The following is a 72,089-nucleotide window of genomic DNA, read 5'->3' on the forward strand; positions in this document are numbered from 1 at the left end:
TCACAACAAGCTGGTCGAATTCCCTAAGAATCTGCCCCCTTCCATCCAGCAGCTCTATGTCTCTAACAACTCCCTGGCCTCCCTCCCCCAGGACTGCCTGATGGACTTCGACAGGCTGCAGTATCTACGGATCAGCCACAACAAGCTGGTCAACCAGGGGCTCCCTGCTGACGTCTTCAACGTGTCCTCCATTGTCGAGCTTGACCTGTCCTACAACCAGCTCTCTTCCATCCCTCCCGTGCACCAGGCTCTGCAGTACCTCTACCTGGAAGCCAATGACATCCAGGGTACGGATGCACGAGCACGCGATGCAGGGGTGTTACCTGCAAGATAACTGACATATAAGTGCAGAGAGCAACAGGCAAGGTCAATTATTAAGAAGATAATGCCCACTTTGGGGGGTATTAATGCTATATGAAACTAATCCCTTCAGGCGCCCCCTGGAGGGATTTTTGATTCAAGTGTATTATAAAAGAAGAACTTTAATGCTAATATATATAACATTACCTAATTCTAACACGTTAACTCCACTTGTAGCCTATAGTATAGGAAAGGGTTTAATTAGATTCCATTAACTAACCAGTGGTTGTGATGAATGTTGAGAGATCTGATTGGTTAGGTGTATAATTTGCAATAATATTGTAAGGATAATCATAACAATTTGAGTACTAATGTAGGACATATCAGCAACAATACAAGTCTGTTAAAAAAGATGCAATAATTAGGGTCAACATAAAATAAAAGGCTCCATATTGTGATGTAATGCAGTTCTATTTAGTTTCTAACATGTAATATGATGCGAGTTCCCAAAAATGCTGTACAGTATGGTTTCTAATTTAGTTGTTCAACTTTCCAACAAAGGAAAAGCACCCATCATTGAAAAAATGGATGATATTTCACAAGCGCTGGTTAATTGTTAGTGAACACCTGTGTGTCATTCACAAGGGCCTTTGTGAAATAGCTGGTCTGGCTCTCATACTAACCAAATGAAAAAGAGTTTGCAACACAGTTTTCTATTGACGCTGCTATCTCTGCATGTGTAGCTCAGATAGTGATGTGGTAATATGAATGCACATGCTTCCTAACACTATTTTAATTGGGCACATCTTTACAAGAGCACCCATCTAACTGGGTGAAGAACTAGAATTCAGTATGCAATATGTGATTAGAGGTAGTGTGACTATGACTCTGCTGGCAAAGCTTAAACTAGAAGAACACTTTAAGGCATGGCTGATCAGTTGTCTTTTATCATGCTCAATATATCTAAAGCATTTGCAAATATTGTTACTACAGTTTATGTTTCCTCTACGGTGCCTTATTCATAGGAAAACTTAGCAATGCAGCTAGTATGAGGTAGAGCAGCTTTTGCCAAGCATCCAGAAGAGATGACAAAACCATCTGAAGGGTTGATTTGGATCAGGAAAAGTGGAAACAGTCAGACACTGACCCCAGGCACATGGCTTGTGGTCATTATGGCAGACATGACTGGCAAGGCACAATCCCCTCAACTCTTCTGTCTGAAGATGTTAAAGCAGAACGATCTGGTCCAGCTCACAAACATCAGGAGGCAGAAAGATAAACAGCAAGCCACTCTTACAAAGAGCTGGGGAACTGCTGCCAATAGACCTGTAGTTTGGATGCATTTATTACTGTCTTTCAATGATTGCATGTGCTGCAGTGTAATTACAGTGCAGTTAGCGACACTTAATGTTTATAGCAACACAATGGGTGTAGAAGCCTTTGCATTTTGGTTGAATCCAGGTCCAAATGTCTTTACATTATTGAATAATGCTCTTAAAACTATACAATGCAATGCAAGGGGATTCAGTAAAAAAAGGAAATCTTTGATTGAATTGACCCCAATATGCGAAGATTTAAATTTGGTAACACTTTACATTGTGTGTTTGTATTTACATAGTAGTTACTTAGTAAATACATGTGTACCTACAAATGTTATTATGCATAGCTAATGTACTTAATAAGTAATTTTTGTATGGTATAACCCTAACTCTTTTCTGATCCAGCTACGTGCTTACCTATATCCTGAAGAAATATGTACACGTTTTGTACATTGTAACTATGCATAATAACATTGCAATTATGTGTAAGCATCAGTGCATTTACTAAGTAATTAACATGTAAATACACAGCAATTAGAGGCAGTTCATGTAAAGTGTTACCCTAAATTCATCTGTTCTTCTCTCCAGAGTTCAACGTCACCAGCTTCTGCCGAAAGGTCAGCCCTGTTGACTTCTCCCGCATGAGGATCCTTCGTCTGGATGGGAATCAGCTCTCCTACGACCAGCTGCCCTTGGAGTGGGGTCTGTGTCTCAGAGTGCTGAAGGACATCTACATCTAGCGCAGAAAACCAACTGAACAAGCCTGAGGCACGGGGACAAGTTTACTAAAATCAGATCTAGAATGTGGTAGCTCTCCAAGCCCATTCTAATCCGGGACATTGAGTTCCAGTTAAAAAATGAACATCCTGGTTGGAGCAACAAGTCCCGCTGCTCTAGTTCAAATTCAGCAGAAGTAAATCTTAGTAAACGTGTCCCTTACACATTCAGCCTCTAGCAATTTCATCACATTTCTAGATTCTAGCTTCACGGACAAAATGCCAAGGATGCTGCCTTAATATTCATATATTCAGATAAACAAATTTATCAATAAAACAAATAAATACATAATATTAATAAAAAATAATCTCAGTCTGGCTCAAAAGATTAAAAAAACGTGATTCAATGTGATTGAACATTAGCCAGGGCAGCTTAGAAACTATTTGTGCAAAGCGCTTTTCTGGTTTTTTCCATTTTTTGAGCAAAGGAAGGAAGACTGACCTCACTTTTAAGATTACATGATAGCATTCTCCAAATTATTTCCAGATACTGAAAATCTCTTCCCCGAGCAGTCTGTCTGAACTGCTGTTACAGTGAACCTAGCAGCAGACACATACAGTAGTATATTAATACCAAGCTCTGATGTTGGTACTTTCCATCGTGCCTCTACAGTAAATTGTTCCCTGTAAAGGTTTCTGTTGATGAATGGTCTGGTCTCTTTCAAAACTGAAAATAGACTCAGCAGGTGGAGTGTTAACTAATGTTAAAGAGCGGTGGTGTTCAAATCTTTCTCTATTCAACAAAATCATTCACATTTACTGTATTCATCTTTACAGTGTATATCTCCGAGATAAAAACACAAAGATATTGTCCTTACCTGCCTCTCCACAGGTTTGAGAATAGATATTGAGGTCCTCTTAATTGTGGGAGTGGAATATTCTCCAGCCCTTGCAGGATGTTATCACGGTGCATTTCAGCGTTGAGGTTTATCTTGACCAGTGGTGTCCAAACCCGACTGGGGCTGCACTCCAGAGTGGATTTCTCTGAGGCAGCTAAGCACCTAATTATAAACCCTGATAGAGGTTAAAATGAGAATTAAGAGAGGCCCACTGTGGAATGTTTGGACACGTCTGCTCGAGACATTGCATGATCAGCCCCCATCACTGACTTTTGAATCTGGTATCAGGTGAGCCCACTCATTCAACCCAACACAATTCACAGTGTATGCAATAAAAAATCCTTGGGAAGCTTAGTTATCCAAGTTCGAGCCACTTTAGAAACAAGTGTAGCATCAAAGCATACTCAATAATTAGCATCATTTGTCTGTACACTACACATCTACTTACAATGCAGTGCCAAAGTCTCAATTAAAAAATATGACCTAAATGCAATGTTTTGCAATAGTTAGTACAGAAGTTATTGCCACTGTTAGATGATTTTTTTATGCATTAGTGGAAGTGCCTCTGTATATTTAAGACTTGTTTTGCTTGGTTCATTTAAAATAAAAAAATACTGAAGCTTCTCCTTAAACATTTTGAGCATTGAGAGGAGAGGACTTGGTTTCCCCACCCAGTCTCCTGAATGCAGAGCGCACTGGAAATCTGTATGCTTCAGCAAATGCATGGAATGTGAAAACCTTGGAGATTGAGCTTAATTCAGAATCTATGGAGACATTTGACTAAATCAAGCTGTGCATAGACCACCAGCTGTATTTAGCTCATTCTGCAAATATTCCATAGTACAACTTGTGTCCAAAGTGGGCTGGTATTGAGTTTTAGTTTGGAGAGGCACAGCTTAGAAGGTTGCCTGTGTTAACACCTCATAAATACTCAAGTGCAACTCCAGCGGAAAATCTCTCAAAGTAGGAATCGTGTTATTATTTTAATGAGGGTCTTTCTCAAGGATCACTCCCAGAATGGAAGGAGTGATTATACATTTCACTCATTAAACTGCTACGAACGACATCCAAAACAGGGAATATACTATATAAGATCTTACTGTTAATGCACAACTTAATTTTAGCAGTGATTAATTCTAGTGTGATAAATATTTAAGAATCTTTGCAGCATATGGGCAATGAGAAACTAGGCTGCTGTTAGGTGGTACACTGTATTCACAATAACATGATGTGAAACAGAGTACCAGTATTGAGTATGGAAACTGTAAACCTAATTTGAGGTATTTTTAGAGGGACAGTTTGGATTTATTCACAGAGCACAAATTAAACATTTATAAGCATTCAATAGAGAAAGGCTTCTATCCTTTCTTGACTCATCACACTCTCAATCAGACTAGACTGCTATGTTTCAGAAAACTAGCAAACAGTGCCATTATTCAGTTATACATATTCCAGGTTTTGTTCTCCAAGTATACTTGGAAAAAATTGTTATAAAAAACCATTCCGGACATCATAACATTTTAATACGATTACACAAGTGCCTGTCGTTGCTGTTATTGTCATGGCAACTGTGTTTTTTATAATTACATCCCCAGGTTTGCAATGCATCACTGTTTTATGTTGTCAGTGTACTACAGAACCTGTGTGTTGATAGCTGTAGTGAATTCCACAGAGGGAATGCATTTGATAGTTTTTTAATCTGTCTGGATTGCTACATAAAAGAATACTTGATCCACACAGAATGCGTTTTTTTCCGTGGACGTCTTTGTGCGAAGACGAGACAGGAATTTTCAAGCCAACCTGATGCACTTCTATTAGGACCTTATTTTTCCAATTGCTGTCCGGTTCTGCCAAGATGCAAAAAACTAAAGCTGGATCCTGAACTGGCCTTGTTTCTTAGTTGGTTTAAAAATTAACATTGTGATTTTTGGATGCCAGTTCCCAAACAAGATAGCAACCCTTCTCTTACTGTGGTGTTTAGTGAGCACTGGTAGAAGGTGTTGAGTGATGAATGGGTTTTCTCACTGCATCCAGAAAAAATCATCTGCTCATCAGCTTAAACTTTGCAGTAAAAGTCAATATTTTGGATTAAACAAGAGCTGTGTCTGAAGTATGGCCTGAAACCCAGACAGTCACGCTTACCAAAACTTTACTGGCTTCATAAAACATCACCTGACAAACCCTGCCAAAGCTAGCAAACAGGTTGCATCATTTTTAATAAAATCAGACTGGAAAAAAAAAATTCTAAAAACAACGGGCAGGTAATTTAAAGGCACACTAAAGTCTGTGAGCAAACATAGCATGCATGTGTCCTGTAAATACTGAGAAACCCCTCCATGCAAGTCTCAGCTCCTTGTTAAAGGCGTGCTAACCCATCTGCAACATGATCCCTGGGATTGGTTGAAAATCGGTTGCCACTTATTACTAATCTGGGATATGTAGAAATCCAAAACGCAATACATAGATACAAAAGTTGCTGCTTCTTCCAAGTAATGCATTACTTTGTGTGTTCAAGCTCACCCCAATGATCGAGCTGCAATCAGACCATGTGACCTGCAGCACAATATAAAAAAAATGATAGTGAGAATAAAGTTAATAAGGACGGTGTTTAAAGTATTGGTTAACACTCTTTTCAGTCTGCTAAATACATAAGTATAAACAGACAGTGCATTGTCTGTTTGCACCTGTGACCTGTCTGGAAGTTGCAGGCTTCCTCTCCTGCCCCGCCTCTAGCCTTTTATTCCCACCAGGGCCGTTCTGATTACACTCCTGCTTCTGTCTGCAAGCTGATGATGTGCACTGCAGGCAGATCCCTAAAGCCCTGCCCATCAGCTTCTCTGGCTCTCTCAGAGTCCTGTTACTGCCTGGCTTTCTCATTAATGGAAGAATGTTTGTATTCCTCTGCAGTGCCAGCAGCTCTCTGCTCTTTACATCAGGGCTTTCTTCACGGTGGGGTCCAAAGCACCCAGAGTAAAAAATATGAACGCCAGAACAATTTGAAATATGATCCCGCCATAAAAGATAAATCATTAATACAAGCTGTTCCTACTTGCTAATTGCTATTTCATTCTAGAATAAATCATTTGTAAACTATTACGTCTTCGTAAAAGTATTTAAATTGTACTTTCTGCGCAACATTTAATTATGCTGTGTGTTCTGTCTGAATCTTTGCTTATTTTAGGTCATTATTTTCCATGCTTGTTAATTAATCCAGCATATGCTGCTTCTAAAAAGACTCCTCAAGGTAGATTTTTGGAATACATACCTACAATGTACTTAAAGTGTAAATCTTTTTGCACAATGTATGTTAACCTGAGGGGGTTTAAGGTTAGGGTTAGGGTTACGTCATGCAAAAAAAGTACATTGTAAGTATGCATAAAAACATTGTAATTATGTGTAAGTACACCTGTACTTACTAAGCAACTACTGTGTAAATACACAGTAACTAGAGACACAGTGCAATGTGTTACCATAAAGACTACACACATAGTAAGATATTTAAACAGGTAAGAAATAATTTAGCTGCTATATCTGCTTTAATTTACTTTGCATGTCGATCTTGGACATAAAGTTTTGCAAAACCTGTATTCATTTTAAGAGTGCATTACTGTATGCTGTTAAAAGTGCCATAAATGCTGTCAGAAACACAGTGAGGTGCAAAGGTCTTTTCTGGCAGTGGTATTGTTGCATTGCTGTTAGGCTCAGGGTGTGCAGTGCAGTTCCATTGCTACAAACCCTTCATAAACTAGGAGATGCCATTATTTATATTGCAGTGATGGTATACTCATTACCTCTATGGTCAGGTGATTGATAGCCCCCAGTTTTCTTTTCCTAACCAGAGGAAACTCCTGTCCCAGGTGGGTTGCTCTGTAACTTGATCATGTCAATGTTTTTTGTGCAGCTCTTCTTTCTTGATGAACCCACAATGTTCACCTTGAGACATAGGGGCCCGTGTAATTACCCGTGCAATTACCTCCTGTTTTTGACAGGAGAAAATGAAATATTACAGAATGAAAAAACAAAAACAAGACCTTGAATTGTATTGCTTATTACACAGTAGGAGAAGTGGCATGTCTCTGTCATTCACTTTCACTGGGATTCCTAGTCTTGATAACAGGACACAGTACAGTTTGAATAAACAAACATCACAGACTCCCCTTCACAACAATGCACAACCTGCCATTGCAAAGCAGTCCGACTCAAACAGAACATGATTTGATTTAAAATCCTTTAAAAAAAATAGTCCAAAGAACTTTTAGACACTTGTCAGTACTATATTCTTATACAATACATGTCATTATTTTGCAGTTAACTTTCACATGTCTACGTTTATGGCGAGGAATAGAGTATAATTTCTTTATTAGGTTAGGGAAACCTTTAACTGCTCCAGGGTTTTTACTCTACATGGGTGTTAGCCAATTAGCGCTTGTTTTGTTGATGGTGACTTAATCTGTAAAATCAAGGACACGCTTCATTGTGATGGCATCATTTACAGAAAGAGTGGGTGCATTGTGATGTCATTAACCTAAGCAAGTAGAACATGCAAGCTGATTTAGAATGGACAGCTGGGCATGCACGCTGGAATAGGACTGATAGGTAATATCTAAACTGAGATAGATTATGTTTACAGACACCCCTTCCATACTGTATTCCAGCCTATCATTCCCTCTCACCAAAATGACCTCATGACTGAAGCCCGAGTTGCCAGAAGTTCAAATGCAGACTGTTATAAAAATGTACAAAATGAGGCAGTTGGGTTTAAAATTATTGTTGAATTCACGCTGGCTGATGTTTAAACAATCACTTTATTCATTTTTGTTTTTTTAGCTCATCAATGGAAAATGCAAATCAAGTAACAGGATACTAAGAATTAATCAGGAACATAAATATGTCTGAACAGCGAGAACTTTATAGAGAAACTGATAGATAAAACATGTTTAACAACCTTGTAGATTCTCAATGGACAAACTAAAGGAACACGAGTCTGAGAGACAAACTAGAGTTTATTTTAAGTTGGTATCTCCACCCCAGGACTGCACTGTACCATAAAAGAATGCAAGCATAAATTTTAAATCTGCAACGTGTGCAAACGCTTGAAGTTAAACAACTACAGTATCATAAGCAAGCAGAAGGACCTCAGTGACTTCACAAGGGGCATGACAGTGGTCCATGCAGGGATGGCCAAAGTTGCCCCTCCCACTCCTGGCCTTTGTACTAACCCGTCTCTAAATTGTTTAATTGAATCAATTAAACCTCCACCCAGACCCTGAAGTTGAACCCTGTTAAACCAGGAGTAGACTGTCCCTCCAGGACCGTGACAGGACACCCTTGGTCAACCAGGTGTTTCTGGAATGGCAACGTTTGCAGAAAACCATCAAAATACAACTCACAAGTAGGTCATGATGGACTCTTCTCAGCAACAGCAGGGCTACAGTAGTTCAAATCACACAAGCCTCGAACAAGACCCATCTGTTTCCCTCAATGTGCCGGGAGCTACAGTACATGGTTCTATCCACTATTACAGCCCCTCCAAGGACTGCCTACCCAAGACCATTATTCCAATAGAATAAAAAGCTCTGCCACAGTATCCCAACATTCCTTGCATAGCACAACTTCATTAACTGGGTAAAAAAGGGCCTTTCTGCCTCAAAACAGCTTCAATTCAGCTTTTCTCAAAGAAGAATTCATTTCCTAATTGGGATTTTAGAGGGCTTGGAAAAAAATGTGATAGATCTACTGCTGAGCTTCTTCGGCGGGCCACCCATACGGAGCAGATGATTAAGAGAGTGGGTGTCTGTTAGGAATGGATCGTAGTGTGGGCCGACCTATAGCAAACTAAATATGCTTGTGTCTTAATGAGTGGGGCAAGCACATGGTACACAGGACTGCATGAGGGGTAAACAAAAACAGTAAGGAGCCCAGTGCATTTATTAGCACACACTAATATTCAGTTTATAGCCCATGGTCAGTGCTTTGAAAGTAAATATCTGAGTGCTGTAGTAACACCTTTTATTGCCAGGGTGCATATAGACTTTGGGTTAGATTCTCATGTATCCCGAATCATCACTGGCGCATTCTGGTCTACATTCTCAGAGTGACTCATCATGCGCATGAAACACACCCAATAAAGCTACCAAACCAGACATAAACAACACAGGCGTTGAATTTAGGGGCTTGTGAGTCATCTAGAGCTGCTTATTATTGTTTTTAGAAATATAAATAGTGGGGTTTTTTTGTTTGTTTTGTTTTTTTCCTTAGGACTGAAATTGCGCAACATGACAATTTTGATTAATAACTTTCAGAATCTGGTCTTTCGTGTCCAGTAATGCTGTCTGCAATGACTGTGATGATTAAATAAACTTTTAAAAATGATTTTCAAGTACTTACAGGGTATCTCCTAAAGCAGACATACGACTGCCAGATCAGCACAATTAAGAACTCATTAACACAATTTATATATTAGAGCACATAATTGTTAATAGGTTAAAGTCCCGTAAACACAGAAAACCAATAAGTTTAACATCCTAATTATCCTAAATTAAAAAAACAAAATAGCACTTATCAAACTTGAACGTCTGTGTAATAATCTGATCTCCTACAACATTCAGGTTTATGACTAGTATGGTAGTATTTTTGCCAGTTTGGAAATGTTTTCATGTTACTTGGGATTTGTAGACTCCAGTTAGTCTATACAGCTTAATGATTATGAAATTGATAAGACGCACTGAGGCATGGGGTCCATTAGAAAAGCATGACATGGTCTTGTATTATAAACTACATAATCATTGGCTTTTGAATGGAAAAACTAAACTGCTATTCCGGGACTAAAATAACAGAGTTTTTTTTTTTTTTTTTTTTTTTTAATGTCATGCAATTAATTCTTCTAAATCATGTCATCATCGCTGACCAATCAGTAGACATATTTCTGTACAAAATGTAATGAAAAAAGAATATGGTATAACAGTGTATTACAGCACTATGTATGAATTTAAAGGAGTGCCAACTAACGTAGTACAATCCATTATCTGCTGCTGAGTAACAATAATTAATAAAATAATGAAATCTGATATGCATATGATTGTTTCTGGATTTTGTGAACAGGAGAGGAGTGCTGCACCAACCAGTTATTTGGTTGTCTACACAGGTGAGGATCATTGGTGGTGATTTTGCTAATATACCATTCCAAGTGAGACAAGAGAAGAACTTGGGTCTGTGACGATTGCTTCTTAAACCCAGCATACAGGAGGAAACATGTTAAAGTTCGGGACTAAATTCAGAATTACATTCCAATTGAGACATGGTGTTTGCCATCTCAGAGGTTTATCCTGCACTCCCATCATGAAGTCTGAAGCTCAATTCATAAAAGCCTGCTGGATATTTACGGAAATAATTACGACCCTGGAATTCAAGAGTCATGCACAAATAAATGCTTTCTGTTCACAGTGAGAGCCAGAACGTTCCATTACATCCAGATACATGCTGTTTTGGTTAATTGCTCACGCTTGTAGCCTTTTTAAGTTATTAAAACAATGGTCTCTTTTAAAAAAAAAAAAAAATTCTGTCACGAGTCTTTCATGGAACATGTTTTATCAATACGTGGTCTTACCAAGCGCAGATAAAAAAAAAAAAAATGCATGATTCTTATCATTGCAAAGAAATGATTCAGCGGAGCAAAACCAGACTGTATTTTTGGAAACGTTGTTCATGAAAAACATTGGATTTGCCACTTAAATACATTCCTTTAAAAATTGCATTTTCATAACAACATTATATATATATATATATAATAAATCAGACTCAGTTCAACTCCTCCTACATGGCACAAAGCAACCACAGCTCAACGGAGGAAGGTGGTCGTCAACGAGGTGCAAAAGCAGGAGGAGAGGATGAGGTGCGTAAAAGCAGTTTCCCAGGCAAAGCAGGGAGAATGGACAAGATGGGAGAGTGTGGAACAAGGTAAGATCTGCTGCCAAAATCTATGGACAGTGGAACAGAGCAGGATCAGTGTCCTCATCAGGTCAACATATGATCTTCTCCCATCACCACAGAACTTTAAACTATGGGTAGGAGAAGATCCATGGTGTCCTTTGTGTTCATCGCCAGCTACATTGAGAAACATTTTGACAGGATGTAAGGTGTGTCTTAGCCAAGGATGGTTTACTTGGAGTCACGACCAGGTGCTGCGTTGTTTAGCCTTAGCACAGGAAGACAACAGGTTGCCATCAATTCCAGCAACATATGACACAACGAATAACATTCATCTATCCAGGGGAGCAACCACCAAGAAAAGGTATTAAAACCAAAACTCGTCTAGGACAACTGGAAGCTGTTAGAGACTGGAAAATGCTGGCAGATGTTGGACAACTGCTTATTATCACCTGGGATTGACACTACTAACTTTCAACCTGCTGTTGTGTTGTGGTCTGGATCAGCACTCCTTGTTCACCTGGTAGTTAACAGTGCCATGGGAGGATGCTGTGGATGAGGCATATGAAAGGAAGAAACTTTGGTACGCTCAACTAGCTAATGAAGCAGAACAGCAAGGATGGAAAGTCCAGGTTTTCCCAGTGGGAGTGGGTTGTTGAGGATTTGTGGCACACTCCACAACCCGGTTTCTCAGAGACACCCGATTCAGTGGTCAAGAGTTGCAACACATAGTGAAAAACTTAACTGAAGCAGCAGAGAGGAGCAGCAACTGGCTTTGGTTGAGATGAAGATTCTGGTTGGGGACCTCAAGCACAGTAGAAAGAAAGCAACGTCAATGGAAAGGAAGGTAAGTAAACTGGGCTTAGCTGAGTGGGGGACAGAGGGGCGTGATGCTGGGACGCCAGAATCACCCTATTAAGGTGAGGTGTGCTAGTCGACTTAACACCTAGGATGGAAGGTGCCCACTGGAAGACTCCAGAGAAGTACTGTACTCAGCTCAATCCAGACAGTTGTCATGCTGATGAGCTGCAGAGACCACACTATGGTTGATCCCTGGAGCCAGCATTGCAGCCATTGTGTGTGTGCTGATGCGCCAGGGAGGCAAAATAGGCTGATCCCTGGAGCCAGCATTACTCTTCACCCATCAACACCAGGCAGAAGGATATCTGCATCATCAGATGGAAGGAAACGCAGATAGATCACATTAGTTTACAGTAAAAGAAGCTAGCTGGTGCTTATGTTGGCGAGAGCCGACTACAATATCAGCATGAAGTTTTAACACCTACTTTCATGTAATGGAAATCATCAAACCATCAAAGAATATTCGCATTGGCACCAAATCAATCACACAAGCCAATCATACCTTTGATACAGTATACAATATATAGAGCTAACAGCACAGCATAAATAAAGCACTTAGAATTTTTTTTTTTTTTTTTTTTAAAATTCAGCAAATATAAAACCTAATTATCCCAGGGGAACTATACTACTAGCAGCTGGTCAAACTTTTGGACATTTTAAGTGCCACATTACAAACTGAGAATGGGCTGTTTTTTTCTTTTTTTTTTTAATTCAGTACCCAATCCTAATCTCACAGTCTGCAGCAGGGTGCTGATGCTGTTATTCAGGAGGATCTCTTCAATTGGGGAGAGCGTGTGGGCGTGGGGATTACATTTTTACATTTTAAGAAATTTGACAAAGACGCTATTGTTGACCCTCCAAAGAATCTGAAGGGAAAACCTCAACAGGCAGCTTCAGTTTGGAAGGAGGAGAGGGATCTAGACAGAGAGAGAGAGAGAGAGAGAGACACACACACACACACAGCGAGAGAGAGAGGGTGAAAGGAAGACAGAGGGGAGTGAGAAAGAGACCAGAAGCGCCCACTCTAACACAGGTACGAAACGCGGGTAAATACAGTAGCAATAACATTTGTACCACTACCTTTTTTTAAAAAAAAATATATATTCATATTAATTTGCTGCATATACTTGCATTGCTTTTTATTCACGTTTTGCAGTTTCTGGACGACTAGAGGATGAATAGTTCAGTTTGTCAAACTGGACACAGAATATTATCGATTAATAAACGATAACTATATAGCCTTATTGAAATATACATATTTATCAGCCGTGTCTTTGCATTGATCATAGGATCATTGCGTTTGTTTAAATCACGTCTGGGCTTTTAAGTTAATGAGTTAAGGAAGTTAATTAATTCTATTGTTTTGTTTGTAGTCTGCTTGAAAATATATATATGGCAATCCGTTAAGCCTGTGAACACACCGATATGAGTTTACCATGGCAATTGCTTATACCTTTATTATATCATAGATTTTGAAATTCTTGCACGTTCTTTTTTTTTATGTTAGTGGATTCTAAAACAGCGGGTTCGTTCCTGTGGTATTAATTATACTAGCCTGTCCCGCGTGTGTATTCTATTGCCAACCATTACAAACATACAGTGCGCAGGTGTTCACCACTACAGCGCTATAGCTGCCTGCGAGGCTCCCTCATTTTTTACAATCAAGCAATTGATTTTTTTGATTTATGTCATAATATTTTGGCAGTAAGAAATCTATGCAAGGATAAAAAAGTGCATGGGCTAATAACTTTTGGATGCACACATGTTAAAGCGGTGTTCGTTACATTTCTTAGAAGTCCAGTCCCATAAGATAAATCTCGCATGTGACCTAAAACTTTTATTTAAAAATAATAAATAGTAATAATCATAGAAAGACAAATCTTATACGAATTTACAGAACATAATGTATTTGATATAGACCAGTAACAATACTACTACTACTACTAGTAATAATAATAAAATAATAATAATAATAATAATAATAATAATAATAATAATAATAATAATTCTAAAAAGTGCTGTGAATCAATGTGTGGTAATTGATCCCATACAGATGTGTACATGTATTGTTATTATTTTAAAAATATAAATTAAAAAAAAAAGTTAAATGCATTAGAATCCTAAAGGTAACCAATAACACCTAAAAAGGAGTGGGCGTCTTGCTTTCAGTCCCAACAGCGCAGACGGTAATGTATCCCTCGCTTAATGGAAGCGTTGCATCAATCTTCAGATTCTTCGCTGGCACATGTTAAACGGAATGATGTGTTTTTGACTACGGTTCCTAATATAAAACGTTGGAGTGTCTGGGTTTCCTTGCATGGTTTTGTATTTTAAATGCTCTACCAGTGCCACAGGCCCGACCGATTCACATTCCCACTGCATTATCTGTGTGCGGTCATAGCTCCTGCTTTAGTTTTTGTTGTTGTTGTTGTTTTTGTTTTTGTTCTGCGATTTGATTAAAAAGAAAAGGATTTAATTCAGTCATGGCTAGCATCCAAGTACATAGGTTGAGACCCGAGAAAGTATGGGGGGGCATCCATATTGTAGATCCTAAGAAAAGTTTCCCTGCGACAGAAATATGGTGCAGACAGAATAATAATAATACGTTCGAGTCATTTTTTCCAAGCTGCTCAAATTAAAATTGTTTCTTTACCTCATCAAACATGGGAAAAAATGTTGGAAAAGGTTCCGTGCAACCAACTGCCAGAAAAAAAAGACTAAAAGTCACCATGTGTTTCATGCACTTAAAAAGTCTCAGTTTTGCCTTTCTGTCTTTCTATATTTAAACTGCAGTCCATCCCAACGTGATATAGAAACTCCGTGAAAACATGGCGACAAAGCATGCTAATGGTCAACACATACACATTACTTGCACTGAGCACTGCATCAACAATGCATTAAAAACAGAACCAAACTCTCGCTTCTCCTCCTCCCCTCGGAACTCTTTCCTTGTCAAAACACTGCTGGCAGCCCCAATAGAATGTTTCCATTATCAGGGCTGCTTGGCCTGCAGCAGTGGCTGAGACAGTAAAATAAGCACAGTATGCTGTGCCTACAAAGCATTGAACTTTCCTGCAAATGCATCTGACTGCAGTGAGCTTATTGTACAGCATAGCAGGAGCTGCACTTGAGACAACATTGGAACTCACGAAAAAGAAAGAAAAATAAACAAACAGCGTCAAAACAAAGTTTTTTTTTGTTTTTGTTTTTTTTTAATCAGGCTTAACTCTGATTATTCTGATTATTCTCCGAGACTCTCATTTCCAGATGTCTGGTTGCAGCACAGGACGAATAACTTGCAACATAAAAACATATTAATGAATAGTGCTTTATTAATAATATCATGATGGTATTTCAGATACTGTTATCAAAAACAATTATCTACATTGTGCTTTGTAGCCAGTTCTTTCTGTGTTATAGAAATATGAATTTGCTTTGGCTTTGGGTGTTAGCCCGTGCCTTGGACAATTCACTCATTGAGAACATATTTTCATATTTTATATTTCATAAGTATGTTTCTCCAGTGTTGACATCTGTATTCAGCAGTTAATTCCAAATTCTAGGTACGTGTTCTTTTCCAAGACTAATCGACACTTAGACAAGGCATCCTAAAGGGCACACTGGGATAACATCTTTATAGATGTATGTATCTGTAATAGGGTTTCCACATTACGTTTCAAGATATGCACTTTGTTCTCCCCACCCATTGCTTATCATTCCTTTTTGTTTGCCTGCACAGGATCCAGTACCATGAGAGCCCATCTAGGATATTTCCTCCTTCTCAGCCTTCTTCTGATTGCTGTGGTGCGTGGTCAGAGACGAAAACCTCCTAGACCAACAAAACCACAGAGGAGACCATCACCACAGCCAGAGCCACAAGAGCCCACTGACTTCCCTCCGCCCATTTTGGGTCCTCCTTCTGTCTTTGAAGACTGCCCCAGGGAGTGTTACTGTCCCTCAGATTTCCCCAGCACCCTCTACTGCGACAGACGCAACCTGAGGAAGATCCCCATCATCCCACCCAGGGCCCACTATCTCTACCTCCAAAACAACTACATAGATGAGGTGACAGAAGAAGCCTTCAAGAATGCTACCGAGCTGAAATGGGTTAACATGGACAACAACCGGATCAAGAAGGTGGACCGCCAAGTCTTTGAGAAGCTGGAGAACCTTCTCTTCTTGTACATGGACAAGAACAATCTCCAAGAGGTGCCCAGTTTCCTGCCTCCCAACCTGGAGCAGCTTCGTCTGAGCAGGAACCAGATCTCCAAGATCCCTGCCGGAGCATTTAATAAGCTGGAGAACCTGGCCATGCTTGACCTTCACCATAACAAGCTGAGCGACAGCGGCCTGGGCAAAAACATCTTCAAGGGCCTCAAGAACTTGGTTCAGCTGAACCTGGCACACAACATTCTGAGAAAGATGCCACAGAACGTGCCACCTAACATCTACCAGCTGTTCCTGGATCGGAATAACATTGAGGACATTCCCAAAGATTATTTCAAAGAGTTCCCAAACCTGACCTTCATCAGGCTTAATTACAATCAGCTGACCGACAAAGGGGTGCCCAAGAGGATTTTTAACATCTCCACTCTGTTGGATCTTCACCTTGCCTACAATAAACTCAACAGTGTTCCCATGATTAATTCCAAGTTGGAGCAGCTGTATATCAACCACAATCATATCAAAAGTAAGTTCATAAGGCTTTTCCTTGCCTATGGGATGTTCTTGCTAGTAATGTAAAAGTTAATTTGTATTTTGGTCAGTACTTGAGATCTCCAAGTACCACCAACTGTCCAAGTGAATGCAGTTGTGCTGTAGGCTCACAGTGGCATCTTCTATCTTCCATGAATGACTTCTGGTGTCATTTTACTGTTCAGTAGTTAAACCAAGGGTTGATGTACTTTGTGGGCATGCTATGAGTCTGTTTCAAGTATCCAGGCTAAATTCCAATATTCATTCTGTTACCTAGTGTAACTGAGGAACTCACTAGCTAAAAGTGTGTCTACTTGACTTCGTTCCTCAGTTTGACCTTTGACATTTAGGACTTTTTTTTACTACTTTTTTCTTAATAAAAACCAGAAGAACTTGAATATTTGCACAGCCATATGCCAGGCAAGTAGTACAAGTCCTCATGAACACTGTTTTGTTTTTCTTTGCAGGCATCAATGGCACAGAGATCTGCCCATATCCTATCATGACCATTGATATGAGTAATGAGGACAGTGTCCCTCGTCTGCGCTACCTGAGGATGGATGGGAATGCAGTTCAGGATCCCATTCCAATGGACCTGATCATGTGTTTCCGACATCTGAAATCAATCGTCATCTAAACCACACATCCCTTCTGATTTCTAAGAAGCAACAAACTTGTTTACTCTTGAAAACTTTCTCTGCTAAAGGCCAAGTGCCTTTGGAACTGTACTTCCCGAAACAGAAGCCTTTTGAGTGCATTGTGTATCAGATATAAAAATTAAACAATGCAAGCAAACCACATTCATAAACAGCTTCACTCGTTCTGGAACCCAACTGTCTTAATATCTAAATTATTCTGAAAGTGTGGACAACAGCCCATGCATTCATGAGCTTTATTTACTATTGTTTTTGTAAGTTTGTTTTTAATTTAAAAAAAAAGTAATGAAGATGTACTATGCTTTATTTCATGCCGTTTAGAAAACTTTGCAGAAACAGATGGCGTACAGTGGCCTCAACAGCAGGTTCAATCTGTACTGAAGTTGATTGGTATTTTAGTACAGTTTTCTATCTGCATTTCTAATGCAAAGCTGGACCTTAAAAGGTGTTTTACAAAAGCAACTTTCCTGAAAGACTCAAGTACAGTATAGTGCAGTAAGTAGCTTGCTTGATGTTTAGCTAGAACATGTTCTGCACAAAATGAAAAACTAAAGTTTTCAGTGGTCAATTGTACATTAACAAGTGGAAGCGTTAGTCACTAGCTCTTAGTGATGGCTTATTTAATCTCAGACTGTATATTTATAAAGGAGACTGGCTCTGTTAGATTGTATACATAGCTGAATGTTATGTAAAAATATTGTTAACTTGTCTGCATAACAAATGGTCCTTGATCTCTTAGTGGGATGGAGCTTGGACCTACAGAAAACTTCTTCTTGTTTTTTTTTTATTTTTAGCACAACCTATATGCTAAAAACAAGACTGCATATGACAGCCAGATCAAGCACAATATTAAAAATGAAATAAATAACACCTGAAAACTAGTGTTGGTTCAGCTTGGTTCGAGTATATAAGTATTTCTGTTCTTGATTTGCATCACTGCAGGTAAATTTCTTTTGGGTTCTCCTACTGTATCTCATACTCATAATAGCCCACTCTTCTCTTGTGCGGTTGTACTGTCATTCTCAGCAGATTACTCTCTACAATCCACAAGAGCAGCAGAATGAAAGTATAATGGATGGGATGTGGTTTGGGTTCAGCTGCTGTCACCTTACATAAAGGAGCTAGAGATTCCGACCCCCAGCCTCCTGGTTTGTATTCAGGCTAACAGAGGGTACAGCCACCTGCAAGATTGCCAGATTGACCTCTCTAACATGAAAGTGATGCAAAAGCAGTTTACTGTCCAGTAGATTATTATACTACTGGATCTGGGAATTACCCGCCCACTGTGATTCAGCATTTAATACTTCCCAGAGTATGAGTCATTTATCAGCACTTTAGAAAACCAGCAATACCCCGATAGGAGATCTGAGGCTGCCTTCTCTATATTACCAGCTGAACTAGCTTTCCTCTGGGTTCTGATATGACATTTCTGTGGACTTTTTTGTGACCCGCCTAGCTTTTCATTTTCTGAAGTTTGTAAATGGGAGGTAGTGGCTCTAGAGGTGGAGAATTACTAATTCCATCCTTAAACACAATGGGAATGCCCATGGTAATTACAGTCCTTATCACGCATAATTAGAGAGCCACTAAATTCAGCTACACAGTGGTGACCTCATTCCTCGTTGTGTAGCTATTAGAATGATACTGCACTGCAACGATGGTGTCCAAATCACATTAAAGACCAACTGAAACTAGAAGATCAGAGCATCCTTTACCTTTAAAGAAGATAGAACTAACCAGTTCCAGCGAATCTCACCCACGATGATGATAATAATCCTAGGTCTTGTATGCACATGTTAGAAGAAATTATGTTTTAAAGTTAATAATAAACAAAAATGTACACATTGCTATAAAGTTTTGGCTTGCGTCATGGTGGGGTTTGATAGAGAGGAAGGGGGCTGCAGTGTAAACTCCCCTGGCCATGCTTTTGAGAGTGGTCACCCCTTCACATTGACACACCTTTGAATGTCTCCTTCTGTGCAGCAGTCTTAAGAGTGCAGTTTGATGAAGGTACTGTTTCAGTTGCAAACCATTGCGTCAACTTTATTTTTTTTTGTCTCGTCAAAGTGAACGTTTCCCCTTTTTTTCCCAATCTTGCTATTCACACTCATCAACAGGAAGGGTTGGCAATTGAGATAGAGGGGCTTTGTACGGCCAGTTTCACTTCACTTCAGCATTTCATGATGCTTTTTGCCGCAATTTTATTTTTGCTCTACTTAGCAGGTAAGAACAGACTTATATTTGGGTCAGAGAACTACTTTTCTCTCTCTCTCTCTCTCTCTCTCTCTCTCTCTCTCTCTCTGTCTGTATTGGTGATTTGTTTAGTAACATGATTTCATATTTCAGCAGCATTTTCTTGACCTCTTGTGCAATTTTAACAACAACTAAAACATACATTTCATACAGTTGTCGTAAATATGTGTTCCAGTGTATGTAATCTCATTCACTGGAGTTGCCACCTTGACAGGCAACTAAATGCAACGTGTTTGTAACCATGTTAAATTCATTGCTGGAACTAATAATTGCACTTTAGTTTAAGGCTATAGCAAAATTACTGGTATAAAGAATGCAACTTAGTGAAGCGTTATAATGTTTTGTATAAAGCAAGCGTATGGTAGCATGTCAAAAGAATGATATTGTAATACATGTACATAACATATGAATAACACATCCACATAACCTGTTAAATGCTTACTTGTGGAATTTGTGTGAACCTATATTTGATACTACTTTACATTAACTGTCTAACTACACTGTAGTTACATAGTAATTGCACATGTAGTTACACAGTAGTTACACTGTAAATACAACCCCTCATGTGTAAATACAGTATATAATAACATAATAACTATCAACATGTTTTCACCCCAGTCATTTGTGTATTGACTGAGGTACCACAGTGTAGTTAATATAACGTGTTTCCAGATATTTCAATGAATGCTGTGTGTAACAGATTCCGGATCAGAAGCCCCGTACAGGGTGATCAACGGCATGGAAGGGCAAGGAGTCCAAATCGCATGCGAATACAAAGCGGCTCTTAGACCTCCGACCATAGCGTGCTGTAAACTGATAACTGAACACACATGTAAGCCCACAGTGAGTGGTTCTGCACATGTGACAGGAAGTAAGGTTAGACTGTCGGTGTATCTTGGACACCTGTCTGAAAGGGACTCTGGGGAATACTGGTGTGGAATCTGGACTCTAGACGGCAGCCCAAATGTAGAGTACGTTGCGGAAAAAATCCTTCTTCGAGTTTTGAAAGGTAAGCCGTCTTCTTCCTCCAAAGTAGGATTTGCTTAAGAATCAAGATAACATTTCTAACGCTTTGAGTTCAGAACATACCCCAAGTCGACATACCAAAGATCATCTATGCTACATGCCACTAACTCAATCCCTTACCTAACCCTAATCCTAGCTCTAGCCCTAATTTCCAGGGTATTTTCACAGATAACATTGCGTTTTTTTATGCATATGAATTGACTGGGTTTTACTGCGGTAAATTATTTTTACAATGCTTTACCATACTTCTTTATAAATGATCATACTTTTACTATGGTTTTCCACACTTTGCTATACTTTTACCACAGTAAACATTGATAAGGGATTATAACAATAGCGCTCAATATTGCAGCGTGCTCAGGGGGCACATGTGTTTTAGGTGTCTGATGCTTTATTATTATTATTATTATTATTATTATTATTATTATTATTATTATTATTATTATTATTATTATTATTAATTAATTATTAATTATTTATTTATTGATCTATTTATTAGCAGATGCCCTTATCCAGGGCGACTTACAAAGTATCACATTGCAAAATATCACATTATAGTTAAGAGCAGTTATAAAGTAGAGTCAAATCAGTAGAAAATAAGATCATTATTAAAGGCTGCTCAATACAATAAGCCACCTATGACAGAGTCATGTGCTGAAGAAGGAATTTCATTTTTTACAGCAGGAATTCCTTCCGGTGTTCCCAGAGAACACATCCCTCTAGTTAACCTCACTGCTGAGTCTGCCCCTGAACAGAAAAGGTAAGAGGAAGAGTGTGCACTGAAGAGGTTAAAACAATGTGAGCCATGATTTCTGAGCAGCTCCCCTCAGAGCTGTGACTCACTTATTGAACATGTTTAATAATGAAGCAGTTATCAAGAGATCCTGACCAGTGCAGTTAAAATAAGGAAGGTGACCTCTTATATGTGTGATTCAAATTTGAATGACCTTCTACTTATTCACCAAGCCTATGAATTATTATGGGTTATTTTTCTTTCAAAATACCTTTGTTTAAATAAGAGCAAGGAATGAGCGGTCCGTATGAGAGCTGCCATGCCCTCAATGTAAAACTCTCTTGTTTCTGGGGTTAGAGCATTAGCGGTGTGTGTTGGTTTGTTCTCTTATTCAGCAACATCAGTCTCTGGAATATCATCCCCCTGCTTGTAGCCACAGTCATGCTCATTCCATTCCTGATCTTCGCTATTTCCATTAGGAGACTCAGGAGAGCAAGGGAAGCGGGTAAGCTTACACATGAAATTAACATATGCACGATATGATACAGAAAAAACAACTAGACCAGATATATCTATGCAATTTAAAAGGAGGAATAACTGCAGTGTACAAAAAGGAATACAGTTGTTTTAGGTTTTTTTTTTGCATGTACACGAAAGGTTTAAATAATTAAAAATGTATTTATTTCAGAATGTTTTGGATAAAAGCCCTTCATATATATATATATATATATATATATATATATATATATATATATATATATATATATATATATATATATATATATATATATATATATATATATATATATATATATATATATATATATATATATATATATATACACACACAATAGTTAACAAAAGAACCAACAAAGACTTTTTATGTCATTATTGCTTATTGCTCATGCCTAAGAAGCATGTCACGGTAAATAAGTCACAAGAAGTTTTGTGAACAAGGCTCTAAATCAAAACACAAAAGTTCATTCAATTAGCAGGGTGCACCGTAATTAAACCCTAACCCTTTTAAATTAAGCACAGATATGAGATCAGGAAACAGGAACATTTTGTATCAGAGCAATAGTAACTTATATAAAGGGTTGCAATGCCTGGGATCCTAGTGTGTGTTTTATTAAAATTACATCACAGAGAAACCCTGCAAAGGGTTCTGGTCCCATTAATAATGGAAACTGTGGATTCTCTCCAAAAATGACCTCATGCATTGAAAATGGTGGTTCATTGCATTTGAGACCTGAATATTCATGGAAGGCATTGTTCCAAATTCAACATAATTAGTTGAACATTGTATCAGGCACTTATTATATTTTCTTTGGCTGGTTCTTTGTATAAGGCAATACAGAAACTGTTCAGCCCCCTCCCCAGGATTCCATTACGATGTGCAAGGTAAGGTTTGATTTTTTAATTTTTTTTTAATCCAAAATCTCATTTGCTAATGTACTGTTCTTTGAATCTCACAGGCCTTTAGTTGAATTTCTTTCCTAAATTTCACTTCCCCTTCTCACCCTAATTCAGGGAAGAGCAAGTCTGATCAGTCCTGCCTTATAAAAGTTTAGCAAAGTATAGTTAAGCGTAGTAAAAAATCATACTTTAAGTATGAAGTATAAATATCCTGACATACCCTCTCTTGTTTGACAAAGCACATGCGAACACCCATAGCAAAAGTGAATGTAGGCATATGACAAGCAAATATTTTCATTGAAGCAAGAAATTGGGCCTCAACAAAGCAATGGAGATTGAGATACAAAGTTTTGGAAGATCAGTAACACTATCTCCTGAATGGAACCACCAGAATGTCCTGGAATGACATGCCAGCTTTGTGTTGTTTTATAGTTTTCTAGCGGAACCGAGACTACGGAAGATGACATCACTTACGCAGTTCTGACGCTGCATTCTCCGGCTTCACCAGCAGAGAGCAGCAACGCCAACATGCAGCAAAGACAGAGCAGCGACCAGCCCCATCAGCAAACAGAGACTGTGGAGTACTCCTCCATTGTGTTCTAGACTGGCCAATAGGACTGGGTCAATTCAAACTTGAAGCCAATTTAAATGATTGAAAATGACTTTGATTTAAGTAATGTGTTGTCGCTGTAAGAAGATTGTTTCAATACAATACTGCAAACAGCACTTTTGATCAATGGTATCAGAAATTGATTATAAGGGAATGGGATTGGTGAAAAAAAGGAATTGACCCCAACCTTGCTGATAAAGCAGTGGTAATCAATAGAAAAATGCATATTTCCCCAATTATAATAGTATCCTTTAACAGACAGAAGAACACTTTTTTTGACTAATGCAATTGTCCTCTTCTTCAAAATAAAAAAAAAAATATATGATTAATGAAAGCAGGAAGGCTACATTCTAAAATAATAACAGAATTAAAAGACAAACCTGAGGCAAAAAGCCTGATGTCTGTTTAAAATTGTTTTGGCAGTTGAACTGACACACATCTGCCCCTTACTCTGCATGGACAACAAGTTCCATTCATTCAAAGGTAAACCTAACTCAGGTGAATTCATTTACAGGGAACATCGAATACAAACTAGAAAGAGCACAAAGCATGGAAAAATAAAGTGTTTTCACTTTGTTTATTATTTATACAGAAATAAACAATTGTAAATGCAACATAATCAAATCAGCCCTATTCTTAGTTTGTACTACGCACTAGGTTGGATGTAAAATAATAAAAAAAAAAAAATACATTCAAATAAAAAAAATGAAAAAATCTGAAAAGGAAGAAGAATGGTGACTTGCACATATCTTCTGCAAGGCAATCTCTGATGTTACTTGTATTGCTTGAGTGAATACACCCTCTTGTGGTGTAAATGAGACAGCTACAGTACGGGACTTCCAAAACATTAAACATTTTTTTGTCACCTTGGTTTTAGTCAGTTTAAAAAGGAGTTGCCATAGATTGTAAAAAAAAAAAAAAAAAAAAAAAAAAAAAACAGCATTTTACTTCTGAACTGATTTGTGATTTTTAGACTGGTTTCACAGTCTGATTATTACCAATCCTGTTTTGAGTAGAGTTACGCAGTGATGTAAGCATTAATACATCATATGCCATAAGTAACTAAAACACCCAAGTCTAACAGTATTTTAACACATCAGCCTCCCTGCGCACGGATTAGAATCTGCTCTGGTTACTGGTCTGCAGGTTCAGCGGTACATTATAATCGCTTTTCCTTGAGCAGAGTGTTTCAGGCAGTAATGCGTTGTTACAAAAAGGCTGGGTTTAATGAGGAGGAAAAAACACATCAATAAACGTCAGTGACCTATATTTGAAATGGTACACACACTGTAGATTAACAAATATTTGAACAACCAATTAACATTGTTGATACAATCTAGCTTATCTTAAACTACTACACACAGAGAGACAGTACAACAGGAGGCTGTGTTGTCCAGTAGTTAAAGGAAACGGCCTTGTAACCAGCAGGTCCCTGGTTCGAATGCCAGCTCAGCCACTGACTCACTGTGTGACCCTGATCAAGTCACTTAACCTCCTTGTGCTCAGTCTTTCAGGTGAGACTTTGTTACAGCTGATGCATAGCTCACACACCTTAGTCTCGTATCTTGAAAAGTGCTTTGTGATGGTGGTCCACTATGAAAGGTGCTATATAAAGATTATTATTACAACACCAGCTGATAATGTGCCTGTTTCTTTTTCAATTTGCGTGCTTCCATTTAGCTGTAAGGATTAAGATGCCTGCTTAGTTTTAATCATGCCAACAGAAACGCGTGGTGTCTACTGTACAGTGTTGGGTAAAGTTACTAGGGTAAAATCTGTTTCTTGTTATAAATGGATGGCAAACTTTGCATTCCAGCTTTGTAACGTTTTAGACTCCATAACTCCTGGCTATCACTTTGTCATAAAATACCATGACAAGTAGGCTAAGGGTGGTGGCTCACTTGGGATTGATATTATTATGACTTCCAAGGGTGTTCAAGTTTGGCTGGTCTCATCCTGTAGTTAACCACCAGCTGTCTCCCACCATATATCTATATATATATATATTATATTTCTCCATATATTAGATATATATATATATAATAATATATATATATATATATATACTTCATATCCTACAGGTATACAGTATAGATGGGCAGTGGATTTCTGCCAATGATGCAGTATATTCAAGTTGGTTTTGCATGAACCTATCAAATCTGGAGGGGGCAAATGTAAAACATGTCAACAATAAAACGATTTCAATTACTATACACCCTGAAATAATAACGTTCCTGAAAATATTGCAAGCGTTTTCTTGTAACTCTTGCAATGGAGTAGGGATATCGACTTTCCAAAGGATCATCTTTATAATTATAGTATCGATACAATGTAACGTAGTGCCTTAACTGTAAAATTGACATAAGAGAGCCGCCCGCCGCGAAGTCACTGCCAGGCCGCTACTTACTGTAAAAAAAAAAAAAAAAAAAAAAACTACATTCCCCATAATCCTTTGTCACTGGTGGCCCTGCTGTCACAAGAGCACAGGTGACTCAAAACACAAGCTACGCTGTCACATCACGCAGAGCCGAAGGAAAACAAATACGACGGTGAACTTGGGAAACGGATCTGTTACACGCCTTTTTATTTATATTTTAGACCGACAAAGGCAGAACTGTAACTACCGGACAAGGAAACAACACTGTCCACGGAAAAATACTCAAGTGCTGCGAACTTGTACATAACTTTGCACTTTATGACCTTCAGCTGGGTAAGAGTTTTCCAATCGCATACAGTACGTTTCAGATGTATATATGTATGGGGGTTCGTTTCAACTTCTGTTTTGACTCTAGAATACGGCCACTTACACCCGGACAAGAGACAAAAAAAAACAAAAAAATAGATATTATAGAACACTATCCATACAGAACCGCTTTCTGCGCATTACATTAGATGTACTATATTGGCAACACATGTTTTAAACTTCTTTAAGTACAGAACTGTAGTTACCGGGACCTTATTTTATAACAACGTCAAGGATATCAGTTCTCAGGACACGCACGACCCGTTCTCAGTTAACTTATGTTTTAATAATGTTTCACAACGTTGCCAGACTGTATCATTCACCAGAAGGTTCAGGAGCCGCAGTGATAATGGCTGCGGCGGTTCTGCCCATAACTTGCTGTTTGCGTAATGCAAGATATAAATAATACTACTCAGCTATTTATAGCGTTTTCACAGGATGGTTTCTGAAACACCGTTCATCGGCCGTGTGTTTTGGTTTAGATCTCCAGTTTGATTTTTACGTGTACATTGATGGTGAAACAGGAAAGTTAAAGGCCGGTATACCAATGCCCCCACTCCCGCACCCCCAGCAGCATCAGCGGGCACACAGCAGGGCGATTGGTCATCATCACAGGTTAGACTGACCTGTAGTAAAGGCGGAGAGAAAAACAAAACAGGCGTGTGTTTCAGGAGATACAGAGAAAGAAGAGAAGATACATTTAATAGAACACAATAATAAAACAAGCACGTCAAAGAAAAATAAAGTTAGAAAGCTTATTGTAAGATAATTTTGTAAATGTATGTTTTTATTATTATTATTAATAATAATAATAATAATAATAATAATAATAATAATAATAATAATAACCACGTACCTGGTTCGTGTTTAGCCATATTTTTGTTGCTTGAAGAAAACATTTAGCCGATGGTTCAATTCGGAGAAGCTTGGATGGAAGCGTCAGTAACAAGCTGCTTCTGGGGCATTGATTGCGTCACCCAGGTAAACCCGGCTTTATCACAAGCAGTGTGAAATCGCTTACCTGACCCGCATGACACCTGGTCCTGACCCGGGTAGAGCATGCCAGTGTGAAAGGGGCTTTAGTTCGTCACATAAATACAATATCGTAGCACTTGCTCTTCTGTAAGGTTTAAACAGGTGGCCCTTGGACGATACACCCGTGGGGTATACCTTCGGCGTTGTGTGCGATTTCATACTGTAATTTATTTTCCAACAGAGCCTGTTTGAAATATGTTCCCATCTCCTTAGGACTCTTTGAAATAAGCGGAACCATTTTAAATGGAAAATGCTTAATCCGACCACCTGGTTGTATTTGGATTTCTGCTTGGTGCTAGGTGGAGAAGTGGTGGTACGCATGATGTGTGTTGCAGCGGTCTTGTGGTGTAAGCGGCTGCTGCCTGTTTGTGTATTTCTCTTGTTTGTTTTGTGTCAACTAGTCTCTATGACTCTGTACATGCGAATAGTTTAGGCTGTTCAACTCATACCCCAATGCATTCTGGTAAGTGTAGTTGTGCTGTGAAAGCTACCTGATACAGGTGAAACATACCCAAGTGTGTTGGGGTGTGAGTTGAAAAGCCTGAACTGGCACAAACTGTTCTAGTGTACATGGAGTCATATAGTAACCCTAGTGTCAACCAACAGTAAAAGTGTGCCACTAAACTTATTTACACGGAATCAGGCAGATAAATTGCTGATTAATAAACTAACATTTACACAGGGTGTATGTAAAATATGAAAACCCTCACTATTGTGGTAGTATCATCAGTCTTCCCTTTCGATGTGCATTTTGTTTTTATTCCTTGTAATGTGCTTTTAGTAGAGGCAGCAGAAAGCAGGCTTGTCTGAAACAACATATGACAATAATCAACTGAAGAACACACACAAAATTTACTGATTTGTTCGAGTTGTGTAACTTCAAAGGGGGTCTTATCCTCCTTCCTGAAAGAAGTAATGCTAATAGCATTCACCTGAGATCAACCAAGGGTTAGCAGGTAAAGCACTCTGCTGACTTTTAACTGCGTTCTTTGGCACCAAATAATGGCCCTCCCCAACCCAAGCACTGAACCCTGCAGTTAAACCCCAAAGACTGGAATAAAAGTGAAAGTACTATATATCTATTATTCCTCCATTTCATACAGATGGGTTTAATTTGAGCAAATAGGCTTAAATTGGTGCCTCAAGTTTGCCAAATGCAATAAGTAATATTTTGCTTGGTCGTTTTAGGCAATTTCCTCTACGTTTGGTGTTTTTATTATAATTATAAAGATAATTATGTTTCAGTACTAGTCATTTATCTACAGAAGACCCAGCAGAGCAATTGAATGATCTATTATTTTACGGCTTGGAGTTAATTACAATCTGTTATGTAAATCACAGGGCTTGCTGGCTGTTGGGCTGCTGCAGTCATTCAAAGATCGAGGCACACTATCGCTAGATGCACTATGAAACGTAGTGTGGGATGATTAAACTGTTTGGCCAAGGATCTCAACTTCTGGTCCAGCAGGAGCCTCCCTCAATTGAGGTGCAACTTCTGAACGGTCAGTCAACCAAGGCTGGGGAAGGCAGACCACTGATACCCCCCCAGAAGGGAGGCGGTGGGGAGCAGGGGAGAAAGACTCCTCCTGTACCTTATATGAAACTCCCCATGTGAGTTTTTCACCGTTAGGATGTGCAGCAAATTGTCATTGTGTATTGAAACTAGGTGAATGGTGCTGTAATGTAATAAACGGGTCTGAATTTCAGTGAGAAGTGGCTGGTGGTGTCTTTGTTACTGTAAGATCAAATGCAATTTCCTGGACCAGTAGTTGCAAAGTCACTGTGGTTTTGTCTTCTCATTTTGTTCTGTAATTTTCCTCAGCAAGATATTTGATTTTTTTTTTTTTTTTTTTTTTTTTGGTTTTGGTATTGCGTCTTTGTGCAAGCAAAGTTTAGAAATGTTAGTTTCACAGATACTGATTAGCACTAGTCTTGGGCGACCATACTCAAGGTAACATTTAGTAGTCAAATGTTAGTGCAAATCGTGTTTTCTGAATACAAGTTTAGATATCAAATGATACTGCATGGGGGGGAGGGGGGTATGCGTGTGTTATTGTATTTATTATTTGGAGGTGGGGGTTGGTAGCGAACTCTTACTATTGGTGCCAGCATCGCATTCTTACACATCTAATCCCTAGGGTACATTCCTACGCTAAGAAGGGCAGCATTAAGTACGTTCATACACTGCCATGCAGCAAGGGAGCAGACTCCCAGGTCTGCAGATCTCTTTTTTTTTTGTTATTTCAAAAATCCCATAAAACAAAAGCAAAAAGCATAACCTTTTCTAAAAACTTTATTTTATTAGCTCACACTAACTTAAATTAAAGCATGCGCTCCTGTTTTTTATCCTTGTATATTTTCCCTGTGATTGTAGATTTTTATTTATTTATTTATTTTTTTAAATCCACTTTGTTTAGTTCCAGTAAAGCTTTTGTCTCAGCCGGATGCTGTATAAATCTGATGATGTAAGCTACTGTAAAAAAAAAGAAAAAAGTAAGATTGTAAAAATCTCGGGTACCTTTTTTGATATTGCATGTTGTATACTCTTGGTGCATTGTAAATAATAATTATCACACTTTAAATCCACTTCAGTCTGTGAGTTGAAGCTCTTGCAGTAGGTAACTGGATGTTGCTGATGCACACTTATTGCTGAGAAACAAGCCCCGCTGTGTTGCACACTCATGTGAGCTCCATTCCACTTTTCCCTCTGCACCCGGCAGTCTGTGCTAACTTGCTCTTACCTGCCTATTCTGGCATACAAGACACAGCTGCTGGGCCAGACTTTTGCAGCTATCCGTGAACTCTTTCACCCATGACTTCAACTAAGGGCTAGATCCTCATGGATTTGTATGATAACTCCCATTGCATAGCAGTTTGATCCATTCCTGGTTTCACTTTGAGTTTAAGACGACACATTTGAGCTTGTCACTGTACCTATAGACTCATCAAACTCGTGGTAAAACCTGGTATACGGGAAACTGCTATGCAATAGGAATGTTATTTCCATCCCTGATATTTGAATGCATTTTTGCAGAGTGTATCGACAAGTGTTTTATACTATTTTCTACATGACATGGTAAAAATAAAAGCTTGCTATTCATGAAACTGTTTTTAAAGAAGACACCATTAGCTGTTATGAAGTAAAGCAATGACAGGGCCTTATTGCCTTGCATTTTAATGTCATTCAGGCCCTAGTGTTACTGTGTGTTTGTAATTTCGTACAGTAAATACTCTCTCCATAGATTCGTTTAAGTGCTGTGGTTTGTTTTTAACAAGCAGGGGCAAGAGTAAGCTTCTTAGTCTAGTGAACGGTGTAATGTGTTTTACAAGTGTTGTGTGTGTGTTATTGATAAGGAGAGGTAACCCCTGCTGACTTGGTGTAAATCATCCCCGACTGTTATTGATTTGCTCTTAACAAATAGTTTGTAGAATATGGTGTTCATGATTCATGGTATGGAAACAGAAAAAAAACAATAGAATAAATAGAAAGCAAAAAAAAAGAGAAGCAGGGAGGTACAGTTTTTTTGGATCCCAGTACTTGTGTGTCCTGCTATTTCTCTGACAGTCTGCTTCAAGCTCGCCACAAGTATCTATCCCAGTTCTCTGTGGCCTGACTGCCTGCTGTCCTGCAATGTTTACATAATCAAAAGGAGGACAGGGTTTTACACCACATTGTCCTGGCTACATTATATACTTTGATTGTAGCAGTGCACTTTTGATTGGAGCAATCGCAATGCAGAATATGCACTAAGCAAAAAAGGAAAAAAAAAGTGAAAGCCTTAATACAGTACAGAGTTTGCCTGAAGCACTACCAAACCACAGTTACAGCTGGTAGAATTTACTGACATGAACGGGGTGCTGTGATGGTTTGGAAAAGTTCCATGCAAGATACGCCAGGGTTTACCTGAATTTTGAATCTGCAACTGAAGATGTATTTCTATCTCTGGAGTAAAGCTGTAAAGGTTCAATAATATAACTGGAAATTAAAACCCTAAATGTCTAATTTACTAATGTTCACAGTTTATAGCATCTTGATAATAATAGTAATAATAACAATCTTAATTTTTATTTCATAGTGGACCACGATCACAAAGTGCTTTACAAGATACGAGACTATCGTATGACCTGGAAACCACTGTAGTTGGTTATCAATAAAAATAACAGTATTCATTAAAAGGTATACACAGAAGGTTTAAGCATTTCATCTATTAAATATAGATTTGCAGCCCTGATTCGCCAAGACATTGTGTGGACTTACACACCCTGTGAATGTAGATCATGTTACTGAAAGACTTTACAGTGTTACTGATATTCTTGTTACATGTATATTTACATAGTTGTTGCTGGGGTTTTTTTGTATATCTCGGTTACAATGCACACTTTAATATCTACAAATCCTGGCACCCTATCATATATACTTTTAAATTTTTTTTTTTAATTTAGTCCCTTCCAGACCGCTAGCATTGCTGGGTGGGAAACTCCCATACAGAGGCGGCTTGCCGGTTGATCTGCTTGATTAAACGCATTGCCCTCAGTGCGTGTGAGTGGCTGCTCGGCCGTGAAGTCATAAAATCCAGGTTCTGGATTCCTGTGTGTTTTGAACACGTCTCTCGCTCTCGCTGTTGTGTGGTTTCAGGCCTCCACCGAGAGCTATTTAAAGGAGGGTGACGGCGTCAGCCTTCAACCTAACTGGCATGCTGCAGGCGCGAGCCAGGGATGCTTCTGCGACTCTGTCAGTTAGCAACACATGAACTGCAGCAATATTTATTATAGTTCAGAGTGCAGGGAATTTGGCAGAGGTTTGCTCAATACAGTAGTTGTATTGAGTCTGAATATGAAGGGCCTTTATTTTTTAATAGGACTTACTACTTTCTTAAAAGTGTCTTGTATACAGTTTTAAAAATAGTTTGTACATAAGGTTGCAGCCTTTATAAGCTCATGCTGGCATATGGTGGCAAAAATGTGTCTGTTTAGGTAATGGTGTGAAAATAAAGACATTGAGAAAGAGTCCAAACGTTTGGAATTGAATTGGATACGTTTCTTTTAGCATTACTTCAATAAGGGAGGCAGCTTGAGGGGCTGCGAATGAAAAAATTATTTGGGGAATGTAAGCAAACTGGACACCCATCAGTACCTGCTCTCGTGTGGAGTAGAATGCACAGGAGGGTGGGTTATAAGAGTATTCAAAATGTTTCCAGGAATTCTATTTTATTAAACATTTCAAACATGATTGTGATGCACAGCTTCTTACCAGAAAAGAAACCTCATGATGACTGCTTGATTCAGAGTGTGAATGTTTTGTTTTTTGAATTGAAAGTGTGGAAAAGCAGTGCCGTGTTTTGTGTGGGGTGCATGTTAACCACGGGGGAAAGGGGAAGTTGTGTGCTAATGTCAAGCTGTTCAAAATGAGGAAGTGGGATCACATCACACTGTAAAGGTCAACATGCAATTAATACTACAACAAAGTATGGGCACTAGCAGATGCCTAAATCCCATTCCAGGCCCTTTTAACAATTTACCCCCCACCAGTTCCTTAAAAGCCACTTTACATTGTCATAAGTCCTCCGCTAAACGTCCCCAGTAATGGAGATATGTTTGTCACATTCTGAGAATTGCTCATCCGATTGTTCTTAAACTTGGTATGGACATTCCTTAACCCCAGTTCGGGTATCCTACTCTAGGTACTGGGCTATTCTTATTCTTGGTTGGGATGACGTGCATGCCTAAATCATTACAAATTCTGTGGAAGTGTTTAATCTTGACTTACCAGTTTGCAGTTACAGTACTTATACCCCAGGAATTCAGCGCTGCATTCATGAAGCAGTCACAGGCTGAAGTCTCTGTAAGCATGCCCTGCTTGTGTTGTATATCAAAAGTAATCGCGCACCGATCTTGGAACTGTAAAACCCCACTGTAAGGCTCTGTATGGTGGACTCTATGAAGTTTCGAGCTGTTTGTTAAACACCTGATATTACCAGTCTGCAATATCTTGGGCAATTTTTTGACACCCCTTTCCCAATCACACGATCAGCAGTGAGTCAGACACCCGTATTTCCTCTCTTTGCCGACGAAAAGCTGTCTCACCACATGATGGCTCCAGGGGCCACATGATACAGGGACTCCATTGAGGAAGTGACTTCACCCTTGTCAGGATATGTAAAAAGCTTTTCTGGGGGTAGACTACAGCTACAAGCCCTAACATGTCCTGTTAGCATGTGGTTTTGTACTAAACTCCAGGTTCAGCTGCTGCTATGAGATTCTGCACGCACAGGGTGTGGCTAATTTATTAGGGATGGACGCTCTTCTTAAAAGTACCTTGATAACGGGAGATAATCTATGTAAGGAAACTAATTGGATGTCTGCAATTGCTTTTTTAGTTGGTTTCCTTTTATTGAGTGCAATATTCAAAAGTTACTATAGCGTAAACATTTATCTTTAGGCACCACAGATGTGGCACCTAGTTATAAACAGAAATCAGATAATGATCCTAATGTTCTGGGAGAAAGCTCAGGTACAGAGATATCCGCCGTCAGGAGAGGAGTCTTACCCAAATGTGTGTGGGAAGCTAAACCTTGTTTATTCAAGCTTCAGTGTTGCAACCAAGGTCAGCCAAGTTCCCACAACCCACTCTCTGTTGATAACAGCATACCTTTCAGCTGTGTGTTTCATTATACAGCAATCCACCGCGTATCCAACTGCAGTGGGACCAGAGTAAGGGCGGAGATGTAAAAAGGCAGATGAATGAATCCTGTTTTAAATACCATTACACGCAGCTATAGCAATTACTGTATTCTCACAATTATTGTTTTGATATATAGCTTTTATTAGGGAGCTTCCCAACATCCCTCGTTTAGAACGATACAGGGTATTAATGCTTGTGACAGGGTAGCCGTCTGCCGCGTTGGTGCATGCATTTGCTGCTGAGTCAGCAGATCGAGACGGAGGTTGATACGCCCCCCCGCAGGCGAACAGGATTTATTTACATATCAACACACTGAACAGCTCAGGTGACACTACCAGCAGTGGCACTGCACACAGAGCACACAGAACACAGGATCTGCAATCTTTGAACTGATCTTCTCTGTTCAGTAACAAACGGGCGTTGCTGAAGAGGGTGATCATGGCGGATAAACGGCTAGGGCAGATTCATGGCGGGAGGAATTAACGACGGATTACTGTCTCTCATTAACCCCTTAATCTATCTTCTGAAACTTTCTGCGCGCTGTTCTGGTTGATGGCTTGCTCCTGAGTCAGAAACAGGAACCAAAGGAAGCAGCTTGTAACTAAGTGGAGGCAGAGGGTAGGAGACACTATTATACAGAGAGAGTAGCGAGGGTATTGAAATCAATGGGATCCTTTAAGACCCGACCTGACATAGTTTTGGAATCACTGTAATTGTTCTTACTGTTATCGTGTGAGGTCAGTAGTTGCCGTTTCCAGTCACAGATAGACCAAGTGTTACTGTAGTTGTCCTCCGAGACGTTTGACAGGGTGGGCCTGGATTTCGTGGCTGGGATACTGATGTTCCTTTTCAGGTACTCTTTATGATGTCCCAGACTTTCATAAATCTTTGCATCTGCCCAATCACGTGACACATAACATTGCATAACCTAGTCTCTTATAATGCAAAAAAAAAAGGGGGAATTGAAATATATAAGTAGGGCTTCTGATTTTTGGTTTTTACCAATAAAAAAAAATGATAAAACACCTGCGATACAAAAAATTAAATCAGTGTTTATCCAGTAAATATTGGAAAAAACACTGGAAATGGTCACTCAATTCATGCTGACTTGACCCCTTTCCCTGTGAGTTTTCTTTTTTTAAAAACCTACAAAAATAAAAAATAAAAAAAACTGCTCAACTGTATAGTACTGTCAACTTACTGCACATATTGTGACAGAAAAAAAAAATGCCCATGATTTTTGAAGAGTAACTAAAACAATAATTTCATACAGTATATAAAAAGCAAAAGCCTCGATAAAAAATTGCATAAAACACGAAAATTGCTCAAAATAAGCACTGAAAAATGAAATTAATAAAACTCCCCCCCCCCCCCCAAAAAAAAATAACAGAAGCCCTTATAAGATTCATATTATTTCTTTCCATTGTAAGTAAAGTTATCTTTACTAAACTATTAGAACGGGATGCTGTTTAGAGTGGCGTTACTGTACCGCACCTGTACTGCTAGAGCGGTCTGTATACAGATCTGCAGTGTTCAAAGACTTAAAAAAGAAATCTTCATACAGAAAGTGCAGCCCCATCTTTGCTTTACTGTGACTGTGTCCAGTGCAGCCTCCTTTCATTCCGTGATCAAATCCAATGGAATTGCTGATGGAAAGAGGAAGGCTATGTGGGTTGCCTCCTCATGAAGCACTCCCCTCCCCACCCCACCCTCCGTTCTGAGCAGCGATCAGAGAGCTGGGACTGAGAGCGCCTTGTTCCCTGTAAATGAATGGCATTCGAGGGCTCATGTGTGAGACGTGGAGGAGGAAGCAGCAGAAACAAGCAGTATTGTGGTAACTGGGTAATTGCATGACTAAGGGTTTTCCTGTGACTGTCCAAGCTTTGGGGTCACGAGCAGAGGCGTGCCGTATCAATATATATAAAAAAGAAAAAACTAAAAACATGCTGCCGAGTTTGTGAAAAAGGATCAGGAGGTAATATTCCAGTAAGGCTGTGGTGTAGTTTAAGTAAGACCCATTCTTTTACTTTATTGGTTTGGTTTGCGTTTCTTCAAAAGGAGCAGGAAGAATAAACCTTCACGGAATCCAAGTTGATTGGCGATCATTTGAAATTCAGATCAGGCCTCCCTCGTGTCTTAGAAACTAGTTTTAAATGGGAGTTTGTCTTCGTTCAGTGACTTTGTTACCAGAGTAGTGCGCTCGCTACCAGTGTCCTCTTGGATTGGGATTTCCTATTCTCATACACATCCCAGTGCTATAGGAAAGGGCTGCTGGTAGGCAACGATTCTGGAAATGCACCAGCAAGCCTAAAAGACTGTCTGAAGCAGAAGAGAGTGGGAATACTTCAGAAAATACTACAGAACATCTGAAGAGGTACTCTGTTTGCAGTTTATTACTTGGGAGCAACACATTTAAGTAAGTGCAGATTCTTTTGCTTTTTACTCAAAGTGAAAGTATGACAGTATTTGTTTGGAAGTTGTAAAACCAAAAATAAGTACATCTGATTTTTGATTGAAAGCCTTTCCTGTTCTTTCACAGGGACTGCTGTACATTACGTCAATGCCCTTGTGTAAAAATAGGAATTGTATTAAAGCTGGCTTAGTTAAAGCTTTGTGAATAAAGTCTGTTGGTAGAGAGGGATGAATTTTAAGATTGAGACTTTTTTTTCTTTTTTTTTTTTAGTACATCATTTTTTATTTAACATTCTCTAATCAAAGAAACTACAAACTGATACTGCAAAAATCTACCAGAAGCCATAATAGTAGTACAGCATTTCATGTTCGATTTCAAAATGTCACATTTTTTTTTCCATTTTTGAACATGGAAATATATGGGAAACTACATAAGCGCCATGTAATTCAATATGTTACCGTAACATTATTCAGCAGGTTTCGTTCGGCTTCATTCTGTAGGGTGATGCAAAACATTTAGTCGTAGCTGTATATCCTGAGCAGAAGTGCACAAAGAAGACTGAGGAACGTGACTCATTAAGGAAGACAAGCAAAAACGATTACCCGCTGCCCAGAATTTCCATGAATAAACCGTGCATTCACATTACTGTAGACTCTTGGGGTTCTGCACTTAATTACCTGTGATAACCTCTTTGTTAATCATAAAGGAGTTAATAACTCATTGTGAGTTAAACTGTAAGGCTGTTTTCTGCCACAGACATGGCTTAATTGGGGGGGGGGGGGGGGGTGTATGGAATGGAGTGTGCATGTTTATCAGTTATAGAAACTTACACTAGCCTTGCTCCCACTCCTGCATTTTGCAGCTTACCTCAGTTGCGTGTATCATTTAAATGATCCAAAGCAGGCAATTTGAGCAACCTGCATGAACAGCTCCTGTAGAAATTGCCCTGTTAACCCTGGTGGTATTAGTCAGTTAGGTTCCTTTTGTCTTTGTACACAAAACCATTTATTGACTTAATAAGAGGATTAACATCCTCCACAGCAGCCATTCCCTGTAGATAACTGACCTTGTGATCGGGATACCTAACTTGTGCAGCAGGATGGACATTAGAGGAAATCATGGGGCATTCTGAACACAAAAGTGTTGGTTTGAGACAGGAATTTATTCACTTACTCTCGTTTTGAGGAACTGATTCTTGTTCTTGATCTTGCTTGGTCATCCCACTACAGTGTGTATTGTGAAATCTGAATCCATGGTTAAAATTGATATATATTTCTATATATATATATTATAATATATATATATATATCTCATATATATATATATATATATATATATAGATTCATACTATAATCCAGCCTATGCCTATAAGGCACATTGCATGTAATGATATTTTTAAGTAAAAACCAGAATCCCTCGTTACACAATTTTGTGCTGTTCAATGTGGGTTAAACTTGCGGATAACGAAGAAGACCATGTCTTGTACTTGCAACCAAATTCACAAGCGAAACGTATTATTCTGATATGTTACGAATGTCTCTATGCCAATCAAAAAACTATATTTTCTTTATTTGTTATTTATTTCAGTGCCTTAACAGTTGTGATCCTCCCCGATTGAGATGTAGAGTTCAACACATTCAAGACATTGAGATCAAGTCCAGCGTTTTTAGATAAAGAGGTAACTGTTTCACTTGTCATACTCCCTGTTCCCTATGAAAGAAAAAACACAACAGCAGCTACAGAATACACCATTACTTTGGATCAGAGCCCTCCTTCCTCTGACCTAGCCTTGCTTTCTGTTGCTGCACTATGTACCCATTTTTATCTGCTGTTTTAGTGTGGGCTGTACTGTCAGATATATCTTTTTAGACAATACAGCTGCTCCTCTGTTTACATAGAAACAGACCCTGTGTACTGTGAAGTTTAGCCATGTCAGTCTTGGCGATGGCGATGCATAACATACTACCTTTCACAGCGATCTCATCAGACCTCATAGGCTTAGCAGGGTTGGGCATGGCTGGGCTGTATTTTAGGCAGCAGTGTTGGGTTTCTCAGAATTCCGCCAGTGCACCAGCACTTTGACAGGAGACACCGTGTCATTGAAGGGAGCTCCCTGCAGGTGTAACCAAAGGCCTTGCTGTCTTGTGTTTATTAAAGCTCCTGTGAACCGATTTTGAAGATCGGTCAACTGCAGTTATTCAATTAGGGATTGGCTATCTGACTATACGATATCGCTGGAAACTGTAGCAGCACAGTTGATGTCATGGTTAGAGTCTCTGCTGAGATTGTAATAGTACTTTAAAACTAATACTGTACACTAACAGTAGCTACCCCCCACTGTATCTGTCTTACTGATCTCTGCTGTTGTCTTGTCATGATCTGTTTACTTATTGCGTGTAACTGGGTTTATTAAGCTAAAGGGAGGATGCATTTGAACTTACAGCACACTTGTCTGTCTGAATAAGGATATTTCCCAAGTACACAGTATGTAAATTCAGAGTTTCACAAAAATGTGTTTTTTAAAGCTCAGGATCCCTCAAAAACCCCAATATTTAAACATTTTGTGTCACGGATCACTGAAGTCTCTAGACTCTGGGCTGGTAATTCATTTGCAGAAAACAACACTCAGATAACCCCCACAGGCTGGCCTTTATTGACACAATAAGGTCTGAAGTAATTAATTTCCGTGATTTATAGCTATTTCCTCCACATGTGGTGTGAGCTGTTATAGGACTGTTGCAGCGCTTTAAAATGAGGAAGGTGTTTTTTTTCTGAGAGTCTGGCAGATTGATTACACACTTGACGCAGTCAGGTCTCACTCTCTCTCACTCTGTCTGCTGGAGCCCCGATAGATCAACAGCAAGGTAACACAATTTACTTGCTACAATACCTTTTATATACAGTCTTTATATAGAATGAAGTCATTCATCTGTACAGAGATCGGTGCAGGAGGCTTCGAAGATTGAAGACTGAGGATTGTTGTTGCTGCTTGCTTCAGGACAGTCTGGGCTCTGTGTCAGAATCAGATTGAGATTAAGGGGTTAAAGAATATGAGCATTTTAACATACTCCTCATGTTTCTTACCAGAGCTCTCTGACTGCAGAGCCCCAGTTATATGGTGTTGGGTCATCGGGGCTAAAAAAGGCTGATAAAACTCTAGTCAGACTTAATTAGAGGGAAAAGATAGTGTGAAATAATTGCGAGAACTGGTGGAGAAAATGTATTGCTGTTGAGAGAGTATAAAGCTCACCAGCTATAATCAAGTTGCCTCTTAAGTACCTACCATTGAAATCTACTGTTTTGGATGCCAGAATAGCTACTCATCTATGGTTAGCACTGTATGAGGTATAATACATTTGTTGAATGTTAGACGTTATTAGCCTTTTTTTTTTTTTTTGAGAGGCCTGTAAAGATGTTTTCTTGAAAAAGAGGAACAGAAAGTGAAAGTGGTTTGAAAAGTGGCGCGGGTAACCCTAGCATGGAGGGTTGTAGGTACCCTTGAAAGAACATGCAGGCCTGCATAGCAACAAACAACACCGTAAGAAGCTGTGTGGTCCAGTGGTTAAAGAAACAGGCTTGCAAGTGTAAGTGACTCTGCAGCTGATGCATGGTTCACACACCCTAGTCTTGTAGCTTGTAAAGCGCTTTGTGATGGTGATCCACTGTGAAAGGCGCTATATAAAAATAAAAATTACAAAGTTAATTATAGGTTCTCTGTTTCAATCTTCAGTCCCTTCACTGTGCTCACGTCACATCTTTGTTACCATGAGACTTGTATCGGCTGACTAATTACATTTAATAAACCAGTCAGTATTTTTTAAAAATATTTATGTACATAAATATAAAGCATGAACAGATCATATGTAGTTGCAATGGCATGAAAAGCCTGCAAGTACCTTCTCTGTTTGTTTTCTAACGCACTTTCCCTTGACAAAACAAACAAACCCAAACGTTGGGAAGTTGGCTCTTTTGAATAAAAACTTATATATAAAGCACATGCCTTCTGCATACAACTTCCTGTTTATAAGAGTGTGCGGTCACCTGATCTCGATGTTTTGTAATCTTGGGGTCTCAGTGATTTACACTAAAGACTGACATGCCTTCTAAGAACAGTGCTGATTTAGAACCAGAGCCACAGGCTGCTTTTTTGTTTATTTAATTGTTGGTGTTTTAATTCTTTATTTTTATTTTCTAAGGGATAGATCTGACAGGGATATCACAGAAGTGGCAATGTGACTTGACTCAAGCCACAGTGAGGGGCCAGGCCAGTCTCCCTGCATGTACAGCTGATGCTCAGAAAAATAACTCAAAGTTCTATTCCAGATTGCCAGTGATCCCGTTGCCCTTATTCCTGATTTAGCAGCATTGGTGTGAGCAGCACTGCAAATTAAAAAAAAAAAAAAGTTATTTTGAATCTGACAATGAGTGGCTATAAAAAGAATCAAGCAAAGCACACAGAGAAGGAGCAGCTTCAATAATGCACGCTCTGTGGTGAGAATTGTTAAAGCACTATTGTTTCCTTGAGCCTTATCCCCTTCCCTCCACCCCCTGGCTGAACAAATTACATGTTTTGCTTCTTTAATCTGAGAGACTGTACTGTTCTGAAATCATAGGCCAGGCACACAATGCTGTCTTGTCTAGGATTTTGAAATGTATGCCTGTTTTTATGAACACAATGCTTTACTAAGAGTGGGAAGAGTATGTGTTGCACATTCTGACTATTTTTTTATTTTCTATATAATATTTTCTTGTGAAAATACTGGTTTTATTTTACAGGAGATCTCTCTCTCTCTCTCTCTCTCTCTCTCTCTCTCTCTCTCTCTCTCTCTCTCTCAGTTGACTGATTCTGTGGTTGCAATATACAGTACTATGTCTTCAACTTAGGATTTTGTGATCTCTTATAAAAGTCTCCCAAAAACGACTAAAGTTGAAATTACCGTGAAAGCATGGAATGGCATAGCTTTGATATCTTCTGTGTCTCAGAGCACATGCATACAATTTGCAAAACCTCAGTATCAAAGCCCCTGTGCTATCCACTCCCCTCCCCACGTGACTCCAGTTGGGTCTCACCCCAGCCTTCGTTAGTTCCAGATCACAAGACCCCAAAGTTTTGTTGTCAGAGCCACGCCATGACAGTATGCCCTCCCCCATACCTCCTTATCATCCCTGGCAAGGAGCTTTGAATCGAGGGCCCCCTTGTCTTAGAAAGGGTAAGCCAGGTTTTATAAATAAACACTGTGCATTCCAGACCCCTGAGGCCCCTCTGGCATCTGACCAAGACAGCTCACTGGCAGGACCCCGGTGGCAGTGTTCACTGCAGCTACTCGGGTGCCTCATGCACTGGGGCAGTGTTACCAACAGAACAGTACCAACAGTTGCCCTGGGTTTTAATGATTTTAATGATGGGACTGATCTGTGCAGCATGCTGGTTATAACTGATGCTGCTTCATTGAGTTTTCAAATGCTTCATGACGTGAAACAAATTGCAGTGAAAACACCTTAGACCAAAGTTTCTGCACTCCGTTTGTTATTGGGTACTTTCGGTCCTAAAGGTAGAAAGCAGTGAGAGTAAAGAGCGAGCTTGTAGAGAATGGAACACCGTGTCGATGGAAATCCTGAAGAACAGGTTCCTTTGGAAGGTCTTGGTTTCTATTAATACTCAGATGGTAATGCTTGTGCAGCAAGATGCTATTTCTATGTCTTGTTAAGGATGATTTAGATAGGGCCTTGTGATTCATTTCAGGCAATTGTATTTAGTTCAAACAGTGCGTCTTCGATTAGTCAGATCTTTGCACCGGTCATGTATTTTGGGTTACAAAATCCTTTACTGGAACTTAAACAATGCATAGTGATTTGCTGTTACAAAAATATACACGGAGCGGCATAACTTTGACTGTGCTGTGACTGCACTGCATGCACGTCACTTTCCAAATTACATTCGTTCAGACTGTTGTATCCAGTGTAAACAGATAAGGCCTTTGTGAAATGAAATGCCGTACTCAGGGATGGATGAGTGGGATGGTCCAGGATGCTTGAATGACTCGGGATGGAAAGGGCAAACTGTGGACGTTGCAAAAGCAGCAAGAAACACTCAAAGGAAACCCATGAGTTAACATTCCAAGTTGTGTATTTCTAGATTATAACACTGTATGCTGTATTAACACTATTATCCCTTCTAAAGTGTTGCAGACTGGAGCAAAAGCTAGAGCGCCAAATATAGATTCTCTTAAAAAAGAATGTTTGCACTAGATTCAAACTTTGACGTAGTCAGAAAGAAAGGCTACTCTCTCTACCCGGTGCAGAAAGACGGGCCAATGTAAAACTGTACTACATTATTTAGAACACATGAAACGTTCTCTTTGAGCCATTGCCCTCACCCTAACCTTAATTAAGAATAGGGTTTGGATTAGGGTTAGGGCTTATTTCAATCTTAAACTGGGTTTTCACATTCTCTCAGCTGGCCCATGGCTGAAAAGCTTGGCACTGGCACCTACTGTACGCACCAACTTTATTAGGACTGTCTCCATCTGAATAAAAACCTGTCTCAGTAAATACAGTCCCTCGTTTTTGTTTTTTGAAATCGGTCTGCTGGTTGTGTGCTGGCTTCTTGTTAGCTGTTGATTTTGTGACGTGGCCTGTGCAATGAAAGTGAGACAGAAATAGCAGGACTTTTTATAGCCTGGTTCCACCCAGGTGTGCTTGTGAAACACAGAGGGGGCTGCTGCTGCCCCTGCTGCTGCAGGACAGATAAGTGTGGGGGAGTGCAGAGTGCATCAGGCTGAGGGCAGAGAGTTTCTGCTTCAGTGCAGTGGTGTGTGTAAATACAGTACTGTGCATGTGTGTGTGTGTGAGGGGGAGGGGGAGGGGGAGGGGGAGGGGGAGAGCTGCACCTGCACCTGGACACTGGTTTTCCATTTATTTATTTTCTACAGTAATTTAATTATAATTACTTACCCCAGGTTGTCCATTTTAGCTTGTAAAATAATTAGTTTGAGTAATTGGCAGTGTTCATTTAAAGTTTGCGATGTTGGTATTCAAGAAGGCTATTCCTTGTAGAGTCATATAAAACTGATCAAGGCAGAATATCCATTTGTCATTTTTATAATACCAGATCTAGCCAGTGATGTCCATTACTAAGAGAATGATCAGCGCTATTTCGAATGACCGTAAACCGTGCGTTACTCAGTCTTGCGGTTTATGACGTCTCTCCAAACCCTAGTTTGTCTTTTTGTTATTATCTGATAATGGACTCCATGCCATCCATTATATGCACATCTGTGATTTAGTCTCCCGCTGTGACTGTTTGGCTGAATACCATCTATCTGTGGACTGGGATCTGGCAACGGCCAGGGAATGGAAAACCCAGACAAAGGTTGCTGTGTTTATTTGTGTTGGGTTTTTAATGCACACCGCAGGGTTAATGCTACTCCACTGCATTTCAATTGGAGCTGGCTTTCTTATTGTACCTTCATACAATATACTTTTCTAACAAGCTCTTTTATAGCATGCGTTGCGTTTTTTCAGTAAACAAGGCTTGTCTGTTTGCACTGTAAAGAAATGCAATAGCATGGGGCGATCTGTTTTAGATAATCAACAGCTATTTAGGGTGTTTGTACAGCTAAGTGTAACGGACAGTGTTGTGTGATGTAGAGTCTGTCCTGTCCCCTGTCTCGGAGAAAGCTCTAACACCACAGACACAAACGAGCCTGGCCCTTTGGCATTGTGGTTAAGATGCTCTTTTGCAGAGCGCAGGGTTGTTGGTTCACACCCAGCCTCCACCCAGTTACATGTGCTGCACAAAAAGAGGGAGGAGAATCTCTAAGCACTTCCAGTCCCAGTAAGGGACGGGTACCTAATCTGATTGCTAATCATTTAGGTAGGCTTCATTTTACAATTCTAATGGGTTCCCTCTCCCAAATAATGCTGCCCAGTTAGATTAGACCTAGGCTTGTATTTGGGTTATAAAGCCTAAAAACTTCTGTTGTTCTGTAGTTGGTAACCATTTGAAAGCAGTCACTGTAGAAATCACGCTGGTTTCCAGAGAAGAGTTTAAAGCAGTCAAAACAAGAACCTGCCCTTCATTGACTTGCTATCTCTTGTGTATAATGGAAAGTTGTCTTCCTTATGCAGTCCGGTGGAATATTCAGTCTTTCTTGACACAAGAATGAGTTACACTGATGCTACTGAACCTCCCTGTTAACATCATTGTTTTTTCTGTTGATTGATTTAGATGCGTAATTAAAATGGATTGATTTGGGAAAACTCAATATTTTTCACCCTGGGGAAAATTAAGCCAGCCTTTAGTTTATGGACCCATTTATAAAACATCTATACATGTAAAAGTTTTGATGATTTAATAACAAGGACTAACAGTTCAGTGCAGTAACATTTTAATGATGCTAAATATTTTAAATATTTATATAGTGTAAGAGTTGTTTTTGTGTTACTTTAGTAGAGAAGTACAGCTATGGCTAAAAAGTTTTGCATCACCTAGAATTTAGGATTGAGATATATATATATATATATATATATATATATATATATATATATATATATATATATATAAAATGTGTGTGTGCATGTGTGTGTGGTTTTAGAAATTTTATTGAACATCTTCTAATCAAAGAAACTATAAAAATGATATTGCAGATGTCTACTAGAAGCCATCATAGTAGTAGAGTATTTCATGATAGACTCTGAAATCTCTAATTTTTCAATAATTGTCAGTTTTTCATTAAGCATATGGAAAACTACAAAGCAGCGCTATGTAATTCAATAGGTTAACATAATATTATTCAGCAGGTTTCATTTGACTTTATGAAGCTAAATTATTTAATTCTAAAGGGTGCTTTTGGCCATAGCTGTAAGATTTCTAAAATGATAAGAAAACCTGGTAATTCTGCTGGTAAAGGTTTGGAAACTACAAGAGCATGATGGTAAAAACCCTGTTTACCAACTCAGAAATTTTGTTGAAATTACTGTTGAAGTTAGAAAATCATATGACAGTCACTCGACTCCCCCGTGCACGTCTCTTTACACTGCTTCCAGTTCTGTGTTCAGAATTCACTGGGGAACTCCCTTCACGGGGATCTCGCCTGCAAACCGCACGGCTGAAAGTCCTGCTCTACAGCACTGGGAATACCCACCTGTAACATTATCAACCCAAAACTGCAGAAACGCCATTGGCTGACCGCATCGTTGGCAGTGGTAAAGGAATCCAGGAAAGAACATGATCTGCTGTGTCACAGCATTGCTATCGCAAGGGGATGCAGCCATTGTAGAACTAGTCAGAAACTTGTGTGTATGTTACCAAGGGGTGGAAGAGAGGAACAACTGCCTTGCTGCTAGAGCTAGGAATACTTCTGCTAACTTAACATGATCCAGTGAGCGGTACAAACAGGACTGCTCCACTTACCTCGAGTTAGGGTTAGGGTTACTAAACGTGCCCCATACACCACTAGATATTAACCAGCTGGAGTCAACAACACCAGCAACAAATATAGATATTTCCAGAGTGCAAAACAACTTGTTTAGTGAAGGCACAGATGGGATCAGCTTGACATAAAACAGGACAAGGGATATTAGGGTGACGCAGTTCCTTAAGGTGCTCTGTGGCCTGGCCATGTGGAATCCTATTCATTTCAGTGCTGTGTGTTTCTTTTCAGTGATCTTGCCAGTGAAGAGGACTCCGCACCCCGCCCCGTCTCCTGCACCATGGCCTCCCGCATCGGCCTGCGTCTGCAGCTCATGCGCGACCAGCTGCAGCAGGAGGAGCAGCGTGAGAGGGAGCAGCAGCAGCAGGCAGCCATGCATTACATGCAGCAGCGCATGCCTGTCCCACAGACCCCTGCCATTAACACTCCTGTCCACTTCCAGTCCCCCATGCAAGTCCCAGTCGAGGTGCTCAAGGTAGGTGTGCTTTAGTGCCTGTGCTCCACACTTACAGTAATCAGTGTTGCATGGTAGAGAACAGACTGATTGCAAAAGTTGTGAAATGCCATGGCAAATGTATAACAATTGTATACCGAAAGCACAGGCTGAGTATAAGAGATGCATGGTAATCCAAGGTAATCAGAAACAAGCTTAATACAAGCTTAATCAGCTACAAAATGGCCATGCAAATGAAGCGTGTTGAAGGTTTATATGGAGGTGTGAGGATCACATTGTCACTTCTTCACAGTGTACAAGCTTGCGATTTTTGCTGATCTGCTCGAGATGATGTCTGGCAGAACTGTTAAAACTAGATTTAGAACATTTCAAAATGAGCAAATGTAAATATTAAACGCCTGTTTAATTTTATATTTTACAAAGTGGTTAAGTTAAAGAAAATTTACAAAAATGATGGGGGGGTGGGGGGGAGCGGCGAAGGGGGGACGTGTCCAAAACTTTGCTCACACCTCATTTAACTGAGAAAATGCATTCCTTTAAATCACTGCTTAATCACCCCTGCCTGATTGCATTAAATAACAGACGGAGTGAAAGTGTGTGTGTGTGTGTGCGCGCGTGTGCATGTGTGTGTGTGGGCAGGTGTTACTTTCAATATGCGGACAAAATTTGATAAAATGTCCCCACAAAGATAGTATCTCCTGAAAAAACAACGATGTGGGGACATCCCAACTTTGTAAAACATGTTTCTAAGAACTAAGTATGCATTTAAAAAAAATAAAAATAAATATGTGCCAAAATATTTAGTTTCTAGACTTTCACTCTGTGTAGAGTTTTGTCTGAATGGAGTTAGAAATAGTAAATGAAAATATAGTGCGAGTCAATGAGAAGTCCCTACAAGTACAGGAATGCACTGAGTGGGTGAGGTGACTGACTGACTGACTGACTGACTGAGTGACTGACTGAATGAAACAGCTGTGATTTTGTGAACAGTATATGTGAAAGCATTTTGGTGCTCAGGATTGCTGCTTCAGTTTCTGTTCTCGGACCATTGACAGAACAAGCTAAGGGACTGAATGAGAGTTCATACCCACAGGATGAACGACAGTTTTTAAGAAGTGGTGGGGTAGCTCAGTCTCCATGGCAATATTTTTGAGACCAGTGCCCAGAGCCACATGTTACCAGCTTGGACCTCCAGCGGTGAAAGGCTAGTGCATTAACCCACTGTGCTGCCAAGCTCCCCCACCTCCTCAAGCTAGCTTTTAAAAAAGCGCTGGTGTTGAGTAACAATGTGAGCTGTGGATCAGGGGGAGGTTTAACTGGGCAGTAATCCCTCATGTGCTGGAGCGGGGTGTCCCCACCATGTGAGTTAAGAAGCAGGAACCACGGTGGTAAAGCTGGTTCCCACTCTTGGGAAAGCTGCCATTAGACCAGACCACATAGCTGAGTGCAGCACAGACTGCTTGCATGTTAGACGAAGGCAGGGCGCCTTGTTGCAGGGAAAGCGCTTCACTGGGGAACATGCGGTGGACTAGCAGCCAGGTAAGGAAGTTGGGAACTTTTGTTAAGTTTCTTCCATAATGCATACTCTGGAACTGTAGTGTTAGTAGTGTAGTTGCTTCCTTGTGCAACTGCACTACTTAAAAAAATAAATAAATAAAAAATGATAAGGCAGAGTTGTGGGATTTTATTTGCACAGGACTGAATATCCTGCATGTATGTTGTAGGTATCTTAAGGTCATTTAATTTAATTTGAAAAAAGGAGCGCGTTATCTAAAGTGTTAGATGGTAATCTTGATTTTTTTTTTTTTTTTTTTTTCACTGCTGACTCCGGTGTTAACTTCAACATCATCTCAACATTTTGTTGTAGCAAAGACTGTTTGGAAGAGCCAAAGTAAATAAAAAAAAACAATAAAAAAGTTTTCTTAAAAATAAACCCCTCCCCCACCCGCCCTTCGTCCCTGAGGTGAAGGCTCTGGGATTTACTGCTTTCTCAAAGGCCCCAGCTTTCTCAGCACCGGGCTTGAAACTTGAGGGTTAGGTAACTGTCTGGGTCATTCCTGCTTGCACTGCGTTTGTGAGCGTTTGTGTCAGTCTGTGACTCTGTGTGGTCCTTGGCTGCTAGTGCCCAGATCTTTGAAGATCTTGGTTTGATGTGAAGCTATGAAAACCTACAACATGGGAGCTGATTAGTCATCTGTTAATTGATGGCATATTTACAATATGGGAGTGTATGCATTCTGTGTCAGGTAAACCAATAATGCAATGTGTTCCAGTAATGCAAAATCAAAGAACGTTATCAGAATAACCTTATTTCATTACACACATTTCTGTTCAATATGTATGTCTTAGTTATTGATTCGGGACTATTTAAAGGCATTGAAAAGAGGCTTCCAGTTTACAATGCTACCTATATACTAACTCTCCTGTGGTCATGAACTGGAAACCAGTAATCGGATGTAGGTTACCTTACAATGCCTTGGAATGACACTGCATCAAAAGTGAGTTATCTTTTTAAAATCGGAAGACATAAATGAGTTACTTGCGTTCGCGTGATTTGTCATTTAAATATAGGCTTATATAAATGATTACACCCGGACGGCATATTCTGGTTGGGTGCGTCGCTCTGTATTTACGAGTGTCCTTTGTGTGTCTTGGCTGACAGGTGCAGACTCACCTGGAGAACCCCACCAAGTACCACATCCAGCAGTCGCAGAGGCAGCAGGTGAAGCAGTACCTGTCCACCACCTTCGCCAACAAGCAGACACTGCAGGCCGTGAGCGGGGTCCAGCCCTCACCTCCGCCCCCCGTCCCTTCCCCCCACATGAGACCGGACCTCCTAGTCAACACCTCCACTGGGAACAGCACTCCCAACAGCCCCATGGCCCTGCTCAACATCAGCTCCAACCCTGAGAGAGAGGTAGCTCCTACAAGCTCTCATTCATTTGTGTTTTTATGAATGCGTTTGTATTTTCAGCATCCTCGTGTGTCGCATTTGAGATGACAAGCCAGATATGTGCAGTTCTAGACCATGTTAAGTGTCGAATCTGGTTCTAAAGCCGAGGGAGCACAAAGTCACCTTATGGCTTGGAACTTACTTTCAGGCCACTGCATGGCGCACTTGGGGAGACTTGGGGTTTTGATACAGTAAAATGGCTTCAAACTAGGTCTCTTGGTTTCCTGGAACCAGGTTTCAAGCCACTGTTCCCGAAAAAGTGGGTTTGTGTTCCCTCAGCTTGGGAGAGCCCTTTTTTTGTATACACCATCTGGTGGATATCTGCAGCTACTACCACTTCAGCAGGGTAAATATGTAACACACATAACTGAGTAACTCCGATGCTTGAATGGCTACATTTTGAGATGTTAATTAGTTAACAGCATGTACTATTGTTAGTACTGCAGTTGTAGTAGCACATAATGGCATTTTAAGAAGCGAGTCAAAATCAAAATTGGTTTACATTTTCGTACTTTTTTTAGTATTGAATTCATTTATATTTTCCTTCTTCCACCTTAGCTAAAAATGAAGCTGCAGTGTTGCCTGTGTTGGTCTTTGTGTCTGTGTTGCTGTAGAGCATTTTGCCTGCAGTTTAACTGCATTGTGGTATTTTACAGTACATGCAGCTGTTTGCACATGCGGTTACTTGTGACTCCTGTTATAATTCACAACGAAACGGCAGTGTTTTATTTACAGTATTTGGACATGCTTTAACTAAGAACAGCAAACTCTCTTACAGCTGTATGATGGAAGTAATTATAAACACATACTGTGCTTGTGTTTTGAAGGTCTGTAAAATTAAAATTGGTCAAGGTTTTGTAGACCATGAACCCACTAGAAATGAATTGTTTTGTGGCACACATTCATTGTTAATTAAATCTGGTACAGGGGACTTTTGTATCTCTTCAGCAGGATGTGTGGTTAAGAATTAAATTCGTTGTCTTTTTTTAGGCAATTGCATTAATGTGTGTGAAGCCAGGTTTGGTTATTTTATGGTTCAACAGCTCTCTACTTGTGGGTTTATTTAATTGTATGAGAACAGGGCTCGTTTTTATTTGTAACACTTTTGTTTTTTGTCTATATCGATGCTGGTTAGGCACCTTCACATTTTAGCTAAAATCTTGTATTTGTGTCACATACTCGGCCTCTACTTTTCAGCATGTTTGTGATTAATTGCCCAGCTTTGATTTTTATGTTTGAAGGCAAAGGCAGTTGCATTTATACAGAGTTATTTGTACAGGAAATATACAAAAATAAAATGATAATTTGACCGTCATACTCCCCCAAACCCTTTAAAAATAAATACAATTAAAGTATGACCTTTCTTTCCATTCAGATGGATGATGTAATCGATGACATCATTAGTCTGGAGTCCAGCTATAATGACGATATACTGGCTTACATTGACCCTGTGCAGATGCCAAACACAGTAAGTGACATTGAAAATCCTACACCTTTTTATCCCCCCACACATACACTAGAAGGACGGGTTGTTGGCTACAATCACTGAATAGGGGGTTTGTTTTTGGTGTGATGATTAGAGCTGGGTTTTGTTCATGGTAAAACATGGCTTATTTCACAGTGTAAAAATAGGAATTTCAAGATATTTCACACTTAAATTCAAATACTTACCTGAAAGACATGTTCAGTTGTAGAATATTTAGGGTTTTTTTTTTTACGTCCAACTTAAGAGACATTCTACTTTCACGATCAGTGATTTGTCAGAAAATAAAAAAATAAATAAATGTAAAAATAACAACAGACACGTGAAATGTCCCCTTCTTGGTCTGGACAGAGCGATCTTCAGCAGAAATATTTCCGATGTTTGATGCAGCTGGTGGCTTTTTCTTTGAAAACATTTTAAAGAAATCGTGCAGCTCTATGCAGTGTGTGTTCAGTCATTTACCGGAAGCAAACTAAACCGGCTGCAGGGTTCCTAAATGCAGCGTAACAGGCAGTGCGTCAATAAGGCAAACGTTTGCTATATTTATTTTTAAGTGATTAAAAATATGTATATTTCCACTGTTTTTTTCAGAAATGGGAATTTTCACAAGAACCACACATTACGTGACAATGGGTAAATTTCACGGAAATCGTGAAATCCTTGATAACCATGAAAACAATGGTAGCCTTAGTGACGGGGAACGATGCAGGTTCCATTCTGTTTAGAGATCAGGTTTTGTTGATTCTGTCTTGCTCATTCTCTGAGAAGTGCTAATATGGGTCCCATTTATCTTGTGTGACTTGGTTATTTATGTACAGCATTATGATTGTCTTTCAACCAAATAGTCTTTCAACCAGAAAGGTACTGAAACACAACTAAAATACAGTTTTTAATCTGTATTTAATATTTAACTATTACTAACTAATATTTAAAATCTGTATTTAACTTAATAAGAATTTATGACATGAATTGATAAGTATTGCCTTAGTGCCTTTGTCCGTCTTGTCAGAATGCTTTGTAAGACTCTGTGTGTCAGTGGCTGTGTTGGTGTTTGAGTCCGCAGTCGTAGTCGCTGCTCTGTTGCTGTCGTCTGCACATTTTCAGCCTTCTTAAAGCAGGAGTTGGTAATAGAAGAAGATCTTAATGCTCTTATTGCATGAAGAGGACTGCTGACCGAGTCAGGCAGTTGCGCGGGTTTATGTGACTTTGCTTGCTGAGTATTATGTGAGATCTGGTTTGTCTGTACCACTGATTGAGGTGCAGCTCATATCAAGACCTGCGTATCGTTACGCCCTTTGTCAAAAGAACTCACTTGGACAATTCAGATCCCAGCTGTTTCTCCATACTCAATAAATACAGTATTTAGACCCTTGTGGTAATTCATTGGTTGCCTGTTTGGAACGTGAACAGCAGTAGTGGCGACTGTAATCGTTAAACACATTCTCCGAAACGGCTGAGCAGAAAGGACAGGCGTTCAGCTGCACCACTGTCACTTATTAATAACACCGCAGGGTACAGATTCAAGAAAGCCACCTGTTTGTGGCTAATCTCCGATTCCAACCCTTTAGTGAAGTCATGCATTTCTTTTTTTTTTTTTTTTTCCCCCTGAAATGGCTTGCTAAAGACGAGGAAATAAGGAGCTGTGCGTTAATGTTTGCTGAACCCCAGTGCGCTCCACTCCGATACTGCCTGGGATAATTGTCTTACTTTGATTGCCTGCAGCAGGGTTAGGCAGCCTTGGCTCTTCCAATCCATTCCACTGCAGGACTTTGTTCCAGCTCGGTGCTTAATTATTGAATTGACCCTGTTGGAGGTCATTTCAGTAGTTACATGTCTGGTTGGAATACAGGGCTGGAATGGAACGGATTGAATGCGCTAAGAGTGCATACCGCTGTCGAACAGACTAATCATAGATTTAAAATGGAAGTAAAAGCAACAGAGCCCAGATCTAATATGTAACTGATGAAAAATAATTTTGCTATTTTCATTGCTGTAGCATATTTTTGATGGCTGATGCTTTTGGTCGGTTCATTCTCCGGGATACCCTTGGAATTAAAAAAAAATAATAATAATTAAAAAAAATAAATCTGTGCCTAAAATATTTAAAAACAGCTGACTCCCATATGGTTTAATTTTATGCCATTTCTGTGTCTGCCTTAGAATGGCTGAAGTGTTTGATTAAAGCAGCAGAACCCCACAGTCGCATACAGTTTCGCACTAAGATATCAGTCTTTGGTGAATGTAGTTTAGCCTTCTGAAAGTTTCTTTTTGATGCTTTCTAGTTAAAAGAAACGCATCCAACAAACATGAGGAGCTTTAAACTGTGTGCGACTCTTGCATTCGGTGTGCCTGATAAAGCTCAAAGTAAATCCTGGACTGGTTTACACTGCTGTATGAGTCTTACCTGTTTGCTAAAAACAAAACAGTGTGCTTTCCCAAGAAAGAAAATTCAGCGATCTCAGTGTAGTACTTTGCTCTTTGACTGGGAGCTTTAAACTGACTGCTAACAAAATTAACAATTAAACCGGCGCAGGTTAAACCTGTTTACAAGACACTTTTTTGAGGGGAGAATTGGCCCAAGATGCAAACAAGGCCAGCTGAAAGTCCAATGGGGGAAAAGTTCACTCTCTTCTCTAAAAAAAATACAAAAAACAGGCATCTGAGTTTGATAGCCTTCTTAGTCTAGTCAAGACAAGTAGGAGACAGTAAGTGAGCCAGCAGACAGCCATTATGAAAGGAAAATCTTACGCAATTGTGGAGGTTGTTGATGGGCAACAAATGCAGCTGGTAAGCATGCAGTACTAATGCTGCAAATTACTGCAAATAACTGCAGGTATAGGTGGCATAATCTAGTTTTGTACTCCATTCACACTAATTCAAAATCACAGGTTCACAGTAATGTACTGGTACACTGGTTGCATACTGTAATTTGCATTAGTCTTTGTAATGATGTGCACTTGCCAGTGGCTCATTTTGAAAGAATTGAGTTTCTTCTGGTAGTTTTTAGGTGAGATGTAGTGCTCAGTGAGAGCTTTGCATGATAATTGTGTCCTGTTTGCCTCTGTTTTAATTGACGGTCTGCAGAAAGGGGCCAGGATAATGTTTGAGTGGAACAGAAAAAAAAAAAGCATTAAGGGCATTTTGGTAAAAAAAATGTGATGCATTTTTGAAGTTTGTATTTGAAGTGTGTGTATTTTGTAATTTTAATAAAATCTGCTTCCTTGCATTGGTTCTGAAAAGGCTTGATCCTGTTGTATTAAATACACTAATATTGTGTTTATTGTTTGTTTGGTGGCAGGGATTTGCACTTTTTCACAATAGTTGCACTTCTCAGCAACGCTGCAATTTTGCAAAATACGATTTGTTTTTAAAAAGAGGAATAAATACAGTGAGAAAAATATGCATGATTTATTTCTAAGAAATGACTTAATTGCTCAAATCTGTGTGTTTATCCCTGGTAGATTAAAGCTCCTTAATGCTCTTACATGGTTCAGTAGTTTAATCTGTATTGAAGAACACTGTGCTGAATCTTAACTTGAACACAGCTGCAGGGTCAGGCCACTTTAGCAGGACTCGGTTGTTCCTAATAAAGTGGCCACCCCCTCTGTTCATGTTATAAGCTGCAGTTCTCGTATTTTTTTTGCCTCTGTTCACTGTGCTAGAATGCTGGAACCACATCATTCCGAGTGATGTTCAGCCAGCCACACTCAATCATCTGAAAGATGATCTATTTGGCACCACTGAAACTAAATAAAATTAAACCTATCCGTCTTGATATTAGAAAGTCTCTTCACCTCTCTTTGCCTCCCGGTATTATGGCGCAATGGTATTTATTTCACAGTGTTTCTGAAGGTAAATCATTACATTTCTGGCAAGGTGCAGTAGAGATTGCTTTGTTTTTATCACTATGTTTTATCTCTTGTTTTATTGCTTGCTCAGATACTGAATAGCGTATATAAAGATGATGGATTAGATAGGGTATAGAAAGGGTGCACTAAAATTCTATATCTTAAACAAAACATTTAAAAAAACACACAGTGTTAGAATGTGGGGTTCATTTGGAAAGTGGCTTCTGCAGCCTTTTCTGGTTCCACAGCGATGTCTTTGTGTGGGACCCTGCACTGCTCTGAGCTAGACAGTGACAGTGTGATACAGTGTCAGTAGACAGTGTGATACAGTGCATTGACCGTTGAGACCCATGCTCTTTTTTGTTTTATTCAAGCTGCCCCTCTCCAGCAGTCATTTAGATGTGTACACTGGCCCTGGGATGGCCGGCCCCACCATTGGCATGACCAGCAACTCCTGCCCAGCGAACATCGCCATCAAAAGGGAAATGTCAGGTAAGCACAGTTTACTGCTGTCGGCTCAGGCAGCAGATCAAACAGTATTGGAAACCCCAGAGAGGTATGTTAAAGCATTTGAAAAAAAATGCATAATATAGTATAAGCAAGGGAAAAGCATGGGAAAACTGCAAAAATACAATAGTAAACTTTTATAAAGGTAGCGGCACAAGTTTTTGTCACAGCCACAGCTGGCAGTTCTTGCAGATGGAGAGAGTCCCAGAACTGAAGAGCTGATCATGCTGGGCTTACCATTGGTGTTCGTGTGTCTAATGGACACATAGCCGCTGATCACCCTCTTTGTGTAACAGCAGGTTGTGAAAGGCATGTTTGATTGACTGAACTTTCTTTTGTCAAGATGCAGAAGCCCGTGCTTTGGCCAAGGAGAGACAGAAGAAAGATAATCACAACCAGAGTGAGTTTCTTTATTGCCTTCTATCGTATAAAGGACTGCCATCGACAGGGGTTGGCAATGTCATTCTAGTTCTCTCTAAATATTTAACAGGCAATATACAGCACTTTGGTGTATAGTTAACCCAGGGTACTTGCAAGAGCTGCAAAAATACATTTTATTTACAACAATTAAAAAAAAAAAAACTGTGTGTATATAGCACTATTAACTTAGGGACAGGGTCCAGTGAAAAGTTCAAAACAAGCTGTTATCAGCACTTAAAAATGAACTTGAATTTCATGTCATTATGTTTTAAAATGCTGTATGAGTTGCATTGAAAGGAGCACCTTGCTTTCAAAGTGACGGTGTAGTAGATACCTTTTCTGATGCTGTAACCAGGCTAATCCTTACAGGACATTGGAACAGATATACCAAGGTCTTTACACCAAAGTAATCGTTTGCAGGATTTTGTTCAAGGAGAATAAAACTGTAAGTGTTGCCATACAATACCCAACACAGGTACAGTCTACACCAGGTTTTATCTGCACTCAGTTATGCTGAAGTTGCCATTGCCTGAGCTAAGCAATGCCAGAACATGCACAAGGAATCCACTGTAAGGAAAACAGTTACTGCCGCCATGGCTGTTTCTTGATTATATTTATCGTAATTATTTCTGTATTGTTTTTTTTTCTTCTTTTTTTCCAATGATCAGTTGAAAGAAGACGGAGATTTAACATCAATGATCGCATCAAGGAGTTAGGAACCATGATCCCAAAGACTAATGATCTGTGAGTTGTAGTAAATATAATCTATTTTTTCATGGTATACTGTAGGACGCTGAATGCATTGTTACTTTTTTTAAAAACCAGGAGGGACAGAATCCCTTCAGAACCAGGGTTGGGTAGCCCTGCCTTAAGTATTACGTTTAAGTATAAGACCGTTAAACTCAAGGAGCACTTCTGGAGAAAACTAAGGGCGGGTTGACCTCTGTGTTTTATGCAACTGGCCACAGCGATCCAACATCTTGGTTTAAAAAAAAAAAAAACTACATAAAGAAGTAAAGGAACAGATGCTGAATTGAGACGGTCCATTTTAACAAATGAATCTGTCATCCTCCAGGGATGTGCGCTGGAACAAGGGGACGATCCTCAAGGCATCTGTGGATTACATCAAGAGGATGCAGAAAGACATGCACAGATCCAGGGAGGTAGAAACCAACTTAAAGAGAATGGAGATGACAAACAAGCAGCTGTGGGTTCGGATTCAGGTAAGGGCCGTGCTCCAGGGGTGAGCAGCGCAGCAATCCTCCACTCTCTGAGTACCGCACTGCTGCTGCTGTTCTGTATTCACTGAAATATTGAACATTAGCTCCACGCGCCTCTTAGCCATGTCAGGATGAGACAAACAAAAGGGTGAATACTACCACAGAATTGCAAACTGAGAAGAAAAAGTAAATCATTTCATTTATAACGGGAGGGGGGAAAAAAGTGATGCAGTGTTGATTTTAAAGGGATCATCCATAACTTGAAAGCGCTCAATCGGAATTCTAAGGTTAAAGTATCAAACTAGTTTCAGCTAGTGCACTTCAGCACATCAGTGTACTTCCATTGAAGACGACCTTCTGTAAATTTCAGGAGCTGGAAATGCAAGCCCGAGTCCACGGCCTCGCCTCCAGCTCCCCCTCGGGACTGGGCGGGGTGGAGATGCTGGGGCCACTTATTAAGCAGGAGTCCGGCTTGGAGGACAAGGCATCGCTGGAGGCGCTTCAGCAGCAGCACCAGCACCACCAGCAGCAGCAGCAGCTCTCCCATCACGAGCAGCAGTACCCTCAGCACCTCGACTTCACACAGACACTGGAGCTCTGTGACAGCGCAGCCGGCTTCCAGGACCCGCTCTCCCACTTCACCGACCTCACCTTCACCTCCCCTCACAAAAACGACTATATGCTCATGGAGGACGCGCTGTCCCCCCTCGGAGGGGACCCCCTCCTCTCTGCCATGTCCCCCGACCCCTCGGTTGTCAGCAGCCGCCGTAGCAGTTTCAGCATGGAAGATTCTGATGTCCAGTGACCCCCCACCACCCCTCCTCCACCCCCCTTCCCACCGCAAGTGTGTGTGTGTGTGCGTGCACTGAAGGGAAATTACCATTGACCGCTTTCATTTGACACTGACATATTTTTAAAAAAAGGTATGCTTTCTTACACTAGACTGTTTGTTTTAAAAGGTGAACATTTAAAAGGTTCCATGTCCAAATTGTACAGGATATAAACTTGATTTCAAATCATGAATGTGGAAACAAGGCAATAGTCATTTTTGAGAATAAATTAATTTCTTTGTTGTTTTTACTTTCTGTAGAGGTAAGTAGAGATTACAATAAATAGTTTGGGTAGCTGAAGTCAGAATAATGGATATTAGTAAGTAACATGTACCTTGCGGTCAGTGTATATATATATATATATATATATATATATATATATATATATATATATATATATATATATATATATATATACCTATTTGGACTTAAAAAAAAACAAAAAAATCCTTATAGCATTTCTCTCCCAAAGCACTGGAAATCTGTATTTTTTTTTTAGAAGACATTTTATATCTATCCAATTGTTTAAAAAAAAGTACAAAAAAGGCTCTGGTGTGTCTCTTTTAATTGTGTTTCATTTTTATGTTCGGTAATTTTTGTTTTTTTAAATCTCGTTGACTGCCATTGTAAAACTCGCTAGTCCGCAGTTCCCTCGCTCAACAGCAGGGGGAGCTGCTGCTCTGGTAGCCATAATGCTTCCCCCGCCCCCAAAGAATCATGACCTCATTTGGCAAGAAGATGCCTTGCAGGAAACTTGTTTTTAGTTATTTTTTATATTGATCTGTAGATATTGAAATGAATTTATTAATGGGTGATTTTTTATTTTATTGTATTGTATTCTATTTAAATGTGCTTTGTGAATGTGAATTTTTAGATAGCAAGCAAATTGCAATAGGTATAGCTTAAGATTTTGGAATCAAGTACCCACAGTATGCTTTTCTTGGTTCTGCACAACAGCAAAAAAAGTTTTGTGATAGAACTGCTATGAAACCGAAGTACTCAAGGACTTCCCGTTTTTATTTTTGAGGTGCACAAAAAAGATTCTGTTATAAGTAACTCCACATTTAGAGTACGTATCAACTTGTCACTTGTACAGCAGGTGACACTTTTTACGATACTATTAGTTACTGACCAGTTGAAGCGCCGTTGTGAACGAGTGGTGTCGAAGCATCCCAGGCAAACAAAAATGTGGATATTCTTTCAGAATATTTTTTTTTTTCTAACATAACATATCTTTAATTTAGCATCTGAAAAAGACATTGTAACATTATTTTTTAAATTTGTTCATAAAAAAAAAAAAAAAAAAAAAAAAAAAAAAGTTGAAGTATTACAGCATTTTATACACTCCATGCTGAAAACTAAGAGCCTCATTCGTTATGTACAGTTGTGAAAGACAGGCTGGGGAGATCTAGTTACTGAGCTGCAGTGTCATTAAAGGGGCAAAAAGACCGAGCTTTAAAATACACTTGGTTAAAATACATGTTATGCCAATGGAAAGGAAAAGTTTTTGGGGAAAGAAACAGCAACTTTGAAAACTGCCTAGAGTCCCCAGTTAAACCACTCAGTTAGTTCGCTTGTAGAAACAGTGACACCTAGTGGCCAGTTTGCCTCACTGCATGCGGTTCACCAGCATCGCTGCTAAATGTTTTTCCAAGTTTATTTTGTTGTGGCAACAGAACATTTCAAAGGGGAGTCCAGATTCTATTTTTTGCTTCCCTGCACATTTATATTAACTGCCTTGGTGTATCTTGGAGATATGGTTATTTTTTTAATTTTACATTTTTTTTTGCAAAGCAATAAAGAGTTTTTAGGTGTGCTGGAATGTAATCTGGTTACCTGACTTGACAGCACCAGCCGGAGTTATAATATTAATATATTAAAATATGTATATACATTTAAAGGTTTTATAAAGGTATATTATATATTATAGTCTTTATATATATATATATATATATATATATATATATATATATATATATATATATATATATATATATATAATATATAACAACAAACAAAAAGGAGAAGCATGCTGACAAACTGACCCCTTGGATTGAGTTGATAAGAGAGAGAGAGAGAGAGAGAGAGAGAGAGAGTCATCCAACCAGTTCAGCGGCTTGCTGTTGTGACAGGTCTGCGTGGAAGCTGAGCCTTTTCTAACGCTGTCAGTCAAATCCAGTTGCATGACTCGTGAGTGACACCCTGCTCATTATTAAGTGCAGCTCATTTGTAACTCTTACTCATGGAGTTCTATTTTGTAGTCAGTGTATAAATTCGGAGCTAGAGGATTGGCAGTGTATTTAAATACAGTATTTGATCTAACTTCTCTGCTCAGGTTAGCCAGGCAACTTTTGGACAAGTGTGAATTAATAAATGTGACTTGAAATGTGAAGAGGACAGTGTCATTTTTTTACAACAAAAGGCTTTGATCTAGAAATATTCTTATCTGCTACACTGTGTGAGCCATTGAGAGGCAATTCCCACTTTATTGCCCCGTCATAAAATAACATTTGGTTGTTTAGTCATTGTTTGCACTTCCAGAACTAAAGGCGTGTTAGGAAGAACACAGTGAAAAAACGACCCAGAACTCAAAGCAATGTTAGCCACAATATTCAGCTTTCCTTCCACAATCTGACCTACACTGAGCTAATGATGTACACCTGGGTCTTCTACCCAGACTGAATTAACTACAGCCTTCCTGACTGCATATTGTAATCCTTGCTAAGTTAAAACAAAATATCTTGCAGTCTCCGTACGGCACTGTACTTAGCAAGCCCTTTGATGAAAGTCAAGGCATGGAACTGTACAGCATTGTTTAAAATGAAGGTTGGGCATTAAGACCTGTGAGACCCAGGATCAAAGAGCCAGGTTGAGATTCACAGAAGCCACTACTGGACATGCTGTTCTTCTTTCAACTCTGATATATGATCAGGTATCAGAACTTGTGTTATTCTTCCTTCAACGCACTCGAGTGCATGGTTGGTGCCTGCTCTGAACACAGTTGGTCTTGGAACTGAGTGTCTGGAGCTCGAGATACTACTACAGTAGGATTGTAGTTCAAAACAAGAAAGCTGATTTCACTGTAAACCAGAGCTTGTATCAGGTCCCACGCTGTCCTGTAATATCTCAGCCCTCTAGATAGCACACTAACCCTTCATGCACCGCGACCTTGTAAAGGGACGGAGCCTAAAAAACCTCTCCTAGTCTTCATATGGGGACACATGGAAGACGCAAATGCATGATAGCCTCAGGTCAGCAAATGCAAAGCAACTGTAAGCATTTCAAATAAAAAGTATATCTCAGATAAACAATTCCGGGCTCACAAAAAAAGAACAGATCAGGCAATGGGGGCTTTGTTTTTCTCCAGAAAAAGAAAAAAAAAACAGCCAAGCCCTGGGACATTACAACTGTATACAGCACATAAGTTTGAATTAGTTATTGCCAGGAAAGCAGTGTTGGGTGACTTGCAGTGTTTTTCAGTCCCCACAGAGCAGCAGTGAATACTAAACAGGGAGCTGCTCCTAATTTTAATCTCCACTCCGTACAAAGACATTTCCCAGTCAAATCATTTTAAAAATGCAGTCATTTTGAGTGTATTATTTCTGCTTGTTGTTGTATTACTTGCATAAAAAAAAAGATAGATCTGCTGTACCACACCCCACAGTCTTTGTGCTAGACATAACTGAAATAAACTTTGATATTCACCAAAGGATTAAGCCTGCAAGCCTCATGTGTTCTGTTGTATTGTATAAATTATATTATTATTATTATTATTATTATTATTATTATTATTATTATTATTATTATTATTATTATTATTATTATTATTATTATTATCATCCTCCTGCAAGGGTTTAGGAATTGTTTCATTCTAGACACTGGTCTCTGCATAACATTATGCCTGAAGCCACATAAGTGGGTGCTACATTTTTTAATAAAAAATCCAACAGCAACAAAGCTGACAATATCTCTTAGATAATATACAGTTTGTGTTTTAATAATAAACAGTAAGAACCACCTCTGTAAGTTCACGGCTCCCCACTAGAGGGCCCCAGAGACCCAGCATTCTCATTTATCCATCTCACGAATACGCCTGTCACTCAACGTGGGCAAGAAGATGTTAAGTTAATTTGTTTTATGACAATTAAATAAACTAGGGCTGCACGGCAATTAGCCTATTTTAAAATACCCATTTATTTGGGCAAACCCCTGTTGCCTGATAATCAGGTGTTAAAAATTGTCTTAATGTAAAACGGTTCTTGAAACGACAGTAGTCCAATCAAAAAGTCTGCTTAAAGCTGCTGTAAATGGGAGTTTGTAATGCATTTCCCAACCTTCAATTAGATTCAGTATCAATTTCACTGCCCCTCTTATAATGATTTAATATCTAGCAGCGGGCATTCTTCTTGCTGTTTGTCTCTGAGGGTACAGCACTGAAGAGTACGCAGGTATTGGAGTTCCCCCATGCTTTCTCCCATACAGCACATAATGCGCCACTCTGAGAGGGAAAGGGTTATTATAGCTAATGTAGAAATCCTCCTTCCATTCACTGTGCACATGCAGTTTGTCTTTTTTTAAAAATACATGTTGGCTCTTGGCTTTTGTTCAAAACGTCCCATGTATGCGGTGCAAATTTAAGGGCGCAGCTAGGTGAGGTTTGTGGAATTTCATTTGAATAGCTAGAACCCATTTAATGACAGAGCTGCTTATTTCCTCTGCTCTATTGCAGCAATGGAAACTTGGACCACACGATGTTCAAGGGGCAGTGAAAAGGAGAACTGATTAAAGAAAATTGATGAGACATTAAGAATGTCTCTTCTGATTTATGGAAGCCATGCCAAGCAATCAGAAAAAATAACCACACATGTTGTACAGTGCCGGGTTGAATAAATACAAAAACAAATGCACTGTAAATGCCCTTTAATGAGATATATATATTATATATATATATATAATATTATATATAGATATATATATTATATATTATATATATATACGCTGATTAGCCTCGATTGCAATCCGATTGCTGTGACTCATATTTTCCTGCATGTAGAAAGTTATTTCACGTTTTTTCTTTATCATGCTAATAGCTCTGTATCTAATAAATCCCTTTATTTATGCAGCGGCACGGATGTTATGTCTTGCATTTTCCCAATGCAGCAAGAATTGGTTTGCCTTGCATATCGTTTAAAGCAGTTTCATTTAAAAAAAAAAAGAGGGTCTCTTGGTTTGAATGCCAGAGGTAAAAGGTGTGTCCGCTCCAGACTAGCAGCCAGCAGCTTGTACATTCCCTTGCTCTTTTCACTTGGGTTCTATCAGTAGCAGGCTGGCTGAAGGAAGGAGCACATCTGCCAGGAGATCTGCGAACAGCGAGAGAAAAAGAAAACAAGCCGGCCGATCATTTTACTGATCCAACAAACAAAGAACAGAGCGGTCATTCACGGCGGGGAATGTGAACAGTATTAGATTATGTCAAATTAACTTTTTTTTTTTTTTTTTTTTCCTTAAAGCATTCTTCAAATTGCTGGCCGCTCCTATTGCCAGAGTTGGGGGGGGGGCTGTTTAGAATGATGCCTCTGTTTCAGTGGCTTTATTTCAATTACAGTCCCAGGCAGCAGATTCAAGGCATTGTTTGTCTGCGGAGGTTTGCAAGTGCCTGTGTTTATGGCCCCTTAGAAAGTAAGACAAGCTGAGGTAAATGCATAGTGTAATCATAGGAAAAGCATGGTAAAAGTGTAAGCATACTGTGCAGAAACACCACTGTAACCCTTTATAAGCGGTGCTAATGTGCTTTCACCTGAGAGCAGGAACTTCTCTTTTGACTAAGTTACTTGCCTCAGATACAGTATATGGAACCTAGGCAAGACCAGTGTATTTATAAAAACAAGTGCCAAGAGCAACTAGTGATCTTCCTCCAGCACAGCCACTCACTTCAAATGGGTACAGAGCCATTCCACATATTGAGCATCACAACCTTGTGCTCTTTCATATACAGTGAAACTAAAACAGAAGTGTGTGTGTGTAACACAAGTGCTAGTGATGCACACATTTTTACAAGAGCTGATGCACTAGTGCAGCTGATGCAGAGCGATAGTAAGATTTACACGGAGGCATGAAACTTCCCAGGAACAGATCCAGCATTAGATTAACCAACCATTCACTGATATACTTTAAGAGCCTTAGCTTCACATATTAAATATTTCAAACTGACTCGCTTAACCCCACACCTTTCATAGGATCCAGAATTCGTAATACTGTATTAGAACACCTTCTTACAATATATATATAATTTTTACATTAACGCTATAGGAGATGGACAGCCTTTCCATGTCTAGAGAATAGATGACATTGTTCAAGCTCAGGTTTGCACTTGGCTCTTCATCAGGCAGAGATCAAAATTTATTCCCAGGATGCGGCCTATGACCTCTCTCTGGGTTGAGTTTTTTTTTTTTTTATATGACTAATTAAGTACCTGGGATGAAAATGGTAAAATAAGAGGCCAATTTACAACCCACAAAATGGTGAGATCAAATCAGCTCAAGGAGCAATTAATGTGTAGAGAGAGTAGAATAAAAGAGACTGAGGATATCAAGGCCTTCATTTAATACTGTACTTTAGAGCCATAAAGGATTAACTTGAAGGTCATATGCAACTGAAGATGACCTTGAAGTGTAGTACCAATTAATTAATATAGCAACCTAACATAAGAAAGTTATTTGACGTTTTTGTATTTCGAACTGAGACACAGATAATATCCGGCTCAGCTATTACTCACTAGAGAATAAAAGGGCACTCAAATCTATGTATATGTACTTTCTCTAAATGCAAATGAAGTTTAAACAACTACTGAAATCTCCTGACATTAACCCTTTGTTGTAATGCAGCCAGAATACTGGCCTATCAAACTGATTCTTTTCTTGCAGGTCATCTTATTGCATGTTCTTATTGATTAATTGCTGGAAAACAAACAGATAAACAGCGGACAAGATTACAGCAGTACAAATATCATTCATTGGAAAAGCTTAAGGTGCAAACCTAATAAATGCAGATTTTCTATTTTCCAACTATGACTTTTCTGTGGTACAATCGAGCTACACATGTTGTACTGTACACCAAATACTGGATAGGCGTGAACAGAATCCAGCCAAGGAATTAAGACTGCTTCTTTGTTTAGTGAGGTTTACCTGACTCCGAGAGACCTCCGCTTTCAACTTTCCACTCCAGCTGTGTTGTTTTTATACGTTAATCACTGTGAACCCACCCCTAAACCAAATAAACTGAAGTGATCAGAAATTATAACCAGATAGATACTGCTGTTGCAGAAGCTTAGCATTGGAGCGTGCTTTTCCCAGCCATCATTCTGCTTCTCAATTTAGCCTTTGCACCTTGTTCTCAGGCCTCCAGGGGGCGGTAGTGATCCACAAATCGATATTGTACAGGACCGGCTCTTCCAAACAGTGCAGGGCTACAAATATGTTGTGTTCTCTGTTGTCAACCGGAATGTGCTTTCAAATTCCTTTCAACTTGTTTTAAAATCCACAAGCCCTCAAAGAGATAGGAGTGCATTTCAATTGTGTTGTGTATCCCCTTGGACTCATCTGGAATGGGTAATGTACTAATCAGGTTGTACAAAATTAAGTCTGAACGTTTTCACTTGTCGTTGACAGCCTAGAGCGACATTTGATTACACAGCAGAACAACATCGTGATCGTTGGTGTTGACATTAAATTGGCAACTACAGAGTGGCAAAATAGGTATGGGATAAAACATATGGTACAAGCATGGGTAAGACAGAGTTAGACAGAGAAATGACCATGAAAACCTTTTAGAAGGCTAAAGAATGCTTTCTGTTTACAGGCCACTACCTTGACTTTTCAGCTGGGGGTTCGTCTGCAACAACGCAGCAAGCTGTTAGCCCCTGCACCTAACAGGAAGGCCCTTGCAACAACAACAGGACCAAAGGAAGGAGCTAAACTTTAGCAGTAAAGAGGTTAAAAAAAGAGTGCTCCTTAAGTGGGTCAAAACGTTTCTCAGTAGCTAGCAAGTGACATGAGAAGCGGTCCAATCTAAACAGAACGTGCCTGACCCCTCTGTTAGTCTAAAAAGGCTCATATTTATTCACTTGGTGCTTGACCCAGAGGGCCGAGCAAAGAGATGAAGAATCATTACGTAAGGCTGCTTCTGCCAATATCCCAGGGGCTAAATACTCCTACTGCAGCTCTGTGAACTGAGAATGAAGCACAGGATAACCAGTAAACAAGAGTGTTCTGATTTAACCCTGGCAAAAAACCAATCCTGGGACTGAGCCAAAGGAATAGAGGTCTGTTGCTTCGCATCCGAGCTACACACCAACGCACTGTACTGAAAACAGCTGCAGTGTTTGCATGCTACAAGATAAAGCAGCACTCAGTGGGGGCGGGCATACTTGGTGCTGATTCATTAAGAATCACAGTGAAGGGGCAGAGAAGCAGGGCCGAGTCTGCTCGGGCCTCTTAAGAGATTTATCTGGTTAATATCCGTTAACACTTTTTATGGGTTATAAGCAGTTTACATGCATGTAACTGTTTATCACATCAATAATAACATGTTTATAGGTGGTTTATAACCACTAAATAAAGACTTACTAAATATTCTAAGAATTAAGAAATACATGAAATCATAGCTTGGATTTTTCCAGTGTTATAACTGATTTTCTTTGATTAACACACGTTGTACAGCTACGACCAAACATTTTGCATCACCCTATAGAAAGAACTGATTTATCTTCGTAAAGTCGAATGAAACCTATTGAATAATGTTACGTTAACATATTGAATTACATACCGCGGTCTAGTTTTCCATTTACTTAACGAAAAAACTGACATTTCAAAATCTAACATGAAATACTCTACTACTAAAGTAGACTTTTGCGAGATCATTTTGTAGTTTCTTTGATTCTGTTCATATAGGGTTTTTTTTTGTTTTGTTTTGTTTTTTTATACATCTCAATCCTAAAATTCTATGTGATGCAAAACTTTTGGCCACAGCTGTAATATCATAGCATTTTAGAGACAAGTCAGATTTTTCTTTGTATCACAATACAAATATCTGGCTAAAATAAACCCACGTCTATATTAAAGACCCTAATAAACAGATTTGCTCAATTCTTGGCACTGCATTACACAGCAATGAGCCGTCTTCAGCAGCAGCAGTAAAAAAAAAAAAAAAAAACATCTTTTCTAACTGGACATTTTTTCTTGTTAGGATTGGTTGACATGTCATTGACATTACACAGATAAAAGCTTAGTGATTACATTCCGCTGTTGCCCAGCGCCAAAGAAAATGAAAGTGCTTTTCAATCCAAGAGCAAAAAGTTTAATTTTTTCATTAGATAACCCCGAATTATAAGCCTGTGTTGAATTCATAGTCCTGTCATTGTCTCTTACTGTTTATGGCACTGTCTGAGTTGCTTTTACCTCATTTTCTTTTTTAATATAATAGACACCTTTACAATTTTTGGCTGCCTACGCGCCTGTAGAACGCACAAGGTCAGGATGAGCTAGGGCCTGTGTTGTCAACACAACTCTCACAGTGAAAGTCGTGGCTTTGTTTTCCTACAGTCTTCAGCTTCCTTGACTTTGAACCTTCTGATTTGAAAAAAAGCACCCATTTTTAAAAGTTAACTATAGCAACCCCCATTTCCAATTATCTGTGCAATTCTTGGAATCCTATTTTTTCAATTTTGCAGCTTCATTAAAAGGTGCAGGTCCCTAAGATCATTTTTAATCCACATACCTTTCTTAAAGAACAGCCTGCTCTGTATGCTACTGTATTTAACCCTTGTGTTTTTACATACTGCTTCTCTGACACCACATAACTATACCTGTGCTGGATTTCTGTCTTAATCCACGGTGCCACACTATACATGACAGCCTGACAGCAAGACCACAAGACATTATAACAGAGATATAAATGGCAGTTTACCAGGAGAAGCACTGACACCATCAAAAAAGTGCCCAAACTCAATTTTAAACATGACCCTTTCTTCTCTGTGCTTCAGACATCCACATTTCTAAGGAGGCAGCATATAATTATATGCGCAGAGCAGTACTTTCAATAACTCCCTTCTAGTCTTTTCTTGAAGTTTGCAAAGGATCACTGTACAACACTTTACCCAGGACCAAGCTGAGACGCAGTGTCCCCAAAACGTTCCACTCGCAGCACAAAGCCTGGGAAGAATCTACACTGCACAAGGCATATGGCTGCTTGGAGAAGGATGCTCTTTGTCCTCCTTTGCAAGAAGAAAACTTTGTTATGTTGCATTGGAGCTGGGAGATGAACGGAGTGTTAAGTAGACTGAAGGAGGCTTTAAAGCCCTGCAGTGGAGTACCCCTCCATTATATTATTAGTATTATTATTAATGTAGAAAATGTGTTAGTCTGGAAATGCGATAGAACCTGGTTACAATTAGAGGGTGGTTTTCGAAAGGTCAATGAATTCTGATAATATCCTTAGAGGAAGGGAATTTAATACCCTTTTTTTGCTGAATTAATTAATTATAATATTATCCGTGCTCAAGGGAGGCCTTTCTTGAGTGATTAAGTGAACACATACCTTTAAAAGACTTCTTAAATCTCCAGGGTTTTATACGTTTGAACTCTAGGAATGATTTTTTGAAAATATTACATGTTAAAGAAAATGAGTACCTGCATACAATTCTATTAGCGACACTGGATGGGTACTCAACTCAGTGACCTCATGAATGTTTTTTGTAAACTTAATTCATTGATTGTTTTTTTCTTTTTTTTGAGCAAAGTATTATTATTATTATTATTATTATTATTATTATTATTATTATTATTATTATTATTATTATTATTATTATTATTATTTCTTAGCAGACACTCTTATCCAGGGTGATTTACAGTTGTTATAAAATATCACAGTAAAAAATATCACATTACAGATAAGAGCAGTTATAAAATGCAATTCTACGGCTTTTGTTCCATATTTTATATATCTGGGGAAGCGTATGAAGCAGTGTCACCAACTAAACCCAATGAACCCTTGATACAATTCCAAATAACACTTTCATAGAGATGATTTTTATTATGCTAGACTGCTAAAATTGCCCCCAAAATTATTTTCTTCTTCATTTTATTTTTATTTTTTATATTGTACAAGCTTTCATTTTCTCTGGGTCAATATGCTGAGTACATTTAATGCATTCATACATACATACAGTCTATCTATCTATCTATCTATCTATCTATCTATCTATCTATCTATCTATCTATCTATCTAAAAAAATATTGAAAGAAAAGAAAACAGTATAGTGAAGAATGAAGACATAGTACTGTATATTGCAACCACAGAATCAGTCAGCTCTCTCTCTCTCCATATTGAAAGAAAAGAAAAACAGTATAGTGAAGAATGAAGACTTAGTTCTGTATATTGACAACCACCAGAATCAGTCAGTCAGCTCTCTCTCTCTCTCTCTCTCTCTCTCTCTCTCTCTCTCTCTCTCTCTCTCTCTCTCTCTCTCTCTCTCTCTCTATATATATATATATATATAATATAATATATATATATACGGTATGGATTGCCCTACCTACCCTTTAAGTTAGATCTATACAGAATCAGTTGCTTACATTTGTAGAAATCTCACGTGAAAGAATACAACATAAATAACTTCACTTACACCGCTCCTACTTTAAAAGAAAAGTGAAGACATTTCATATCTTTACTTTTAACACCCCGCCCCCACCACCACACACACACACACTTTCGTCTCTCATAACTGTGGCCCCCTAATCACCCGCCCCAAGATCAAAGTCTCTTGAATGTGACACAGCAAGTGTACTTTGCTGTTCGAGATCAAAGTCAAATTAGGCATTACTTTTTTTTTTTCGTCTGTAAAATGGGAGCCTCCAGCCATAGTTTGTGCATTCATTTTGAGTCCCCGGTTGTTGGTTTAGTCCGTGCTCCCCAGCGCTGTTATAAACTCCACAGTTCCTCAAGCACTGCCATGCTGTTCTCTGACCTTGGTAAGCATTCCAGTGCAATTAAGTATTTCGGCAAGATCTAATGGGTGTTTCAAACAGACCCAGTACCTCTGGGGTTATGATATTAAAAAAAAAAAATAATAAAAAAATCTGATCACCATAATTTGCATCTAGTTAGGTTTGTTGATTAATAATTAAATGACCTAAACATATTTTTATTTCAAATAAAAAAATAGTTTTTAGGACACATTTTGGGTAACAAATTCTGAATAAATAATTACTTGTACCTCATCATTTATTAAATTAATGTATTTATTTAAAGAAACATTTTTAGAAAGTACCAATAATCAGACACATGGACCTCCAAATCACTGAGCTACAGAAACAGACACATGGACCTGCAAACACAAACAGACACATGGACCTGCAAATCACTGAGCTACAAAACAGACACATGGACCTGCAAATCACTGAGCTACACAAACAGACACATGGACCTGCAAATCACTGAGCTACACAAACAGACACATGGACCTGCAAATCACTGAGCTACACAAACAGACACATGGACCTGCAAATCACTGAGCTACACAAACAGACACATGGACCTCTCTGAGCTACACAAACAGACACATCACAAATCACTGAGCTACACAAACAGACACATGGACCTGCAAATCACTGAGCTACACAAACAGACACATGAGCTACACAAACAGACACATGGACCAGCAAATCTCTGAGCTACACAAACAGACACATGGACCTGCAAATCACTGAGCTACACAAACAGACACATGGACCTGCAAATCACTGAGCTACACAAACAGACACATGCAAATCACTGAGCTACACAAACAGACACATGGACCTGCAAATCACTGAGCTACACAAACAGACACATGGACCAGCAAATCTCTGAGCTACACAAACAGACACATGGACCTGCAAATCTCTTAGCTACAGGGTGGAGCAGTACATTTCTGTTCAGTTTCTTGTTTTATACCATTGCAATCATTATATTATTCTGTGAAATATGCCTTTGCTCTTGCTTCAGAAAATGACCCTTGCTGTACTGTTGTAAGAGTCCTTTTTTTACTGTAAGTTCCAAAATACTACGATACAATTTTGTTAGATTGCGACCATGATTATTAAAATAAAATTATCTGACCGAAAAAAAAAAGAGAAAACACAAATTGGAATTGCAGTGTACAAAAATGAAAAGGTTTTTTGAATGTACAAAAAAGGTTTAAATGATTTTAGAAAAATGATTTATTTCAGGACTTTTCAAGCCCTTCTTCAGCTGTGTAGAAAAAATAAATAAACACATTGCAGTAAACATTATTTTTCAAGAATTCTGTGGATGATGTCATTACTATATATATATATATATATATATATATATATATATATATATATATATATATATATGTGTGTGTGTGTGTGTGTGTGTGTGTGTGTGTGTATATATATATATATATATATATATATATATATATATATATATATATATATATATATATATATATATATATATATATATATATAATATATATATATATATATATAATATTAATCAAAATAAATTCAATGTTACCATGCTAAATTTCATATCTGTGTATCTATTTTATACTGCAAATATGTTTTTTTTTATTTTTATTAATGTACACCCATAGACATAAACAGTTAAAAAAAATTGTATTAAAAATCATGAAGGGGATATAAAAACTGGAACCATGACAAAAAGATGATACACATGAAACTTCCATTTGTGTGTGTGCTTAAATACCTCCTCCTTAAATACCTTTAATTTCCCGAGCCCCGTCCTGAAATATTTCTACAGCAATCACAGCGGTGCCGTGGGAGCCCTGGTCTAACCAGTGCGGGATGCTTAATGCCATCCTCCTGCAGCTGTACCCCCACTGTGGCCTTAATTGGATCCTTATTGCCATTTTCCCTACTTGGAATGATACATTTCTATGTGTAAAAAATCATTAATCATTCTTATTCACAGTCCAGTCAGAAAATAATTAATATTTGAGAAAGTGGATGGCCTTTAATGAATATTCATGCATTTGGGATATGTAGGGGTCAGCTCTAATCAGGCTAGTAATTTGTAATTGCTGTGTTTCACGTAACGATTAGGGTTTGGTTTCTCAGTCTGCAGTACACTCTGTAACTGTGAATGCACGGTGTTAAAACTGGGGGAATTGTTAACTTCAGAGTTCAGTCAGCATTGGTCAGCAGAGAATCCGAATGGGAATAAAGAATGGTTCTTCCACACAAACAGTGATGCCTCTCGTAACATTGCTACACTATTTCCCCAGACAATGGAGTCGGTCTTTCATTGCAGTGAATTACAGGGGCCTTGATGGGTCGGCACTGGTTCCCTAGAAAATCATTACAGACATTTCTGTAAAAAGTTAATTAGACATCAAAACAAGGCAGGGATTAGTCCCCGCTCCAAACAAAGGTATAGGCTTGGGCAAATGAATAATATCAAGAATTACAGTAAAATTAAGAGCAAGATACAAAATACAATGACTTCAGTCCTAGTAAGAGCAAATACAAAACACAGTACGATACAAAATACTACAGATTGGGTTCAGGATTAAATACAGTAAAACAGGGAGCAGATCAGTGCAAGTTAAAGTACTATAACTGTGCTTTGCA

The 72,089-nt window shown here is 39.1% G+C and overlaps 4 protein-coding genes across 11 annotated transcripts in view; all 4 read left to right on the forward strand.

Moving 5' to 3' along the window:
• zgc:113307 (uncharacterized protein LOC553753 homolog) overlaps positions 1 to 3,866 on the forward strand; it is a 12,933-nt gene extending 9,067 nt beyond the window's left edge. Inside the window, exons 3-4 of the mRNA XM_041235905.1 lie at positions 1 to 287; positions 2,208 to 3,866. The exon at positions 1 to 287 is cut by the window's left edge and continues 31 nt beyond it. Coding sequence (XP_041091839.1) covers positions 1 to 287; positions 2,208 to 2,359 — 439 coding nt within the window. The 3' untranslated portion in view covers positions 2,360 to 3,866. The remainder of the gene's footprint in view (positions 288 to 2,207) is intronic.
• Positions 3,867 to 12,858: 8,992 nt separating this feature from the next.
• LOC121304769 (prolargin-like) lies at positions 12,859 to 18,253 on the forward strand. Of its 2 annotated transcripts, none has more exons than XM_041236156.1 (3): positions 12,859 to 13,067; positions 15,761 to 16,711; positions 17,184 to 18,253. In XM_041236156.1, the coding sequence occupies exons 2-3, from the start codon at positions 15,772 to 15,774 to the stop codon at positions 17,351 to 17,353; spliced, it is 1,110 nt and encodes a 369-aa protein (XP_041092090.1). In that variant the 5' UTR covers positions 12,859 to 13,067; positions 15,761 to 15,771; the 3' UTR covers positions 17,354 to 18,253. The 2 variants fall into 2 exon arrangements, with proteins under 2 accessions (XP_041092090.1, XP_041092089.1); XM_041236155.1 differs by having other exon boundaries at positions 12,860 to 13,054.
• An 87-nt stretch (positions 18,254 to 18,340) lies between these two features.
• On the forward strand, positions 18,341 to 24,855 carry LOC121304770. Of its 2 annotated transcripts, none has more exons than XM_041236158.1 (6): positions 18,341 to 19,595; positions 20,326 to 20,634; positions 21,336 to 21,411; positions 21,780 to 21,889; positions 22,733 to 22,785; positions 23,233 to 24,855. In XM_041236158.1, the coding sequence occupies exons 1-6, from the start codon at positions 19,553 to 19,555 to the stop codon at positions 23,401 to 23,403; spliced, it is 762 nt and encodes a 253-aa protein (XP_041092092.1). In that variant the 5' UTR covers positions 18,341 to 19,552; the 3' UTR covers positions 23,404 to 24,855. The 2 variants fall into 2 exon arrangements, with proteins under 2 accessions (XP_041092092.1, XP_041092091.1); XM_041236157.1 differs by having other exon boundaries at positions 19,238 to 19,595; positions 21,333 to 21,411.
• A 1,062-nt stretch (positions 24,856 to 25,917) lies between these two features.
• Positions 25,918 to 57,788, forward strand: LOC121304717 (transcription factor EB-like). Of its 6 annotated transcripts, none has more exons than XM_041236059.1 (10): positions 25,918 to 26,120; positions 37,871 to 37,961; positions 45,949 to 46,192; positions 48,834 to 49,088; positions 50,500 to 50,592; positions 54,830 to 54,947; positions 55,306 to 55,362; positions 56,051 to 56,126; positions 56,458 to 56,605; positions 56,973 to 57,788. In XM_041236059.1, exons 3-10 carry the CDS (start codon positions 45,998 to 46,000, stop codon positions 57,405 to 57,407), a joined length of 1,377 nt encoding a protein of 458 aa, XP_041091993.1. In that variant the 5' UTR covers positions 25,918 to 26,120; positions 37,871 to 37,961; positions 45,949 to 45,997; the 3' UTR covers positions 57,408 to 57,788. The 6 variants fall into 6 exon arrangements, with proteins under 6 accessions (XP_041091993.1, XP_041091997.1, XP_041091998.1 ...); XM_041236063.1 differs by having other exon boundaries at positions 55,312 to 55,362; XM_041236060.1 differs by lacking the exon at positions 25,918 to 26,120 and adding an exon at positions 35,598 to 36,286.
• The last annotated feature ends 14,301 nt before the right edge of the window (positions 57,789 to 72,089 follow it).

Source organism: Polyodon spathula, chromosome 39, assembly GCF_017654505.1.
Source record: "Polyodon spathula isolate WHYD16114869_AA chromosome 39, ASM1765450v1, whole genome shotgun sequence".
NCBI classification, from domain to species: Eukaryota; Metazoa; Chordata; class Actinopteri; order Acipenseriformes; family Polyodontidae; genus Polyodon; species Polyodon spathula.

Coding starts and splice junctions, on each gene's coding strand:
- LOC121304769 (XM_041236156.1), top strand. CDS start 15,772: ATGAGAGCCCATCTAGGATATTTCCTCCTTCTCAGCCTTCTTCTGATT. Junction 16,712..17,183: donor CAACCACAATCATATCAAAA/GTAAGTTCATAA, acceptor TTTTCTTTGCAG/GCATCAATGGCACAGAGATC.
- LOC121304717 (XM_041236059.1), top strand. CDS start 45,998: ATGGCCTCCCGCATCGGCCTGCGTCTGCAGCTCATGCGCGACCAGCTG. Junction 46,193..48,833: donor TCCCAGTCGAGGTGCTCAAG/GTAGGTGTGCTT, acceptor CTTGGCTGACAG/GTGCAGACTCACCTGGAGAA. Junction 55,363..56,050: donor GAAAGATAATCACAACCAGA/GTGAGTTTCTTT, acceptor TCCAATGATCAG/TTGAAAGAAGACGGAGATTT.
- LOC121304770 (XM_041236157.1), top strand. CDS start 19,553: ATGATGCTTTTTGCCGCAATTTTATTTTTGCTCTACTTAGCAG. Junction 19,596..20,325: donor ATTTTTGCTCTACTTAGCAG/GTAAGAACAGAC, acceptor TGTGTGTAACAG/ATTCCGGATCAGAAGCCCCG. Junction 21,412..21,779: donor TCTGCCCCTGAACAGAAAAG/GTAAGAGGAAGA, acceptor TCTCTTATTCAG/CAACATCAGTCTCTGGAATA.